Genomic DNA, 72089 nt, shown 5'->3' on the forward strand with positions numbered 1-72089 from the left:
TGGTACCAGCTGGCACCGCCAGCCTCCAATTTTGACCCGTTTCCCTTGCTTAGCAAATACTTCTGTTGATTGGTTGTTGCGCTCTGGAGCACTGCTCTTGTCTGTTAAGCCTCATCCTTAAGGAGCAAGGAGTGAGTTGTCTATTTTATTTTTATTAACTCTCCTTTACAATTTAAGAACCGCAAGATTAATGTTGCCAAATAGATTACTACATCAGGAACACAATTTTTCCCCTGAAGAAAGACAGAGAGACTGAAGCCACAGAGCTCTGCCAGGAATCAAAGAACACAGATACCTCTCGCTGGATATGAGGAAGTGACAGAAAATCCAATGGTAAAATTCAAGTTTCAAAAGACATCCTGTCTTTACCAGTCCCAGGCAACAAACAGCCCCTTGAGTGTTTGTCATGACATCTGGGACTTATTTACAATCTAATACTGGAGGCAGAAAGAATTTTTTCCTCATCGAATGCCAACCCTATGATACATGTGAAAATCTATGGCCAAAAACTTGGAAACACCTTTCTGTATTGCATGGGGAGCTCACGGCTCCTGTGAGGTCCAACATTAGAGGGGTAACATTGTAGCCCGTGGTACCTGTGTGGACAGACTTCTACTGCCTGTGGCAGCGCTCATGAGACAAGTCACTTCTAATCTCATGCCTGTAAAAATGAAGCCCCCGAAGGCCAATGGTGAAGACCCAGAGGGTAAAGAGTTAGGAAACCCTGGCCAAACCATCCCAGGATGATCATTCTGAAAACATAAGTTTGGTATCTTGCCGCATCCCTTTATAACATCGTGTGCACTTGTTGGGACTCAGCAAAAACGGTGAAGCCGCCATGCCCTGTGCCTTTGAATCTACCACAGTGCCAGGTAAACTAGTATTTCAGTTGCTTGGGGAGTTATTTTCATGGTCAATTGAACAAATCTTGAGATAAAGGAGAGGCAGAAGAGCTGACAACTACAGACTAAGCTGCAGAGCACTGAGCAGAGAGGCTTTTGATGACGAAGGGAAAGTCTTGCATGCCGAGCTGTAACGACATGGACAGTACAGGGTAACCAGAGGTGGGGCCCGGGCCTTGCTGCTATGGAAGAGTGTCTACTGAGGCTGCAGATGGGCCCAGGGGTGGCACCATCCTGCAGGGACAGCCAACCCCACCAACTTCTCCTTGAGACACAATTGCAGCTGTATTCTGCATCACCGGAAACTGCAATGTAACCTTAAATCTGCGGACCTGGGAATGGCTGCATATGTGTTTCTTGGAAGCTGTGTGGCACCCGCCAAGACTGAGAAACCACGGCAGTGCTGAATGACCGCACTCAGGTGTCTCTTGTACCCTGAGATACTCATCTAAAAACTGCCCAAGTGTCAGTGTCATCGACCTAATCTGAATCTCTCCAAGAAAATACTTAAAAGCTAAATGTGGTGAGTGTTGGGAGAAGCAGAGACTATTAGGGGAAAATCTGTCTTGGAAACTAAATCAATTAAAAAAATGAGGGTGGGCATATCTTTAAGATCATCAGACAAGCTTTAATCTAGGCTAGGATGTGGCAATTTTTATTTTTATTTTTGAAAAGGATCATAGAGTATAGGTTTTGCAGGCCACAATTTTCCTGTTGCAAATACTTAATTTTGCTATAAATCATATGTAAATGAATGGGTTTGACTATCCCAATAACACTTTATTTACAAGAAAAAAGCAGCATCTAAGGTATAGATAGGAATGGTGATACTTTTTCCTTTTAGATATTTTCCCTTTACATTTCAAATAGGGAAAGCATTACAGATGCCTGGAATAAGTAGATGAATTAACTTTACATTGCTGAATGCCCCATTTTTAAAAAAATAAAAATGTTTATTTCTTTCTGACAATAAAAATGGCACAGACATATAAAATTTCAAACACCCAGAAGAAAAAAAAGAGAATAAAAATCCACCAAATGCTTTTCTCTTAAAGCCAATGACTTAAGCTCAATGTTTGAGCATGGACTTCGGGCACCCCAGCGCGTAAACATAGGACCCGCCACCGCTTACCACCCCTGCGGTTTGCAGCAAGTACTTAGCCTTTCTGAGCTCCAGCTTCCTCTTCTGTAAAACCAGGATAATAGAAGGTCAGGAATAACATTTACTTGATAGAATTATTTTGAAGATTAAATAAGAATATTCAAGTAGAAGACCTAGCATGGTGCCTGCACCCTTTACAGACTCAGGGAATAAGTAAGAGTGAATAATATTTCAGGTCTCCTTCTTTCTTAATCTAGTGTTTTCTCCTTCAAATCTCACTGTATTCAGTGTAAACCAAACTCTGTTGATAAACATTTTCTGAGAACCTATTAGATGCTGCTACAGTAGTTGTTGTTATTATATTAGAATGAGGCCAGTTTCCAAATCCTACTTAGTTATTAGTTTAAGAAGAACTTGTCTTGCCCTGGCCTGGTAGCTCAGTTTGTCAGAGCATTTTCCCAATGAACCAAGATTGCAGGTTCAATCCCCGGCCAGGGCACACACAAAAGTTGACCAATGAATACATAAATAAATGGAAAAAAAATTGATGTTCCTCTCTCTGTGTCTCTCTCCCCCCCCACCTACTTCCTCTCTCTCTGTAAAAAAAAAAATCAATTAAAAAAACAAAAACAAAAGAAAACCTTGTCTTGGAACCTATATAGCAGGCGTGTCCAACCTGCAGCCTACGGGCCACACACAGCCCAGGATGGCTACGAATGCAGCCCAAAACAAATCGTAAATTTACTTAAAACATTACTTAGTTTTATTACTAAGTTTTACACTAAGTTTTATTACTTAGATATGTACATTTTCTATGTTAGTGATCACAAACTTGGGTCTGCTCGAGGATTTTAAAAGATTATCAAAAGGGCTGCTGCATAATTAGGGTTATTATGTGAGGACTTTTTTGCTTATTTGTGGTAGATATCATGAAGATTGTACATGGACCTTTTTTTTTGCTCATCAGTTTTCATTAGTGTTTGTGTATTTAATGTGTGGCCCAAGACAACTCTTCTTCCAGTGTGGCCCAGAGACACCAAAAGGTTGGACACCCCTGCTATATAGAATCATTTTCTATTCACTCTTTCCACTAACATAAAATTGATTTAAATTTGTGTCCTTTTTTGGTGAGGGAATACAAGAATTTAACAGGGTTGTTTGAGTATCAAATGAGTCATTCTAGGAAGCTGCCCACAAGGTTAGGTACTCAATATCATGCCGGAAATGCACAAGACTTTCACACCTATGGTTAAGGGGAGTGAACATGCAGAGGGATCTTCTGTTCTGGTTCTACTTTTGATCCTAGGACTAAGCTGTCAGGCACTATCTAGATAAACACTGATCTTCTAGGCACAGTCCTAGGCTTATCTACCAGCATTTGCTAGCAGCGGCTTCCTCCCTGAACCTTATCAACTGACCTCCTTGACTTTCCTTCCCCTTGTCTGTCCCCCACCCTCCAGCACCTGCCCTGACAACTTCCAAGATTGATTATGTTTGCCTTGAGTCTGTTCCCACATCCTGTGGGTACCCAATATATACCATTTATTACTTGGCCTCCATTGATAGCAATTATCATTTTCCTGATGTTTTCAAGAATTCCAAAGTTCTACAGTAAAATGTATTAGAGTTCACTGTACTTATTATTGGTTTTCCTACATGTAGTTATAAACTAATTATAAGACAGAAAAACACATTGTTGAAGATTATGGATCCTGGAGCCAGAGTTCTGGGGTTATAATTCTGGCTCTGCCAATTATTTTGTGATCTTGGCCAAATTACTTAACCTCTCTGTGCTAATGTTTGCTTATCTTGAAAAAGGGGATAGTAACGGCCTTATTCTCTAGGGTTCTTACAGAGATTAGATGGGTTAATATTTGTAAAGCACTTAGAACAGAGCCTGGCATTAGTTAGTGGTAGATAAGGGTTAGTTATGTAATAGTTACCATTTATAGAGTACTTAGCTACCTGCCAGGTCAGAACATGTTACTTGCAATCCCCTCAATCATGCAAAGTGGATATTATTTGCAGTGGTGTTCATGAGCTAGCCTGCACCTGCTTAGGAGAGTTAAATGTCAACGTTTCAGAAAGTTTGCAAGTCAGTTGTTAAACAGACCCATTACTAAAAATTAGATTATATAAATTTAAAAAGTTATATTAAAAACAAAGGCAACAAATATTCAAATCTCACCACTTCCTAATTATTTTACTACATTGTACTACTATCTGTGCTCTTGTGGTTATTTATTGTTCTTTTTCAATTACTTTTTAGCCCTGGCTGGTGTGGCTCAGTGGATTGAGTGCTGGTCTGAGAACCAAAAGGTTGCTGGTTTGATTCTCAGTCAAGGCACATGCCTAGGTTGTGGGCCAGGTTCCCAGTAGGGGGCTCACCAGAGGCAACCACACATTGATGTTTCTCTCCCTCTCTTTCTCCCTCCCTCCCCCTCTGCCTAAAAATAAATAAACTATTTTAAAAAGTCTATTTTAAAATTATTTTTAATTATAGTTAGCATTCGATATTGTATTTGTTTCAGGTATATACATTTAAACATTCATATAATTTATGATGTGATCCCCCGATAAATCTAGTACCCACCTGACACCATACATAGTTATTACAATATTATTGACTATTAACTATTACAATATTGTTGACTATTATATGGCTGTAATTTACATCCCCATGTTTATTGTATGGCCCACCAAGGAAACCCACCCAGGAAACCACAGGGCTGTATGGTGGAAATAATGGTGTGATGTTATGCATCTTTGTCTAAGTGCATTCTGTGACATTGATATCAGTAGCTTGAAATCTGCTGAGGTGGGAGTATTTACACCACAGAACTTGGCAACCACTACAAAGCAGGGCCTTTTAATTTAGCTATTTGGTTGTTAAACATTTATGAATACACCACAGTATATCAGTGTCTGTTCTTTAAAGGGGCATTTTCTTAGTCCTGGTCTAGTTCCACTGCTTCACCCCTGACTCAGAGATGCCTTTGATCATATATCTTAATATGATAATCCCATTACAGTCTTGCCTGGGGTCCATTTTTGCCTCTTAGTCCTTCTTCCCAAAATCTTTTTTCTTTTGTCCAAGGTTAAGATTAGATTTGGATCAAGATGGCAGTGTAGGTGGACATGGCTCACCTCTTCTCACAACATCAAAATCACAACTAAAATATGGAACAGTCTACACTCATAACTGTCAGAAATTATGTTGAGGGGAAGTCTGACAGCTATGGAATTAAAGAAACCACACCCATCCAGACTGGTAGGAGGGGTGCAGTGTGGAATGGGCTGGTCCTAAATGCATGCATGGTGGGTAAAAATTTGGGAGGGATACCTCAACAGTGAGGAGTCCCAGCCCCACACTAGGCCCCACAGCCCAGGGCTCCAGTGCCAGGAAGATAAGATCCCAAAACTTTTGGCTGCAAAAACTAGCATGCAGTGAGTCAGTGGAAGGAACTCCTGGAGCCCCAAGCAGCTCCTCTTGAAAACCCACACTCAGATTCACCTACTCAGATTCAGTTCCTCTGGGCTCTGGTGCCTGGGTGGTGGCTTGAATGGCACCAGTGGTGAGCAGGGAGTGGCTGAGGTATCAGGCACTGAGGTGAGCTGAGGCCATTGTCCCTTTTCTGGGCCCTCCCTCCACAGAGCCAGCAAGCTGGTGCTATATTTAAGACTCCATCTACCAGGCTAACCCTATTTGACCAGCCTTGGAGATCTCCTGAGACTCTGTTCCACCCAATTTATAGGCACACTCAAACTTCTTTTACGTATGAATGGCTGGTCTTGGCTCCTACTGCACAGCTTCCTAAATCCTCTCAAATAAGCAACAGCTGGCCTCAGTGAGCCCCAGGCCCACCACTAGCAGCAGCCAGCCTAGGCTCACAGCTTGGCTTCTCCTGAGAATCTTCAAGCCCAGCAGAAGTAGCAACCATCTCAGATTGCTTTTATAACTTTATAGCAGTTTGGCCCCAGGCAAAACACAGGTGGGGGATGACCTTGGACTGCACCACCCAGGAAACCACAGGGCCAGTGCACCCAGTGGACAGCTACAGACCACATCAGAGCATCACCACCCTGCCCCTGAACAGCTGAACCTCCATGGAGGGCAGAGGCTCGTGGTCAGTGGTCACAGACAGTCCTTGCCACTGACTGGCCTGGGTAAATTCCTCCCATTGATTTGCCAACAGCAACCAAGGCCCAACTAGAACAGGAGGGTGTACTCGGCCCACACAAAGGGCACATCTTGAGTACCTAGCTTGCATGATAAGGGGAGGCTGTGCCACTGGGCCCTATAGGACACCTACTACATTAGCCCACACTACTAAGCCATGGGATCAAAGCAATTCTACCTAATACATAGAAACAAACACAGAGAGGTTGCCAAAACGAGGGGACAAAGAAACATGGCCCAAATGAAAGAAAACATCAAAACTCCAGAAAAAGAGTTAAATGAAATGGAGATAAGCAATCTATCAGATGCAGAGTTCAAAACACTGGTTATAAGGATGCTCAAGGAACTTAGTGAGGACCTCAGCAGCATAAAAAAGATCCACTCAGAAATCAAGGATACACTAATTGAAATAAAGAATAATTTACAGGGAAACAACACAGTGGATGAAGCCAAGAATCAAATCAATGATTTGGAACATAAGGCAGCAAAAAACAACCAATCAGAACAACAAAGAGAAAGAAGAATCCAAAAAAAAAAAAAATGAGGATAGTATAAGCAGCCTCTGGGGCAACTTTAAGTGTTCAACATTCTCATCATAGGGGTGCCAGAAGGAGAAGAGAAAGAACAAGAAATTGGAAATCTATTTGAAAAAATAATGAAAGAAAACTTCCCTAATTTGGTGAAGGAAAGAGACATGCAAGTCCAGGAAGCACAGAGAGTCCCAAACAAAATGGATGCAAATAGGCCCTCTCCAAGACACATCATAATTAACATGCCAAAGGTTAAAGATAAAGAGAGAATCTTAAAAGCAGCAAGAGAAAAGCAGAGAGTTACCTACAGAAGAGCTCGCATAAGACTGTCAGCTGATTTCTCAAAAGAAACTCTGCAGGCTAGAAGGGATTGTCAAGAAATATTCAAAGTCATGAAAAGCAGGGACCTACACCCAAGATTGCTTTACCCAACAAAGCTATCATTTAGAATTCAAGGGTAGATTAAATGCTTCCCAGATAAGGTCAAGTTAAAGGAGTTCATGATCACCAAGCCCTTCTTATATGGAATGTTAAAGGGACTCATTTAAGAAAAAGAAGATCAAAACTATGAACAATAAAATGGCAATACATATCTATCAACAATTGAATCTAAAAAAACAAACTAAACAAACAAGAAGAATAGAGACGGGAGTGTGCATACGAGAGTGTTTTGATGGTTGCCTGTTGGGAACCTCCCTGCCTGGTTTCAGAAGCTGTAAACCCCCCATGGCTAAGGCTGAGTGAGAGACCTTGGGACCATAAGCCACTCAGGAGACAAAGCTTATCTCCCTGGCAAGGGTGCCGCTTCTGCCCCCTTTTACTTCACCCTTCTTGGTCCAGAGCTTATGCCTGATTAGCCAATGATGGGTAAGATTCCTCAAGGGAGGGATGACCTAAGACAGGCATGGTCTCAAAGGGGCCCTGAGGGAAGGACTTGGGGGGCTATAGAAAAAGTGGGTGATGGACCCTCGCCCCTAGGCTTTGACATAGCCTGAGTACTCATTCTGTCTGCAGGAAGTCTCCTAATCTCTTGTCTGCCTTACTTCCCCTGACTGACTTAAGACTGAAACAATGACAGAGGAGGGTGCAGCCCTGTGCTGGAAAGGGAGGGTTCCCTGGGGGCGATAAGGCCTAAAAAAGAATGCGTAAAATCCTGTGAAACCTGCTTTGCTAAGAATGCCCTCAATTTTCTGATAAGGGTCCGCAGGAAATGAGCTTGTTTCCTAAAGCTGTGTGGCCCTTTAGCCAACTGACCCTGACTCAGAATAAGCTCTCATAGTTCTTTATATGTTATCTATTGCTTGATCCTTACTGCCTGACAATGATTGATGAGCTTTACCTGTATTCTTGTGGAAATTGAACCCAATAAAAGCCCATTGAGGAAAAGGCTCTTGGCCCGTCTCCTTTTGAGAGATCAGCCACCCTTCCTCCGGAAGCAGATCCTGTCTTGATAGACTTATTCTCATCTGAGGCAGATGGGGGACTCTTCCAGCAAAGCTCCCCCACAGTTGTCAAATGGGTGGGGAGTGTAGGGGAATGGATGAAGAAGTGAGGGTATTAAGACACACCAATAGGTAGTTACAGACTAGCCATGGGGATGTAAAGTATAGTATAGGAGATGGATCAGCCAAAGAATTTATACACATGACCCATGGGCATGAGCAATGGTGTGGGGATTGCCTGAGGGAGTATGGGGTGCTAGGTAGAGGGGCACAAAGGGGAAAAATCAGGAAAACTGTAATAGTATAATCAATAAAATATAATTTTAAAAAATTTTAAAGAGGATAAGATTAAACCCATCCTTTCTTGCACCTATATCTATTTTCAATTTTCCTGGTTTGGAAATGCTTGGCACAGTAATTAAGATTCCTTAAATGATCAATTTTCTTAAACTATTTGTTGGTGTGAAATACATATAGAAAACTGTATGTGTCAAAAGTGTACCATTCAAGTCATTTTCACAGACTCAACACACCATGAGACCAGCAGCCAGATCTAGAACCAGAAGACTATTCTGTTCTCAGAAGCCTTCCAGTTTCTACCCTCCCAAGGGTAACTACTAATCTGGCTTCTAAAAGTTATTTAATCTTTTAATATTGGCACATCTAGGACCATGTTGGGCCAGGCGTTCTATATTGTATTATCTGCTCCCATTTAGTTGGGAAGTAGTATCAAGTCTCTGGTCAGTTAGTGATCTTGACTTATATCCAACTCCTATGGAGCAATGATAAGAAATAAGAGTACTAGTCCCAGCAGTACCACTTAATCTTGTGACCTAAAAAATCCATGTCTCCTCTCTTAAGCCACAGCAATATAGTCTCTAAAATATGGGCAAACACAATCCATTCACAGAGTTGCTATGAGGATTAGATGAAATCTCATTCTCAAAGCACCCAGGACAATGTAGTGTGCTTGGTTTTAGCAATGTATAGCTGACCGTTACTAATTTTTATTGTGTGCAGTCGTGATGTGAGGGTTTTTTGTATGCCATTTATAACTCTGGGCAAATAGAATTCTTTGATTTTCTCACATATTCTCTCAGTCTTCCACATACTAGTAGTCAAAGGAATCATCATTTACCTACAATTTAAGTTCCAAATCTCAGCATTTTTCTTGATTCCTATCTTTTCTACATTCCATTCATCTAAATCATCAGCAGGTTTGCTGACCCTAAAAAGGAAAAGCCAAGCCACTATGCTCTCTCTATATTTACTACCATTATCCTATTTTAACCTACTACCATACCTCACTTAAATATCCTCACAAGAATATAAGTTTGTGAACAGGCTCTCTGTGTTATTGACCGCAGCTGTGCACCCAGTGCTCCAGTGCCCAGAACAGTGTCAACAGTGCCTGGCTCTTAGGCTTCTGCTAACTAAATCCTGAATGAATACATGTTGCAACAAACCTTTGAAGTGGGCAATATTATTTTCATCTCATATTGGGTTGGCCAAAAAGTTCATTTAGTTTTTTCCACACGATTGCTCTAGTAGTGCTTAGTTATTTTTAACTTCATTTGAAACAATTTTATTAGATTGTACTGTCACAACTGTCCTATCAGTATGCATAAAAAAAACTTACCAAAATTGGTGAATTTTTGTGCAGCCATTTTAATATTGTAGGTGGGAGAAGATATGCAGCATTGTGCTGCATATTATGTACATATTATGCTTTATTATTTCAAGGAAGGTAAAAATGCAACTGAAATGCAAAAAAATGATCTGTGCAGTTTATGTAGAAGGTGCTGTGACTGATAGAACATGTCAAAAGTGGTTTGTGAAATTTCTTGGTAGTATTGTCATTTTGGCCAAATAATTCTTTGGTGTGGGGCTGTCTTATGCATTGGAAGATGTTTAGCAGCACCCCTGGCCTGTACTCACTAGACATCAATAGCGGGAGATAGCTGACAGACTCAAAATATCCAAATCAATAAAGTTATTGGAGAAAACAAAAAATGTGTCTTTTATTTTATGGAACAAACTAAATGGTGTTTTTGACCACCCCAATAGATAGGGAAATAGGCTTGCAGTGGTTAAATAACTTATTTAGGGTCACAACAACAAATATCAAAACCAGGATTCAGTTCTGTCCCTCTCCCATCCCCTCTGGAAAACCTTCCCTAACTTCTGAATTCTGAGGGATTATAACAAGCAGCATTTTATCCCAGTTGGCATCACTCAACTAAAATTACTTGTTTATTTCTTTATTGTTCACTGCTGTGTCCCCAGTGCCTAAGAAGTGCCTGGAATAGAATAGGTACTTGATAAATATGCGCTTAATAAATATATGAAAGTGCAAGGGTTACTTTATCAATTTATAGGAGGAAAGACTGTGGCTCCTGGACATGTATTTCACCCTGGGTTAGGCAGTAAGTGTCACTGGTGAGATTTCAAACGAAGGTTCCACAGACAGCCCGTTCAGACCACGCCCGCTCTCCTAGTTCCTCTTCCGCCCGCTCCCACTAGCCCCGCCCACCCCGGCCTACACCAACTCTAAGAGTAGTTTGACTACCGAACGGCCGCCGTAGTGCGTCGCCTCCGTTGCCTTGGGAAACGACCCGGGAACTGGGTTGTGGGGAAAGACGTTTCCCGCCGGCGGGAGCTGCGGTTGTAGCGGCGTGGGGAGATCTGAGGCTGCGGGGCCCAGCGCCGCAGTACCATGGCTGACCAGATTTATCTGGAAAATATAGACGAGTTCGTCATGGACCAAAACAAGATCGTGAGGAGCTAGGACTGGGGAACGCGGGCGTGGGACTGGGGTTCTAGGCCCGGCGAGGGCGGCAGGTCCTTGACCCTTCTTGTGGTCCCGTGGGGAGTGGCCGAGGGAGACAGGTCCCCACCCCACATAGCCCAAGGCGAGCGAGAACTCGCGGGAGAGGTCTTCCAGTGCGCACGCAATTCCTCGTCCCTTGGTTAAGTGTGCGGAGCACTGTGCACAGACTAGGAGGGAGGGGTCATTGGTTGATAATATTTCTAGGGCGTCCCTACACCTGTCTGATAAGGTAGTTGGCGTTTAAAGCCCCAAATTTACAGTTGGGGAAATTGTAACCAGACTTAAGTGACAAGCTGTTTAACCTCCCGGCAGCCAGTTTCCTCTTACTGGAAATTTGGCATTGATGCAGGCTTGACGTGCATCTCACGGGGGTGGAGTCAAGATCAAGAAAGACAATGAAAGTGAGTGCACTTTGCAAATCGTGATGATGCCTACTGAGAACTTTGGACCTACGTTATTGCATTGACATCCAGAGTTCGGTAGAAAAGGCAGTTGAAGCAGACAGAGGGGCCAAATAACTTGTTTATTTGTGATAAGGGACAAGCAGTTTTCCAACCTAGGTTCGTCTCTTGCCAATATACATTTTTTTATACATCACACTGCTGTTGCCTAATTATTGGAAATTAGGCTGTTGCCTAATTACTGGAAATTATTTCCAGCAATTATTGGAAATCTACACCAATTATTGGAAAATCAGCATTTTTAATTGGAAGACTTTGAGAGAAGAGTGACAGGAGAGTTGAAGGAAGGATGGAAGGCGGGTCTAGTCTCGAGGCCAGGAGTTCCCAATCTAACCTGTGATACAGTACTCGTGGGCCTCGTTCTTTCCCGGACCCCTGCAGCACCTGTGCCCTTTAATGTTTGCTCGTATGGCTGCAACTTAGAAGTTTTTCTGAGTCATACACTTGAAAGTAATCTAGCTTTTGGGTGAATTTTGGGGTAGTTTTCAGTTGTGGCCCTCAAAAAGGACAGAATGTGAGAAAAAGGGCCTGAATAAAACAAGGAGTGTGAGGAAAATGAGAACTTTTTCTTTGATGCACAGTCAGCCTTCCTTCCTTTTCAGATTTTTTTATTCAATGGTGTGTGAAACAAACTTTTTAGTGTTGGTAAAATAAATATCTCAATCCTGCCTTCCCATATAGCTGGTTCTTGGTAAAACTGGGGTGGCATCTATTATAATTTATGATGCCCAATTATCTAGGACCAGGACTCTTTAGGAACCCTTAGAACTGTCCTGCACTCTGGAGTCATCTAATGTCTAAAAAATTCCTCCTTTCTGCAGGTGACATACAAATGGCTGAGCTACACACTAGGAGTTCATGTTAACCAGGCCAAACAGTAAGTCCAATTTACTACTCATTTTAACCACATCGGAATTTTTTTGGTGGTTTTGTTTTGTTTTTAGGTTTATAGATAGCCTCTAGGTCAGAACTTTTTTTCCTGGGAAATGGGAAGGAATACTAGTTTTATGACTTTTGTCCATTATTTAGGACATAGGTAAACTTGTATACAAATGTGTAGTGATATGTTTACTGGGTTAACTTGTAGTCTTGCCCTTTGGTTAACCTCACTTTGTTCTTTCAGATTTATTGAATGGGCTAGCCATTTCTGGTTATATCTCGGATTTATACGTCTGTTATCTTACATCTTCATTGCAGTTTCACACATGCTCACATGCTCCTTAGGCCATCTCTGTGTGCTCCTGAAGCACCTCCATAATGAGGTCAACAGGTGTTTGACACAAACTGTATAACGGTATAAGAGAAGGGAGAAACTTTCAAGTGAAACTAATGTTTAAGATGGTACAGAGCATTGCCTTTCTTGAATTTTGCCATATCACTTCTCCTTGCTGAAAAGGAAAAAAGTAAGCTTTTGGATCAACTTCAAATTTCCTGACCTGCAAATGTGCAGATGTTGTCTTTGTCGTAAGGGGTAGAATTGGTGAACAGGCTGAGGACACATGTATTGAGTTAAATACTCATTTAATTTATTTAATCCCTAAAGGTGGTCGGATTTTTTTCCTATTCCTTTGAGTCACAGAAACTTTCTTTAAGTGGTAGGAAGGTTCCCTGAGTCTTAGAAATTCTCTAGAGTGGGCTGATTTGGCTTTATTTGAGTTGCTTTTTGATAGTCCTAGGAGTCTGATTTTGACTGGCTGTTTATGCCTCCAAGACCTAAACTCTTTTGGGGGATGGATGTCTGTAAGAGTCATTATTTGTTGTGGTTACAGATGTTTAAATATGAAATGAGGTAATTATTACTATATAAGCTTGTTGGGGTTTAAATGTGCATATTGGAGAGGAAATAAATTTGCCTGTGATTTTTTTTTAGATTTTATGTATTTATTTTTAGAAAGAGGGGAAGGGAAGGAGAAAGGGAGAGAAACATCAATGTTTGGTTGCCTCTTGAGCATCCCCTACTGGGGACCTGGTCTACAACCCACGCATGTGCCCTGACTGGGAATTGAACCAGCAACCCTTTGATTTGCAGGCCTGCGTTCAGTCCACTGAGCTACACCAGCCAGGGCTACCTGCGATTTTATTGTAGCTTACCTTATTACCTGTAATTTTTATAGAATTAACACACTGTCTTGCCCCAGCCTGACTACCAACTTCAACCCACACCACTCTCCATCTCTCTTACACTCTAGCCATGTTTGCCTTTCTCTTCCTCATATATGCCAGACCCATTCTCACCCTAGGACGTGTGCCCCATCCCCTCTGCCTGGAGTGCTTTCCCAGCTGTCGTCATCCTCCAGGTTTCTGCTCAGGTTTCACATGCTTCTTGAACAACTCTCCCCTAATGCTCTATGTTAGGTATCCCCACCCCTCCCTAATTTGCCATCTTATGTATTTCTTTTGTATTAAAAAAAACTTTATTCAGATAGAATTCACATACCATATGATTCACCCACAGAAAGCATATAATTTATTGGTTTTTACTACATCCAGAGTTGTACAGCCTTAGCTACAATTAATTTTAGAGCATTTTCATCTACCCCAAAAGGGACTCTGCATCCATTAGCTGTCACTCATCATTTTCCTGCAGTCCTGCCCCCACTTCCCCCAGCCCTAGGCAACTACTGATATATTCTGTGTCTATAGGTTTGCTTATTCTGACCATTTCATGTAAATGGAATCATGTAATATGTAAACTTGTGTGCCTGGTTTTTTCACTTAGTATGTTTTCAAGGTTCAATCATGTTGTAGCACGTATCAGGGCAGTCAGTCCTCACTTAACAGCATCTGAAATGGCTTCTTTTTTTTTTTTTTAAAGATTTAATTGTTTTTAGAGAGGGGAACAGAGAAAGAGGGAGAGAAACATCAATGTGTGGTTGCCTCTCACATGCCCCTACTGGGACCTGGCCCACAACCCAGACGTGTGCCCTGACTGGGAATTCCCAGCGACCCTTTGATTCACAGGCCAGTGCTCAATCCACTGAGCCACACCAGCCAGGGCTGAAATGGCTTCTAACAAAATCAGTTTTACCATAAGCTAACTGATATAATAAACAAGAGTTCTTACAGTATCTCATCAATATAATGAAATGACCTTATTTGGGGATCTGTTGTACTTCATTTCTTTTTATGGCTGAATTATTTCATTATATTGTGTTACTAGTTTCTCAGGGCTGATGTGACAAAGTACTACAAACTTGGTGCTTAAAAAAGTCATGGAAATATGGCATGTCTCACAATTCTGGAGGCCAGAAGTCTGAAATCAAGGTGTCAGCAGGGCCACACTCTCTGAAACCTGTGGAGAAGAATCCTTTCTTGCCTCTCCCTAGCTTTTGGTTTGCCAGCAGTCTTGGGGATTCCTTCGCTTACAGTTGTGTGACCCCAGTCTCTGCCTTCGTTGTCCCGTGACATTTGTCCTCGTGTGTCTGAATCTTCACATGGCCATTTTATAAGGACACCAGTTATGCTGGATTAGGAGCCCACCCTCCTTCAGTTTAACCTCAGCTTACCTGACAGTACGTGCAAAGATCGCATTTCCAAGTAAGGTCACATTCTGAGTGTGACTGGTGGCTAGGAGGTCAATGTATCTTTCTGGGGGACACAATTTAACCCAGAATGTATAGATAAACCGTATTTTGTTTATCCATTCATCAGCTGATGAACATTTATGTACATTTGGGTTGTTTCCACATTTGGGTGTTATGAATAATACTACTATGAACATTCCTGTATAGACATGTATTCTCAGTTCTCCTGGGAATTCTGGGTCAGATGATAAACCTGTATTTAACATTTTGAGGAACTGACATACTGTTTTCAAAGTGTCTATGCTATTTTACAATCCCACCAGCAATATTTGAGGGTTTCAGTTTCTCCACATTCTTTTCAACTCTTGATTATCTGTCTTTTTATTTTAGCCAACCCAGTGGGTGTGAAGTGGTATCACTGTGGTTTTGATTTGCAGTTCCCTGATGACTAATGGTGTTGATCATCTTTCATGTGCTTATCAGCCATTTGTATATCTCTGGAGAAATATTTATTCTAATCCTTTACCCATTTCTTTATTGGATTATTTGTCTTTTTCATTGCTGAATTGTAAGAGTTCTTTATGTATTCTGGACACTAGACCCTGATCAGATATGATTTGCAAAAAATTTCTCCCATTTGTGGGCTGTCTTCGTACTTTGTTGATGGTGTCCTTTGAAGCACAGAAGTTTTTATTGTTGAAGTCCAATTTATTTTTTTTCCTTCTGTTCCTTCTATTCTTTAATGTAGTATCTAGGAAGGCTTTAATTGAAAGTCAAGAAGATTTACTTTTGTGTTTTCTTTTTATTCATTTATTTTTACAGAGAGGGGAAGTGTGTGGTTGCCTCTTGCATGCCCTCAACCAGGGACTTGGCCCACAACCCAGGGATGTGCCCTGCCTGGGAATCGAACTGGCAACTTTGGTTTGCAGGCCAGCACTCAATCCACTGAGCCACACCAGCCAGGGCCACTTTTGTATTTTCTTGTAGTTATAGTTCTTACACCCATAATTACCACTGTATTTAAGGTTTCTGCATGTTGAGTGCTTGTTAACGTGTTAAAATGCCTCAGTCCTCACAGTAAGAATACATTATGGTTTTTAAATTAGGTGGCACACAGTGGGAATAACTTATCTCAGCTCCATGAAGTCTTGGACCTCAACTGGGAAGCCTCAATGGCTGGAGCCCTGTCATCTGTAGGCTTCTTTGTTCACGTCCGCCAGTCGATGCTGGGCTGTGGACCAGATGTTGCACGTGGTCCGTCTCTGGCCGGGGCTCCATCAGGGCAGGGTGTCTCTGGGTAGTCGGACTTCTTAAACAGCAGCTCAGGACTTCAGATCTAGTCCTCCAGCACAAGGCAGAAGCTGGTTGCCTGAAAAGTCAAACGGTATCATGTCTGCTTTGTTTTTTCAGTTAAAATGAATCACTAGCCCTCCCAGATTCCAGGGGAGAGGATGGAGTCCACCTCTGTCTGGGTGGGCATGGAAGAGTATGTGGGATGGGTGACATTGTCGCAGCCATTTTTGGAAGACACAGCGTGCCACAATTGTTGTATCTTTGATGCTTGGCTCCTAATAGGTGCCCATAAATACTTGTTGAATAAATACTAAGCACTTGTGGTTGATATTTTCACACATTTTTATCTCACACAATGTATTTAACATTCCACTGGTGTTACCAGCCTCTCTTAACAAATGAGAAAATCGAGGCTTGAGTGTCCTGTCACTGTTTCTTACTGTACCTGTAGCGGAAGCATTTATTCATTTAGTTTAACATTTGAAATATTCTGATTTTATTTTATTTTTAAGTTTTTATTGAATTTATTTGAGTGACATTAGTTAATAAAATTATGTAGATTTTGAGTGTATACTTTCACAATACACCATCTGTATATCTGTCACCATTGAGCCCCCGTTTCTCCTCCACTGCCTCACCCCACCACACTGCCCCTCTGGTAATCACCATACTGTTGTCAGTGTCTGAGTGTTTTGTGTGGTGTGTTTTTTTTCCTTAATCCCTTCACCTTTTTCACCCAGCTTTCTAACCTCCCTCCCCTCTAACAGCTGTCAGTCTGTTCTCTGTCTCTATGAGTCTCTTTCTGTTTTGTTTGTTAGCTTATTTTGTTCATTATATTCCACATACAACTGAAATAATTTGTCTTTCTCCCTCACTGGCTTATTTTTATAGTAGAAGGATTTAAAATATCCCTGATGGCCCTGAGGTTAGTGACTGGGCATGATTGGTATTGATTTGCTTGGATTCATTGAAGAAGTGTTCTTACTATATTTTGCTATAATTTTTACTATATTTTTAGCATTGTTTTAGGCTCTGTCATAGAACAGCAAACTTGATAGACAGGGTCCTCCCCATCATTAATTTATACAAGATAATTTCAGGTTGTAAAAATGTTGTGAAGGAATTAAATTGGGTTAGGAAAGGCTGTATACCTTATACACTGTGTTTGTCCTAGGGAAAATTATGGGTGGAACTGATCAAGAGGGAAAAGTAATGAATTAAAAGGAGAAGATATAGTTAATCATGTATGTAGGAAGTACATCTTACAAGAATTCATGTTTGTTGTCATTTATGTTTAAGAATGTTTTGCACACTTTGTTGGTAAAATGGTGTAATCAGATAAATATGTCTTAGAGTCTTTAAAGATGTGCAGAAACTTTTTTTTTTTCAGAGTTTGTGCAGTTTTGACTTCCTGGTTAATATAAAAGAACTGGGGATTGTTTAAGGAGACAAGTACATAGAGGATGTCTGTGATGGTATATTAGTTGTAGATAAAAGATTTAGCCCACAAGCTTGAGAGCATCTTGGGCATGGTACCTACCTGCCTATCATTTCTTTTACGAGCATGGTCCTAATTAGCAAAAGTAAACCACAATGTTCATGAATTTGTGTTACCTCATCTTTCCTAATGCAATCACTGCATGAAAGGAAACACTAAAAGAGAACAAGATAGAGCAATCAACAAAAAATGCTAAATAGGGCACATTTTTATCCTTAGGGAGCTTATAGTCTAGTGGGGATGGCATGTGTATAAACTAAGTAGTGAGAATACGAAGTGGTAAGTGCTATAATAACAGATACGGGATAGGCTCTGTTAGAGCTTAGAAGTCAGGGTGCCCTGCTGGCCTGTGGTTATAGGAAAGGCTTTACACAGGAGGTGGTAATTGAGCTGCAGTGTGGAGGAGGAATTAGGTGGATGAGGTCTGAGCAGAGCATTCCAGGCAGGAGGGGCGTACGAAGGAGCAAGGGGAACTGCAGAGTGTTTCGGAAGAATGCAGCTAGTGTGGGTGTGAGAGAATGGTGAGTGATGGGGGGATCGTAACGAGAGCGGTCTTACACGTCATTGCTAGGGAGTTGGAGTTGATCCTCAGGGCCTGGGGTGCTACTGAAATTTTTTGAATAAAGAATAACACTTCAGACAAGAATATCCAACTACCTTTTCACCATCACTTGTGACTAATAGACATCTCAGACTTAACATGCCCCAAAGCTAACTCCTGATTGCTACCCCCAACACCTACTTCGCCTGCTTTTCCCCATCTCAGTAAATGACTTTATTCCTTGAGTTGGTTAGTTTAGTCATCCATAACTCCTTTTTCTCTCATACCCTACAATCAGTCCATCAGCAAATACTGTTATTTCTCCCTTTAAGTTCTCCCAGAAGTCATCCACTAATTTACTACCTCCATTGCAACCACCCTGGTCTGAGCCGCCATCATCTCTAGCCTAGATGACTGCAGTAGCCTCCTAACCAGACTCGCTGCTTCCTGCCGTGACCTCGGCAATATATTTTATACACAGCAGTCAGGGACCCTTCTAAAAGGTGAGGTCATGGTATTTCTGCTCTCAACCTTCTGCTGACTTAACTTGCTTCAGGTTCTCCATAGGGCTGCAAAGCCAATGTCTGGCACTTGGCTCTCTCTGCCACCACTGTTCTTCCTTATTCTGGGTCAGTACATTTGCCTCCTTTCTGTTCTTCATACCTTGCCCACATGCTTGCCTCAGGACCTTTGCATTTGCTGTTCTGTCTGTCTGGAACATTATTCCCCAAGCCACAGCGGTGGCTTCCTCACTTCCTGCAGGGCTCTGCTCCTGAGGCCTTCCCTAATCACCTTATATAAAATAGCCAAATTTCTCAGGCACACTCTATTCTTACCCCTGCCCTGTAGATTTACTACCATTTAACATATATGTAGTTTTTCATTTGTCTCTCTCTTCTGTACTGTAAGCTCTAAAAGGTTAGGGACTTTGCTTTGTTCATTGCTCTCTCCTTAAGGCATAAAACATAAAGTAGCCACTCAGTAAAGTTTTGTTGACTTAATGACTTGATTTGCATTTTTAACACTTTTACCCTGGCAGGCTTGTGGATAAGGAAGGGGTGGGGGTATGTGCAGAATTGACACTTGGAACTGAAGTAGTCCAGTCAAGAGATTTGAAGGGCATGGAGTCAAGAATTACTTGGGAGGGAGACTGACTAGATTTGGCAACTCACTGGACAGGGAGAAGTGAAGGATAATGATTCCCAGATTCCTGGCATGGTGGCCTGGGCAGATGTGGTTGTCAGGAGCAAGTGGAGCCATGGGGATGAATGAAAGAGGCTGACCATCTGGTTTGTCCAGGACTGTTGGCTGTAGCACCAGAAGTCCATGTCTCAGGAAATCTCTGAAGTCCAGGCAAACCCAGGTGGTTTGTCACTCTAATATGTACAGCGGAAAGATAGGTAAAGAGAGAACCCTAACTGGTATAGAAAAGGAGGAGGTAATCAAGTCTGTGCAGGAAATGGAGGGGGGTGCGGAGGGGCAGTTAGGGCGGCAACAGGAGACACATTGGGGCATGGGATCGTGGAAGCTAAGAGAGCTGATGCTTCAAGAAGAGTGGTCAGTAGTATAGGTTGGATTTCCCTTCGAATTTTTGAGTTTGAGTTTCTAGCTTTCCTTGGCAGAGAAGTGTGACGTGTTATAGACTCAGTATATATTTCTTGAAATCAAAGATACAAATGATATGTCTCTTTTGCTGTTTTTGTTAATCTGTGAGTCATGGAGGGGAGCCAACCTATGATACTTGCTGGATCATAAGGATAAAAATGAGTTTAGGGACGTTAAGCAAAATTATTTGTATGTCGAGTGTTTGGCGGTCTAGGTTAACGGATACTCGGAGTACTGGGTGCTGCGGGTGAGCTGCTTGCACTGTAGGTTCTGAGACAGCACTGAGTCTGAGTGACTGTAAAATGAACTGCCCAGATGGATGTTTGTGATCATGTACTTAGTGGTTCTTGATGTTTTGGACCCCTTTTGAGAAACTATTAAAAACCCTGAACTGTTGCTCCGCAAAAAAGCACGTATACATTTTACTTACAGTTTTGGGGGTGGAGGGCTGGTTCTAGATGGCCACAGAAATCCCATGGTTGAAGAATCACTAATTGGTCTGGTGCAGCCCTCCCATTTGATACTTCAGGATATCGAGGGACCTAGAAAAATGAACTTATCCAGGGTCACATAGTGACTGAACTTACTCTTGGTTGAGTGTTGTGTTTATGGCCTGTTACTGTTTTCTTGCAGGCTCACTCCTTCTGGGCCTATTACTAGGTTTCTTTCATTTCAGTTATGACTCAGGTCATTGTGCCGTCTCAGTAAGTTGGCCTTCACTTAACTCTGTGTCCACAGACTGAGTAAAATTCTGTAGAATTTTCTGCCAGATTTAATATACCTATCTTTTAAGTCACAAATTAAGAGTTGACGAGGTAACAAACTCTTACTAATGACTTGCTTGTGCCTTTTGCTTGGAACAGGATGCTGTATGATTATGTTGAAAGGAAGCGAAAGGAAAATTCGGGAGCCCAACTGCATGTCACCTACTTAGTGTCTGGCAGTCTTGTTCAGAATGAACATTTGGTAAGTTCTCAGAATGTTATAATGAGCTTAAATATGTTTGAGCTATAAACTGTTAAATAACAATATGGGGGTGGGAGAACACAAGATTTAGTATTTTGGAAGTTTTAAAAGCTACCTGGCCCTGGCCGATGTGGCTTAGTTGGTTGAAGCATTGTCCCATACACCAAAAGGATACAGGTTAAATTCCTAGTCAGAGCACATGCCTAGCTTGTGGGTTCGGTCCTGGGTTGGGGTGTGTATGAGAGGCAGCTAGTCGTTGCTTCTCTCTCTTATCAGAGTGTCTCCCTCTCTCTTTCCCTCTTTTTCCCTCTCTCTAAAAATCAATAAGCATGTCCTTGGGTGAGGATTTTTTTTAAAGCTATCTAAAGATGATTATTTTGAATTTTTAGAATAAACTTAAAAGTCTTGAGAAGTTTTGGCAATATCTTGGCTGTGATGCAGAGACTATAGCATTATTATGCAATTTTCCTACACAATAAGACATTAGGAGATGGCTTCTATTACTCCTCTTTCTCTTGAAGGTATATTAAGGAAGATGGTGGTTCGTTTCCATCCTGTTCAAATGTCAAGTCACACACTTAGCTGTTCAGAAAGTATAATTTTATTATTTTTTAACTGAAGTTGATTTTAATTTGAGCATTCATTTTGGTAGGCTTCTGTCTGAGGGACCGAAGGAGGTGGGTGGCAGCAGGGACCTGCAAGCGCAGAGGCATGGGTTGGCAACGTCTTTATTTTCATGCATTTTTTCCGGTCTGGTATGTGGTCGCCCCTCAACTTGGGTCTCTGCTGCATTTCCATCTTCCTGACCACAGTGTTCTCTCAGGTCTGCTGACTTTCTCTTAGCTACTTTCCTGTCCCCCTTGAGGACAGAAGGATCATTCTACTCCCATGACATGGGAAGCTCTGCTGCGATAACTCATTTTTCTGCACCAAACTGATTCTTAGGAACTTTGATACTTCCTCCTCTCTGGCTTCCTCCCTGAAGTAAGGCACATTTTCTCTGTTTTCACTTCCCCAAACCTCTGATTTGAAGGTTCTTTTGCTCCTACCACAACCACCAGCCCAACAGAACTTAGCCCAGCAATCGGGGCTCCTCAGAGATCTGCCAGTATCTGTGTTCCTCTTATGTTTGACTTTCCCTCAGACTCATGTATTCAGAAGCCTGATTTATCAAAATACTGTCTGGATTTGTCTTAGAACAATAGAGCCCCAAGTGTGTGAGATTTAAAACTAGAATGACAATTGAATAATTTACGAGGGGATACAAAATTGCTAGGGGGATCAGATCCTTGTATTCTCCGACCATCAGTTTCTTTCCTTGTTGGTAAGCTATTTGACAAGCCAGGTGATAATCAAGATATTTGCAAGTGTAGAATTAGATGTCATTGTATATCTGAAACACAGAATTAAGCAGACCTGATTCATTTACTTTTAGAAATAAATGCGACACTAGAATCTTCTCTTTGTATGGCCCTTGAATAGACACTGCTGAAGTTTGCCTCTGAATGTCTTTTTTCCTTTTGTTTCCAGGGCTTGCTCGCTTTCTCCTGCCTCCCTTAGTCAGTGCCTTCAGTCTAATTGTAGCCAATTCTTTACCTGGGAGTCCTTGTGTTTCTTTAAAACAGTGGGCTTTATTCTTTTTTTGGTTGCTGTTTTTTTTTTTTTTTTGAGAATCTGAAAGAAAAATTCATGTTGATATATTTGTAAAATTTTGAATGTTCACACATAATTCTGGAGCAGGGTCCAAGGTTAAGAATTTATGTTTTAAGATACAGTTGAAAATTTTTATTCTAAGCCATATGACAGAGGTTCTTAATTTGGAATCTTTGCATGGTTCTTGCGATCCGGGGGGATTTGGGGATAAACCCTGGAAAGTGGATTCAGACTGTTCCTTAGTGCACTTTTGGAGATGATTTTTCAAAATGAGGTGTCAGTTAAAAACTTTCATGCTGTGGCTTGCTTATGAAGGCCTTCTGTTTTGAGATTTAAGAAGGCATTAATATTCTGCCCATCTTTTTTTAAGCAGCAAAATGCTTTCAAATGAAATCTTAATTAAAATCCTAATATACACCCTGGCTGATGTAGCTCAGTGGATTGAGTGCCAGCCTGAGAACTAAAAGGTCGAAGGTTCGATTCCCAGTCAGGGCACATGCCTGGATTGTGGGCCAGGTCCTCAGTAGGGGGCATGTGAAAGGCAACCATACATTGATGTTTCTCTCCCTTTCTTTCTCCCTCCCTTCCCCTCTCTCTAAAAATAAATAAAAAAATATTTAAAACAATACAATCCTAATAAGAAAAAATACATCGAGAGTAGGATTGCTGTGGTTGAAGGGATTGTGAGGATTTTGGAGCTCTGTACTCATCCTCCTAATTGCCTCACGGGCCAGCCTGTGGAGCCTTGTGGAATGACTGACAGAGCGTGGTTGCTTACCTGTGCTTTTTTCCTAGGTGAGAGCCCTCCTGTGCAAAGTCAGAATATTAAGCATAATTTCTGGTTTTGTTGTTTTAAATTTCTTTAAGTGTTTCCAGAAAGGAAAGAGATAAATTATAGGTTTTGAATGGGTTTTGAAATATACTTTTTATTTTTTCCAATGATCGTGATTATTGTAAAAAAATGTTTGACAAAAGTAAAAGCCTCCGTCTAATCTCATCCCAGAGAGTCTTCTAAAGAATTACTTGTTTTTTCCCTTTTCTTTTTTTAGACCCTTTTATTTAAAAAAATTTTTTATTGTGTGTACTATTACACTTGTTCCAGTTTTTCCACTCTTGCCTCCCTTCCCTCTGTGCCTGCTCCTCACAGTCAGTCCCTGTACCATTGTTGATGTCCGTGGGTGGCACATGGATGTTTTGTCTGAGCCCTTCACCTTCTTTCTGCCAGTCTCACCCTCTCCCCTTCCCTCTTAGCGCTATCATCTGTTCCTTGTTTCTGTGCCTCTGATTCTATTTTGCTCGTTAGTTTATTTTGTTCCTTACATTCCAGTTATAAGTGTGGATCATATGGTATTTGTCTTTCATTGCCTGGCTTATTTCACTTAGCATAATAGTCTCCATTTCCATCCATGGTGTCACAAAAGGTAAGAATTCCTTCTTTTTTTACGGCCAAATAGTATTCCATTGTGTAAATGTCCCATAGATGTTTTATCCACTCATCTCCTGATGGACACCGGGGCTGCTTCTGTATCTTGGTGATTGTGAATAATGCTGCAATGAATATAGGGCTATTTATGTTCTTTGGAATTAGTACTTTGGGTTGTTCAGATAAATTCCCAGAAGTAGAATTGCTGGGTTGTGAGGCAGTTTCATTTTTAATTTTTTGAGGTATCTCCCATACTCCTTTCCACAGTGGCTGCACCAACATGCATTCCCACCAACAGTGCACTTGGGTTCCGTTTTCTCCACATTCTCACCAGCCCTTGTTTGTTGATTTATTAACGATAGCCATTTTGGAAGGTGTGAGGTGGTATCTCATTATGGTTTTAATTTGCATTTGCATCTCTCTGATAGCTAGTGATGTTGAACATTTTTTCATATGTCCATGGGCCACCTGTATGTCCTCTTTGGAGAAGTGTCTAGTCAGATCCTTGGCCCATTTTTTTTAAGATTTTATCTATTTATTTTTAGAGAGTGGGGAAGGGAGGGAGAAAGGGGGGGGGGAGAGAAACATCATTGTGTGGCTGCCTCTTGTGTGCCTCCCACTGGGGACCTGGCTCACAACCCAGGCATGTGCCCTGACAGGGAATTGAAATGGTGACCCCATGGTTCACAGGCCTGTGCTCAATCCAGTGAGCCACCCCAGCCAGGGCCTTTGCCCATTTTTATATTGGTTTGTCTGTCTTTCTGCTGTTGAATCCCATGAGTTCTTTATATATTTTGGAGATTAAACCCTTGTCTGATGTATCACTGGCAAATATGTTCTCCCATACAGTGGGTTCCTTTTTCATTTTGCTGCTGGTTTCTTTAGTTATTCTGAAGTTTTTTAATTCATTGTAGTCCCATTTGTTTATTTTTTCTTGTGTTTCCTTTGCCCTAGGAGATACATCTGCAAACATACTGCTACATAAGATATCTGAAATTTTACTGCCTATGTTTTTCCTCTAGAATTTTTATGGCGTCACAACTTACATTTAATTTTTATCCATTTTGAGTTAACTCTAGTGTATAGTGTAAGTTGGTGGTCTAGTTTCATTTTTTTTTGCAAGTACTAGTCCAGTTCTCTCAACACCTGTTATTGAAGAGACTGTCTTTACTCCATTGTATGCTCTTCTTCCTTTGTCAAATATTAAATGACCATAAAGATGTGGATTTATTTTTGGGCTGTCTATTCTGTTCCATTGTTGTATGTGTCTCTTCCTATGCCAGTACCAGACTGTTCTGATTACAGTGGGCTTGTAGTATAGTTTGATGTCAGGTATTGTGATCCCTCCTACTTTGTTCTTCTTTCTCAAGATTTCTGAGGCTATTCTAGTCTTTTTTTACTCCATATATATTTTTTGAATATTTGTTCTAGATCTTTGAAATATGCCATTGATATTTTAATAGGAATTGCATTGAATCTGTAGATTGCTTTGGGTAGTATGGACATTTTAACGATGTTAATTCTTTCAGTCCATCAACACAGTGTACTCTTCTGCTTACTTGTATATTCCTCAGTTTCTTTCTTCAGTGTCCTTAGTTTTCCGAATATAGGCCTTTTATCTCCTTGTTTAAATTTAGTCCTAGGTACCTCATTTTTTTGGTTGTTGTTGCAATAGTAAATGGGATTGTTTTCTTAGTTTCTCTTTCAGATAATTCATTATTGGCATATAGAAATGCCTTTGACTTCTGAGTATTGATTTTGTGGCCTGCTACTTTGCCAAATTCATTTATTAGGTAAATGAATTCATTTATTCTATTAGTAGTTTTTTGGTGCAGTCTATAGGGTTTTCTATGTACAATATCATGTCACTTGCAAATGACAATTTTATTTCTTTCCAATTTGATGCCTTTTATTTCTTCTTGCCTGATCACTGTGGCTAGGACTGCCAGTACTATGTTGAATAAGAGTGGTGAAAGTGGACACCCTTGTCTTCTTCCTGATCTTAGGGGGAATGCTTTTAGTTTTTGCCCATTGAGTATGATGTTGGCTGTAGGTTTCTCATACATGGCCTTTGTTATGTTGAGGAATTCTCCCTCTATTCCCACTTTGCTGAGAGTTTTTATCATAAATGGGTGCTGTACCTTATCAAATGCTTTTTCTGCCTCTATTGATGATCATATGATATTTTTCATTTTGTTTATGTGATGTATTACATAAGTGATTTGCAAATATTGTACCAACCTTGCATCCCAGGGATGACTCCCACTTGATTATGGTGTGTGATCTTTTTTTAATGTATTGCTGGGTCCTAGTTGCAAGTATTTTGTTGAGGATTTTAGCATCATTATTCATCAGAGATATTGACTTAAAGTTTTCTTTCTTTGATGTGTCTTTATCTGGTTTTGGAATACTGGCCTAGTAAAAAAGAGTTTGGAAGCTTTCCCTCTTGAATTTTTTGGAATATTTTGAGAAGGATAAGTGTTAGTTTTTCTTTAAATGTTTGGTAAAATTTGCCTGTGAAGCCTTCTGGTCCAGGACTTTTGTTTGCTGGGAGTTTTTTGTTTACTGCTTCAATTTCATTAGTTGTTGTTGGTTTATTCAGGTGTTCTGCTTCTCCCTGAGTCAGTCTTGGGAGATTGTATGATTCTAGAAATTTATCCACTTCACTCAGTTGTCTAATTTCTTGGCATATATTTGTTCATAGTACTTTCTTACAATCCGTTGTATTTCTTTGGTATCCATTGTTATTTTTCCTCTTTAATTTTAGATTTTATTAATTTGGGTTCTCAGGTTTTTTTTGATGAGTCTGGGTAAAGCTTCATGAATTTTGTTTTATCTTTTCAAAGAACCAGCTTCTGGATTCATTGATCTTTTAGATTTTTTAGTCTCTGTGTCATTTATTTCCACTCTGATCTTGATTATTTCCTTCTACTCTCTTGCTGTTGTTTTTCTAGTTCTCTGGAGTATAGGGTTAGGTTGTTTGAGATTTTTCTGTCTTCTTTAGGTAAGCTCGTAACGCTATGAACTTCCCTCTCAGGACTGCTTTCGCTCTGTCCTGTAGGTTTTGTGTTGTGTGTTCATCTGCATTTGTTTTCAGGTCCATTTTACTTCTTCCTTGTTCTCATTGATGACCCATTCAATATTTAATAACCTGCTATTTAGTCTCCATGTATCTGAATGATTTTGAGTTTTTTACTGAGGTTGATTTATAGTGTCATGTCCTTGTGATCTGAGAAAATGCTTGATATGATTTCAATTTTCTTGATTTTGTTAAGAATTCTTTAGTGTCCTATCTTGTGGTCTATCTTTGAGAATGATCTGTGTGTTCTGCTGCTTTAAAGAATGATTTGAGAATTCCAAGGGGACATTTGGCTGATTCTTTTTGTTTTGTTAAGAGGTTGTCAGCCTGACCCATCCTTCATGAAGTTCCCCATTAGCTTTTTTTCATCTAATGGTTTTAGCTGAGATTGACTTTTATTTTATTATTGCCTAGATCATTAATTTGCAAGGAGTTAAAAAATGGTCATGTTCTACTTCTGTCATTCTTTCTGCATATTATTGGCTGAAATTGTTCTATAAGGAAGAACTGCCTCTCCTTAACTAGCCATATCTTTCCTTTTTCCTAAACTGCTGAAAAACTCAAGGGGCTTACCCTCAGCCAGGTTCTGGGCTTGTGGGTACTAAACTTTTAACAGGAACCCACTGAATTGCAGCTCTGCTCTGGTGTGCATTATTTTCGCATCTTCAAGCTGGCATTTCACTGAGTTGTTTATGCATTTTCAACATCCCCGGAGGCAGCATATAACCACACCAAACTCTCTGGGTTCTCTCAGCATATAAACTCTCTGGGTTGTCCAGATTTTCTCCTAAGGGTACCAATTATTATTTTTAGGGCTCTTATTACAAAGTCGCATAGGCTTGAGTGGTTAGTTCCTAATGCCCTTTTTCTTATAAGCTCTGTAATTTTTATTGTATAGCTTTGCAGATGACATTTTTAAGAATGCCTGTTTTGTTTTTTTAAGAGAAAACACATTATGAAAACACACTAACATCTCTAGTTCAGACTTAAAATTACATTTTTTTAAAAAGTTATTTGATTTTATATTGCTCTTTTCTCTTACGATATGAATTTTGGTGGTTCCTACATTAACATAAATATGTATTTGCTTTAGCCAAATATGTGAGATTTAGAAAAGCAAAATCACTATTTTTACTAATAATATCATTACTGAAAATAGTTTGACTCCTTTGCGTTGTTTTGGTCTGTAGGATGTATCCTGCTAGGGATGCACAGTCAACCTGTGTTTTAGAATCACTTGAAATAATTCCTCTCCATAGGTAAACCACCAACTAGTTAAATTCCATTCTTTTTCCCTCTTTGAACTTTTAGGTTCCCCCTTTCCTTTACAGGTAACTCTTTTTATTGATTTTGTGTTCTCCTTCCATTGTTTTTGTTATATATATTTTTTAATAGAAGCAAATATATATTCATATTATACCTCTTTCTTAGATAAAAGTTTTCATATATCACATCCTATCTGGACTTTGCTTTTTTTTACTGAGCATCACTCCATAGTAGTTATAGAAATAGTCTACATTCTCTTTTTTTATAGCCACGTGGTCCTACATTAATACATATACCTTAGTTTATTCAGCAGTTCTCTATTGGTAGTTACTTATTATTTATAATCTTTGGCTATTACAAATAGTGCTGCAGTGAATAGCTTAATGTATGTGTGTTCTGTATATTTTTGCCAGTGGGTTTTAAGGTTACATTCCTAGAATTAGGGTGTTTATATACTTCGTTGGTTATTGCCAGATACCTCTCCATTGTTCGTTTCCAGCAGCAATGTATGTGAGTGCATTTCTACACAGCCCTTGTCTTATGTTTCAGGGTTATTTGCGTTTCTTTTTTTTCTGTGAACTATCTGGTCATATGTCTTGCTCATTTTTTAAAAAGATTTTATTTATTTTTAGAGAGGGAAAGGGATGGAGAAAGAGAGGGAGAGAAACATCAGTGTGGTTGTTTCTTGTGCACCCCACCACAGGGGACCTGGCCTGCAACCCAGGCATGTGCCCTGACTGGGAATCGAACCAGTGGCCTTTTGGTTTGCAGGCCAGCGCTCAGTCCACTGAGCCACACCAGCCAGGGCTTGCTCATTTTTCTGAAGGATTGCTAGTTTTTGTTTTCTCTATTTTAGAAGCTGTCTATTAACTCTTTGTGATAACTTGCAGGTATTTTTTCCACTTTATCATTTGTCTTTGTACTTTGGTTAAAGTTTTATTATTTATTTATTTATTTGTCATCTAACAGTTGGCAGTTTTTATGGGTTTCTATTATTTCTTAATTTTGAATTACAGTTAGGAAACTTCCTCATTCTCAGATTTTGTCAGTTTTTTTTAATAATTCACCCATATTTTCTAATAGTGTTCATATGGTTTCATTCTTTACATTTAGATCTCAGTTCCATTAAGCATTTATTCTGTTTTATGGTGTGAGACATCCAATATTTATCAGATTCTATATGATTATACAGTAGTTCTCATTACATTACCTATTAAAAAGTCCTCTTTCCCTCATACTGATTTGAGATGCTGTGGGCCTTTTTATTTACTTATTTATTTTGAAAAGATTTTATTTATTTATTTTTAGAGTGAGGGGAAGAGAAAGAAAGAGGAGAGAAAAACATCAGTGTGTTGTGGTTGCTTCTCACACGCCCCCTACTGGGGACCTGGCCTGCAGCCCAGGCATGTGCCTTGACTGGGAATCGAACTGGCGACCCTTTGGTTTGCAGGCTGGCATTCAATCCACTGAGCCACACCAGCTGTGGCACTATGGGTCTTTTAAAAATTGTATTGATATCTATACTTTATCATTTTCTTTAACCTCATTGAGAAGTTTTCATGTAAGCAAGTTAAAAATGAATGTAACTATTAAACTATAACATATTTTCAGGGCTACTTAATGTTTCTAATTTTATATCCAAATACAATTCAATTATTGGCTAGGAAACTAGAGAATTGCAAGTTGCACTGTTTTGAACATTAATGAAGTGTTATTTCCTTACAGTGCCACAAGGTTGCAGTAGTGAGAGAAGATAAATTGGAAGGTAAGTATTTTAGCAATCTAGCAAGTTTTTCCTCTTATGGCATTAATGTAGTTACAGTAAAAAATCTGCTCCTAACATCTGCATAAAATATATTTAGCTGTTTAACTAAAGAGCTGTATATTCCTTTTATTGGTAGTTCCTGAAACATTAAAATATGATACTTCATCTGCCTAACTTCCCATTTTTAAGGTCAATAGCTGCTAACATTTATAAAGCACTTTTATCACAGGATTTCAGAACTCGTGACAGACATGCAGAAACTATTATGAATACCATATGGAGCACCTCAGCAACTGTAAAAAGACAGTAGTCTCTGACTGTTGTGTTGTGTTCCATAACAGTTTTTCTAGGAAGAAGATTAAAGGATGCTTTTCTAAAGTCAGAAAGACTTAATATTTCTAAATTAAATTTGTACACCTGTTTCAAGACTGTGCTACTGTTCTACTTTTTAAAAACTGAACTCAAAGGAACTGTGTAACAGTCAGGGTCCCTGTGATGTTGGACATGTGTCTCCAGACAAAACCTATACAGTTTTACTTTATCAAGTTGTTTTCTGGGGTCATTTTCTTACAGATTAACTTTGATGTATCCAGGGTGGTAGAGTCTACATTTTTTTCTTTCTGAATTCCCACATTGGTATGCAAAGCAAGATGCATTCATTCAGTTGATACCTAGTGAGTATTTACTCTGTGTGAAGCTCCGTGCTAGGCACTGGAGACGGAGACTTGGAATAAGCTAGGCACAGTCTGTTCCTTCATGGAAACTAAAGTCTGATCCTCTGATATTCTTATGTGTTTTTCCTCTGCGGGCTTATCTGGTTAGTAGTATTTTGTTACAGAGTTGCTTTCTCTAAAGTTGAATTACATAAGTGAGTCTTCTCAGATAAAAATTACTTATTCCTCAGTTATATACCAGAGTGTAAGAATCTTCCCTGACTGAAAAAAAATTATAGTCACCATCAATCATTCATTAATATTTACCGAGTGTCCACTGGATGAGTGATACCGTCACAGGTGCTGTACTTAGAGCTGACTCACCGCCACCTACCCTGTCATAATGTCCCCATTGGAGACAGAAGAGGTGATGTTATACTTATATGTGGCTATTTGGCCTTTTAGAGCTTTTGGACCACCACAGATTGCAAATGGTTTTCATGCAGAAGGGTTTCTTGTTCAAGTCCCCACATGGTATGAAGCTTGTGTATTAACAGACTGCTTTTCCTGTTGACTTGCAGCAGTGAAGTCCAAGCTGGCCGTGACTGCCAGCGTCCATGTGTACAGCGTCCAGAAAGCCATGCTGAAGGACAGTGGGCCTCTGTTCAACACCGACTATGACATCCTTAAAAGCAACTTGCAGAACTGCAGCAAGTGAGCTCCTTAATGTTCCTTGTGGGCTTCTTCACGGATTGATTTTGTAAGATGTTTACACAGTGGCTGCCTCTTAAGACTGAGTGCCAAGTCTAGTAAAACCCCATTTATCTTGCAGTAAGACACATGCCTGGTTTTATTAGTACATCATAAGGTGAAAAATAGCAGCCACAACCCATATTGAAAACCCCAGTGGACTCCCCATAAATCTATTTCTCATGTATTTATCCTGTCCCTGCCACGAGAAATGTTTGTCGTGCCCCCTCGTTACTCTCTCACCCCAGTCTCTGCTTGTCTAAATTCTGCCCATCCTTTAAAAACCAGTTCAGATGCCGTCCTTCAAAAGACTACTTCTAATTTGATATCCTTCTGCCTTCCATCTGAAAGCAATTGGCTTTCTGTAGCAAGAATTAGGTATTGTTTGTCTTCGGTATCCTTCCCAGCACAGGGAAGTGATGAACTAGAATGCGTGTGGTTTTTCGTATTGATGGCCATGGACTTGAGTTGTGGTTTTGCTGCTTAATACCCCATGGATTTGGACAAATTACTCACACTCTTTGAGATTTGGTTTCTTCATCTTTAAATTAGATATAATAATGCCTACTTTTTGAGGTTGTATTGAGGGTTCAGGTCAGTTCCCCGGATACATGTTGAGTGCCTACTACTTGAACAGATACTAAGCAAGGTAACTTGAATTAATTCAATAAAGATCTCATGTGTACCTACAACCTGCCACACTCTAGAGTGAATATGGCCCAGTATCTGCTTAATACTCTGATTATGTGGGATGAAGATAGAGATTTTGGAATCAGAGAAAACAGGTAATTAATTGGGTAGACATAATCATACAGAGGGAATGCCTGGAATAAAAGAAGGACGTATGCAGCCCTGGTTGGTGTGGGGCGCCGGCCTGTGAACCAAACGGTTGCTAGTTCAATTCCCAGTCAGGGCACATACTTGGGTTGTGTTCCAGGTCCCCAATAGGGGTGTGTGTGAGAGGTAACTACACATTGTTTCTCTCCCTCTCTTTCTCCCTCTATTCCCCTCTCTCTAAAAATAAATAAATAAAATCTTAAAAAAAAACAAACAGAAAGTAAAATTCTGGGCCATAATTACTGTCTGTGTATCCTTGGGCAAATTAACCTCTCTGTGCTTCAGTTTCCTCATCAGTAGAATGAAGTTGACAACAGTAACAATTTCACAGGGCTATAGAGCATTAAATGAATTAATGTATATAAAGTGCTTAGAACCGTGCTTGGCACATAGTAAGCACTATTTAAGTTATAACCATTTTAAAAGGATGGGCAGAAGAATAGGGGCCCAAGAGGGAGCAGCCAGAGGTAAGAGGAAAATCGTGAGTGTGTGGAGTTCTAAAAGCTAAGGAAAGTTTCAAGAAGGAGGGACTGAGAAGCTAAGTACTGAAGTGTCCATTGGATTTAGTGATGGTCTTGGTGAAAGCATTTTCAATGGAGTGATCAGATTCTAGTTGGATAACTCTTTCCAGGAAATATGACTATAAATAGAAGAAAAAAGAGGGAGCTAGCTAAGGAGGATTGAGACTGAAGGCAAAATGCATACGTTTTGTAAGTCGAGAGTGCTTGAACTTGTATTGTTAGGAAAGAGCAATAAAGAGGAAATGGTTGGAAATACTGGGGAGATGAGATAACTAACAGGGCACATAGGTACGGAATTTCCAAACAGTGTCTGTAATTTCCATGAAAATAGGGATCATGTCTGTTTTGTTAACACTCTATACCCATAATGATCCCTGGCAGATGGTAAACATTCAGTAAATAATTGAATGAACTAAAGTTAAACATTATGTTCTTTTTTCTTTAGCTTAAAACCTTGAGTGTAATAAACATACAGATATTTGTTAAATGAATATTATATAGCTAAAGAGTAATAATTTATAGGTCTGGTTTCTTACAGAAAGATTATAGGAAACAATACTGATACATTTATGTAAATTATGTCATTATATTTCAAAAATAGTCTATTAAAATCTAGTCATGATATGTTGAGCTCTAAACATTTTTTCTTCTGTTGTATCTAGCAAGTAAGCAAATAAGAATAAAAGTGACACAAAGGTTCAAAATAAAAGTTACACAGGGACCTCTCAAATAAATTTGGCGAGTAGAAATGTGGTAATAGGACACACTTTCATGAAACTTTACTTAAATACTTAAAGTAGCTGCAGTAAAAATGTGAAGAATTTCTCTCCAGTAAAGAAGTTTGTATTTGGTCCTGAGAATTATGGGCCAACGGAGATCTGACTCATTGTTTCATGTGTTTTTAAGAAGTGCTGTGACAGGAAGAAAGTTGAAATTTTAGGATTGAGCAGATTCTTCTCTCTTCGGACACGTTCCCAGCCTAGCGTGGTCTCTTCCTCGCTGCCAATTCCTGGTCCTGACCCTAAGGTGTGGAATGTAGACCAAGTGGGGAAAGAGCTGTCGTGGGGCCAGCCTCAGATGTTGACAATGAAACAAAACATTGCTCTCTCCCTGTACGTGGAAGGGCCGCAAGACCGGAGAGGTAGAGTGGTGGGTGCAAGGAAACGATTTCCGTCTGTTCCTAATTCTGACGCGCAAAGAATTTGTGTTAATGTAGGGTTTTCTAGTGTGGACCACAATAAATCAGTGGAAAGTTTTTGGGAGCTGTAAATTCTAGCTTTGGGGCTGTTCAGTCTGAGGTAACTTTTGAAATTAAATGATTTATCAGGGATTTTTTCCCTCAGGCCATTTATTCTAGCAGCCAATTTTGAAGTTGTGCCTAGGTGATCATTAAGGTAATTGCTTTCACTGCAGAGTTTCTTAATCTCCATCGTCTCCCACCTCAAGTGGAGGGGATACATTGAGGATGGGAGAGCCAGAAGCCTTTCGCAGTGGTTTAAACAATCATTCTTTTAATACATATCTCCTGATGCCCTTATATGCCAGGTCTTATATTGGGTATCTAAAATATGTAGAGTTCCTTCAAGGAGCTCTTACCTACCCCCAATGAGCAAAAGACTGGGAGGAAGGAAATGTTCTTTGTCAGGAAAAGTTGGGAACTTTGCTTTAAATAGAGTCGTTTGAGAAAGCTAGATCGGGTGTCTGTTCATAGTGTAGAAGATTCTTCTGTGGATTTGTGTGGAACTGGTGTATCTACAATGAATGTTCCCTTTAACACCCATGCATACAGTTCCAAATTCCTTCACATGGCTTTGGCTGTACTTTCTGGTGCTGCTCGTTGGTATCATTAGAAGTCAGGAACAAACGACTGTTGAGGACCACAGATGGTAGGGGCTGGGGGCTGTGTTCCCAGCTTCTTCCAAGTGTTAAACCGTGATCCACTCTGGCCAGGAGAGTTGCCAGGAAATTTGTTAATATTTAAAGCTCTTAATTTTGATTCAGTCAATATTTATTGCCTATCTAGCCCTATAAGATGAAGGCCTTTAAAAACAGGAGGATAACCATTTGGTTTCCCAAGTATGGTGAAATGACTAATCTTTATTATTGTTTGGTGTCTTCTTCCTGTTTAGAATTAAGATGCTTTTTTCAAAACAAGAATATTCAGTATGGTATGGTAGAGTCCATATCCTAGTTTTGATTTTCAGTCCTACTTCTGTTACTAACCATTGATAGATATATAACCTAGGACAAGTCCCTGACTTCTCTCAAATACTTGTTTATCTGAATGAGAATTTTGCACAAAATAATTTCTGAAATGTGTTCTAGTTCTACAATTTTCTTCTTTTATAGTATTAGACTTAGAAAGTATTATATTGGAGAAGCAAGAGTTTGAAAATAAGGTTCGATATTGACATCAGTGTAACATTTCTGTCCTTAGGTTTAGTGCCATACAGTGTGCCGCTGCGGTCCCTAGAGCTTCTGCCGAAACCTCATCTTCTGAAAAGTTGGAGCAGTCGAATCTTCAGGTGTCAAGTGAGGCACAAGCCAGTAATGAGTTGACCACCAATGGATATGGCCCACCTAGCTCCAAACAGATTTCCCACCAACCTAAAGGAATTATGGGAATGTTTGCCTCTAAAGCTGCTTCTAAAACCCAAGAGACCAACAAAGAAACCAAAACAGAAGTTAAAGAGGTGACAAATGTAAGTCTTCTTTAAAGATGTGCCTTTCAGCTCAGAATGGGTGACTAGATAGGCACTAATAGTTCTAGTGGTAGTAGTTTAAGTACATAAAGTTCTGATATTTAGTTCTAATTTTTATACTATAGCTGGATGCTTTAATTCTTGATACTCGCATCTGAAATAGTCCTTTTTCTTTTGATAGTGCTTCTCACCAAGCCTTGAGCTATTAAGTGGTGGAACCATCATTCAAATTTACTTTTGATGATTATAAATGTAATGTTTTGGATGTTTTTCCCCATCGTGTATCGTACTGCCTCTAATCTATTTTAATTTTGTAAAACTAAGTAGCTTTTAAATATACTCAAGAAAAGTTTAGACATATTCATGGATAATAATTTTATAAGAACTGTGAGAATCTAAGCTTTGGAGATTAACATCTGATACCGGTGGGTTTGGATTTGTTCTTACACCTAACGCACACACGTTTTGGCGTGATTACATAGAGACCGAGCCGGTATGACAGTGTGCTCTGCTGTTAAAGAGATGTTTTTTGAAATTGCTACTTGAAGAGCAGCCTAAACACTAAGAAAAAACTTGTGTGTTTTCTTTTTTATGCTTTTAGGCATCTTTAGCAGGTAACAAAGTACCAGCGAAAGGGAATGTGATGAACAATTTTTTTGGAAAAGCTGCTATGAGTAAGCATGTTTTCACCTTCTTTTGACTATTAATGCATAAATGTTATTATAATAACTTATTACATATATGAAGTGAAAGTCACTTCCTCTCATTTTAACAATCTAGGACACTACTATGTAGCACTCCTTAATCCCATCATAAATTATCAATATATTGGTGAAAGGACCCAATCAGAACAGTGGATTTATGGGTGAGCTGGGTTCAGCTTAGATCCCTTGGAGTGTAGTTTACTATTCCTATTTTTACCTCCTGCCTTGAAAAGAGAATTGAATATTTGTTTCATTGAGCTCTTGAAAATGGGGATTAGAACAAAAGGGAGGCTGCCTGGTTCAGCAGCACAGTGTTGAAGTTAATATCTTGGATGCTGAGGTCAGTTTGCCTGCTGTGGTCATTATTATTCTTGTCTTCCAAGGGGCTGCAAGGAACAAAGCTTTGCCTTCCTTCCTTCCTTCCTTCCTTCCTTCCTTCCTTCCTTCCTTCCTTCCTTCCTTCCTTCCTTTTTAATATTTTATTTCTTTATTTCTTAGAGAAAGGAGAAGGGAGGAGAAAGAGAGGGAGAGAAACATCAATGTGTGGTTGCCCCTTGCACGCCTCCCACCGGGGACCTGGCCCACAACCCAGGCATGTGTCCTGAGTGGGAATGGAACCGGCGACCCTCTGGTTTGCAGGCCAGCAATCAATCCACTGAGCCACACCAGCCAGGGCCTTTCTTTAGTTATTTTTACAGGTTACTCATAGTAACGAACTAGACATCAGTGTGAATTAGAAGTGCCCAGATAACACTGGCCATCTAAAAAATATCTCATTTATTTAAAAAAAGAAATTTAGATAAGAATTCTCTTGTATGCAAGGAACCAATAGTCACATATTTTCATACTTCTCATATCGAGTAAACATTCATTCCTTGAGGGTATGTGGCAGAATCCCAGAGAGAATGTAGGAGCTGCAGGATAATTATAGCACACTTTCTTGGAGCATCGGTTTTATAAAGATTTTGTGGGGAGGCATTTTATTATGTGCCTTTGCAAGCAAAATTAGAATTCTGCTTTTCTGTGATGGTCAAATTGGTGGTTGGAGGAGGGATTAGAGCGATAGATTTTATTTGCCGTAAAAGCTATCAGAACATTTTTGTGTTCTGAAAGTATATGGAAAATTTGATGCTTTCAGGTTATTGGGAAGCATGATTGTATTTTTGCAAGTACAGTAAACAAGGAGGGATCCCTGCTTCTGTGAAAATAGACCATGCTAATATCTCTGGCCTGTGTGGCTGGTACTGCTCCATTATACCCAGTCAGATTGTATGGTTACTGGGCAACTTCAAAGAGGTTCACATGTATATTTGTTGTTGTTGTTTTTTAAATGCATTTGTAACCTTAAAATCCTGTGAAATTTTGAATTATTATTTTTTTAAAAGATTTTATTTATTTTTACAGAGCCGGGAAGGGAGAGAGAAAGAGAGGGAAAGAAACATCAATGTGTAGTTGCCTCTGGTGCACCCCCTACTGGGAACCTGGCCAGAAACCCAGGCATGTGCTCTGATTGGGAATTGAATTGGTGACCCTTTGGTTCGCAGACCAGTACTCAGTCCACTGAGCCACGCCAGCCAGGGCTGAATTATTATTTTTAAAGTATGTAAGCTATGAATATTTGCTAATTAGAGAAAAAATAAAACCAGCAAATGGCAAATGATGGTGCTGCTTCAGGAAGGCCTGAACATGGATGGTAGAATCAAATTTTACAGAAGTGTACACACATTTATTCATATGTTATTTAGCAAATATTTGTTGAGCACCTACTCTGTGCTAGGCACTATTATGCGTTGGTGCTAATGGAGAAAATGTACGTAAACAGGGTTCCTGCTCTCATGTCCCTTATATTCTACTGGCAGAGAAACAAATACAAAAACAATGAAATAGTTAATGATTGTAATGTTAGGCAGATAATAAAGGGTGTTATGATAGAATGTAACAGACGGAGAAAGAAAACCTGGGTAAAATAAAAGAATTAAATATTTACCTAATAAAAAGAATGGCTCACAAAGTTGATTATTTAACATGTTGTTTCAAGGATAAATGTTTAGACTTGAATTATGAATATCTTTATTATATTTAACACAAGACAAGATCATTGCAATGAAAATGAAACTTGAGAGTTAGATGAAGAGAGGTGATGTGGACACTGGAACCATTTACGGCCTAATGCTGGACAATAACAAGCGTTGGCAAGGATGTGGAGAAGTTGAACCCTCGTACATTGCTGTGGGGAATGTAAAATGAGATGCTGACTTTAAAAAAAGTGTGGCAATACTACAAAAAGTTAAATCTAGAGGCACCCATTCCCAGGTATCTACTCAAGAAATTGAAACATGTATGCAAATGTGCATAGCAGCATTATTTAGAATAGCTAAAAAGTGGAAACAAGCCAAAGGTCCATCATCTGATGAATGGAATAAACAAAGGTGGTGTATCCACACAATGGAATGTTATTTAGTCCAAAAAGAACAAAGTACTGCTACATGCTACAACATGGATGAACCTTGAAACATCATGAGAAATAGAAGCCAAAAACAAAAGGCCATATATTGTTTGATTCTATTTATAAAAAATGTCTCTAATAGGCAAATCTGTAGAGACAGAAAGTAGATTATTGCTTATCAAGGGCTGGGAGTGATGAAAATGTCCTACAATTACATATTGGTATTGGTTACACAAATAAAAACCACTGAATTGAACACTTTACCAGGGTAAATTTTATGATGTGTGAATTATATCTCAATAACAAAAAATTTAGTGCTTTTTATGTTAAAAAATTGCAGCATTTAGTGACAGTTAAAGTCATCATGTTTCTTCGCTTGAGGGGTTTCATATTTTCTTGAGTATAAAAATGAGAAAGTTTTAATTAGTCAGATAATACGAGTATTGTAACTTGATCATTTGGGTAACGAGAAAACGTGATGAAATTTTCCTTAATGGTTGCTTGAAGTTGTTGCAATAAACTACTTCTTACCAGTTAATTGGCCAATTGTAGTTTAATATATGTATAAATTGGAGTTCCCAAAATACTGTGAAACCGAGACAGAATAAAACTCTGATTGCTGAATCTGTTTGAACACTGCTATTTTAATTTAGATCAGTTTTATGAAATTGATAGACTTGATATAATAGCATCTCTTTCCTTAACCCATGAGACAGGTAGGAAATATTTGGAGGTTTTTTCCTCTTAATGATGTAATTTTGAAACAGATGCTAACAAAATGGTTAAGTTATGTAATAGAATGCAGAATTTGCATAAACTTTAAAGATACACCTGCAGCCCTGGCTGGTGTGGCTCACTGGTTTGAGTGCCAGCCTGTGAACCAAAGGGTTGCTGGTTTGATTCCTAGTCAGGGCACATGCCTGGGTTGTGGGCCAGGCCCCCAATTGGGGGCACATGAGAGGTAACCACACATTGATGTTTCTCTCTCTCTCTTTCTCCCTCCCTTCCCATTTGTCTAAAAATAAATCAATTAATTAAAAAAAAAAAGATAGCCCTGGCTGGCGTAGCTCAGTGGATGGAGCTCGGGCTGGGAACCAAAGTGTCCCAGGTTCGATTCCTAGCCAGGGTACATGCCTGGGTTGCAGGCCATAACCCCCAGCAACCGCACATTGATGTTTCTCTCTCTCTCTCTCTCTCTCTCTCTCTCTCTCTCCCTCCCTTCCCTCTCTGAAAATAAATAAATAAAATCTTTAAAAAAAAAAAAAAAGATATACCTGCACCTCAGAGAACTTTCTTTGGCTTACTCACTGACCCCTGGACTCCTTGGAGATACATGTTTATTCTCTTGTACAGTTTGGTGGGAAAGTTTGAAAAGTACTGATACTTGAGAACAGCAGTAGTGAAGTGTAGGAGAGCACATACCACTGTATGGCTGGCGGATTCATCCACCGAGACTTACCATTTAAGTTTTCGAAACATAAAGCATAAACAGATTGTATGTTATGCTTTTTTATCCATTATCTATTCTTTCAAATAATATGCTATATTTATAAACTGTTATACCAAGCTCTGTGTAACAGCCAAAAACTAAGATAGCAATCATTGTTTTCTGTATAGTAGATGGTTTAAGCTACTTTATGACATAAAACCAAAACTACTTATTGAAGAGCTTCGTGTTGTTTACAGCTTTCTAAGAGTATTGTGTGACTTCTTTGGGAAAAAAAAAACTGTCACTGAGTGTAGCATACAATTCCTATATATTTCTTCTGTCATTCCTCAGATAGCAAGACCCATTCTGCTTAAATGTTTCCATCCCTTGTGCTACACTGCAGTTACTGTGTTTCCAGTGTGGTGTAGGGAAAGGGGAAGGCCTTGGAGGAATTAAACCCATGTAGGTTCATATCCTGGCTCTTCTCCCACCAGTGTTACCTTGGGTAGGTCACTTAACCTCACATACTGATCTCTTTTAACCCTTACAGTAATCTTGTAAATATTACTCTGGTTATTATAGAGAAGACCAACTTTTAGATAAAAGAATGAATGAATTAGGATTTGAACCAAACTTTTCTGATTCCAAAGTAGTCTTTCAATTATATCATTAAGGTAGTAGATATTAAAGTAGCCAGACTTAAAAAGATAGAAAATAAGGTCTTAGTACAAACTTATGCTGTCACTATTTGTAAGCTGTGTACTCCTGGGAAACATCTTTTAATTATTCTTACTCTTAGTTTCTTCATCTAACAAGTAAGAATGGTATTACCACATAAAGTTGTATTTGTTTTTTTCCTAAGCCTTGCCTTTACTATCATTTTCCCTGGGGGCTGTGACATTATGGGGGGATTAGCAGGAGGCAGAAATGGAAACAGTTATAGCCCTAGCGGTGGTGGGAGGGGAGAAATGTTCTTTGACTCGACCATGAGCTCTGTTAGGCAGGGACTGTTTTTTTAATCCCGTAAGTCCCTGTTCCTAACATTACCTGGCACTTAATAGACTGTCAGAGTAATGATAGATGAATATTGCACGATGGGATTATACATCCTCTGTTATACTTTATTTGTAGATAAACTGAAAGTCAATTTGGATTCAGAGCCAGCACTGAAAGAAGAAAAAATTGTGGAACAACCTCCACTGTCTGTCACTGAACCAAAGCTGGCAGCCCCCACAGGCCTGAAGAAATCCAGCAAAAGAGCAGAGCCTGTTAAGATGCAGCAGGAGAAAAAAAGGTAGGAAAATTTTGTCACTTGTGGGGGAAGAGCGTTTCTGCCGGGCTCGGGCTCGGGAAGGTCTGTTTGGGCTTATTGACAGCGGGCAGTTTTCAGCTGAGCGCTAAGTCCTGCTCAGTGCCTCTAGGATGCAGCTACAGAACCAGAGTGAGGAGAGAAGCTCAGGTCTAATGAAGCAGAACTGGAGTCTGCATTTTACATCATTTAAAGCCCCAAGTCCATTTTTGGGGCCCTACTGATCTAAATTGATTGTCTTTTCTCCTTTGCTTCATTTTAAATTTGTGGACATGGCATCAGTGTGCCTGATTGTGTGTCTGTTTTTCCCTTCAAATTGCAAATGAAGGGTTGCTCTTTCCAGTCAAATTTAAGAGAAAAAGTTCTTTGTTTTCTTTTTATATCAATGAGTTTATTTTTCAAGTGGTAAAATGTAATTAGAAAAGAAAATAAAAAGCACACAAGCTGTTAAAAATGGATCCAGGAATTTGAGACACTACCTCATAGTTGGTAGGAGTGAGTTTGTTGAAAGAAATTCTAAAGGGCACTGTCAGCACTGATAGGCCCAGAAATACTGGACTTCTGTGGCGAGGCTGGGGATACTCTACCAGCAGCACATCAACAAAATGCTGACGTTTCGGAGGGTCAGGGCTCTGTCCAGCGGGGCTCACCTCCTAGGAACATGGGATGCGGATGGATTAAAGTGTCCAGACCGTGGGTACAGCACTCGGTGGTGGTGGTTATTGCCAGGAATGCATCCAGTATTTCAGCACTCAGTGTAATCTTAACTGTGTATTTTTAGTAGATGCCTTTTACCAGGTGGAGGAAGGTGTTGAATTTTGGCAGATACTTTTTCTGCATTTACTGAAATGATTACACAGTGTTTCGGTTAAGGTAGCAAATTACATTGATTTGTTTTCAAATGTTAAACCAACCTTGAATTCTGGGATAAACCCCCACTTGGTTGCTATATATTATTCTTTTTATATATTGCCATATTCTATTTGTTAATGTAAGGATTTTTTATTTCTATATTTACAAAGACTATGGGTCAGTTATTTTCTTTTTTAAAAACTATACTTTATTGATTATACTATTACAGTTGTCCCAATTTTCCCTCCTTTGTCCCACTCTGCCCAGTACCCCCATTCCCTCCAGCAGTGCCCCCAGCCCTAGTTCATGTCCGTGGGTCATGCATATAAAGTTGTTTGGCTACCCCATTTCCTATACTGTTCTTAACATCCCCCTATCTATTTTTTATCTACCAATTTGTACTTCTTAATCCCTGCACCTTTCCCCTCATTTTCCCCTCCCCCTCCCATGTGATCACCCTCCAAAAGATCTCCATATCTATGATTCTGCTCCTGTTCTGCTTGTTTGCTGAATTTTTTTTTTTAGATTCAGTTGTTGATAATTGTGAATTTATTGCATTTAAATGTTCATAGTTTTGATCTTCTTTTTCTTACATAATTCCCTTTAACATTTCATATAATAATGGCTTGGTGGCCCTGGCTGGTGTGGCTCAGTGGATTGAGTGCTGGCCTGCCAATCAAAGGGTTGCTGGTTCAATTCCCAGTCAGGGCACACGCCTGGGTTGTGGGCCACGTCCCCCAGTAGGGGCATGTGAGAGGCAACCACACATTGATGTTTCTCTCCCTTTCTCCCTCCCCTCCCTCTAAAAATAAGTAATAAAATCTCCTTTACTTTGTGATGCATCTTTAAATCCTTAGTTGTCATACTTCCATTCAGCTTGATTTTCTGATAAATATGAATGATATTTGTTTGTAGTCTAGTTGTAATTTTTGCTATAGTTGTGTAAGGAGGTGAGGTGTATTTACCTACACCTCCATCTTGACTGGAAGTCAGTTCTTTTCTTTTCTAGTAACATTAATCAGATTTCAGTATTAGAGTTATGCTAACTCCTTAAAATTAGTTGGGAGAAATTTACTCCTTCTCTGTGTTCTGTTTATGTATGATATATATTATTTCTTTATTAAAAGTTTGATAAAATTCACAAGTGAATCTGAGCCTGGAGTTTTCTTTGTGGGAAGGTTGTTTTTTTTTTTTTTTAAATTTTATTTCTTTAACTAGAGCTCTTCACATTTTCTTGTTCTTTTTGGGTGAGTTTGGTTGTGTTTTTAAAGGAATTTGTTTTATCTGTGTTGTTGAGTTTATTGGATTAAAGTTGTTCATATTATAGCCTTATTCTTTGAGTATCTGTAGTTGCCAGTACAGATGCCTTCAGTTTTTCATTCCTAATATTGGTAATATATATTTTTTGTTTTTTTATCAGTCTTGTCAAAGGCTTCATGATTTTATTACTCTTTTCCCCAGAAATAATGGCTTTAGCTCTGTTAATTTTCTCTATTGATTTTTGCTATTATCTTTATTATTTTCTCCTATCTGTTTTGGGTTTAATTTATGCTTTTGTAGGTTAAGGTAGAATAAGCTGATTGATAGTTAAAGTTACATAAGAAATAAAATACTTGAAGATAAAAATTATGTCTCTAACACACATTAGGCCCTTGATAAATTATTTGGTTGGCCAAAAGGTTCATTTGTTTTTTTCTGTTAAGGTGGTTCTAGTAGCTCTTAGTTGTTTTTAACTTCATTTGAAACAATTTTGTTAGATTATATTGTGGCAGGTGTCACGTCAGGGTGCATTTCTCAAAACAGGTGAATTTTTGTGTAGCCATTTCAATGTTGAAGATGGAGGAAATATGCAACATTTTTAGTTTATTATGCTTTATTATTTCAAGAAAGGTAAAAATGTAGCAAATGCAAAAAAAAAAGATTTGTGCAGTGTGTGGAGAAGGCGCTGTGACTGATCGAATGTGGTCACTAGGATCACCTCGAGGTCTTATATCTAGGCCTTTGCTCATATTGCTTTTTCTCCTTAAAATTCGTATCCCTTTTCCATCTGATGAACTTCTTAGCTTTTAAAGTTTTCAAGTAAAACTCATGTCGCATAGCATTTGTCCAGTAAAATTTATCACATTGTATTATAGTTAGTAGTGTCTCTGTCTGTTTTTCCAGGCAAAGCTCCTTGAGAACAGTATTTTCTTGATGTTTACGTCCCTCGTGTTTAGCAAAGAGCCTCGTGTATGTAGGGAGTAGCTGCTTATTTAATTCTTGTTGAATTATTGAAAGGCCATAGGGGAAGTGAGAACTTAGAAAGTTTCTCAGTAACCTGGCAGTGCTTTCCAGCTATCCACAGAGAGCTAGGGAAGATTTTTATTCTGGTCACCCCATGAAGTAATCTACTTATTTGTGGTCAGTGAACCTTAAAAAGAATCCTTATTAGTCTGCTTTGACTCTTATATCCTCTGGAATTAAGTTATGAATACTTACAATTTTATTTTGCATAACACGCTTACCTTTTTCCTGGATGGCCGCAGGGGGAAGCGAGTGGAGCTGTCTGACGACGAAACGAAAGAAACTGTGAGCACAAAGAGAAAGAGGAGAAGAGTCAAACTTCCCGAGTCTGACAGCAGTGAAGATGAAGGTGGGCATTGCTGTTACTTTTGGCTAGTGGGATTATCTGTCAGCTCACGCTGCCAAAACAAAAATACCATAGATTGGGTGGTTTAAACAACAGAAATTCATTCCTCACAGTTTTAAAGGCTGAGAAGTCCAAAATCAAAGAACTGGCTCAGTTCTCGGGCAGAGCTCCCTTCCTGGTTTGCAGGACACCTGGTTTTGCTCTGTCCTCATGTGGCAGGAAGAGAAATCTCCTTTCTCATGTCTCATTAATAAAGGCACTAATCTCATCCACGAGGGTTCTACTCTCATAACTCAATTACTTCCCCAAACCCTCTCTTCAAAGTACCATCACATTAGGGACTGGGGCTTCAACATACGAATTTGGGGGAAACATAAACATTCAGTCTACCGCAGGGGTCATTTCTTACTATGATGCTCAAAGAGCTAATTAGTGATTTATTATGGGTCACAACACTAGTAGTCCTAGCATTGAGACACATATAGCACCTGTTTCTGTTTAAAATCTGCTTTAGCCTTTTGACCAGAACTGTAATTTTCTTGTAATTTGCCAAAATAACACACAAAGAGAAAGAAGATAAGGATTATTAACATATCATCAAAGGCCTTTTATTTAATTTTTTAAATTTTGTTTTTCAATTAGTTTACATTCAGTATCAGTTAGTATTAGTTTCAGATGTACAGCGTAGTGGTCAGATAGCACCACACTTCACAGCGTGTTCCCCTGATGTTTCAAGTCCCCACCCGGCACCGTGCATAGTTCCTACCCTATTGCCTCTATTCCCTGGGCTGTACTGCACATCCCCAGGGCTGTTTTGTGACTGCCGATTTGTAGTTACCAATCCCTTCACCTTTTTCACCCAGCCCCACCCCCACCTGCCCTCCCAGCTATTTCAGTTTTGTTTGTTCATTTATTTTGCTCTTTAGATTCCACATATAAGTGAAGTCACATGGCATTTGTCTTTCTTTGTCTGACTTATTTCACTTAGCATAATGCCCTCCAGGTCCATCCATGCTGTTGCAAATGTTAAGATTTCTTTTTTATGGCCAAGTAATATTCCACTGTATAGATGTATGACAACCTTTTTTATCCACTCATCTATTGATGAGCACTTGCGTTGCTTATAGGGGTGCACATATTCTTTCAAATTAGTAATATTTTGGGTTTCTCTGAATATATACCCAGAGTGGAATTGCTGGGTCATAAGGCAGACCCATTTTTAATTTTTTGAAGAACCTCCCTACTGTTTTCCCCAGTGGCTGCACCAGTCTGCATTCCCACCAGCAGGGCAAGTTTGTTGATTGATGATGGCCATTCTGACAGGTGTCGAGGTGCTGTCTTGTTGTGGTTTTAATTTGCATTTCTCAGATGATTAATGATGTTGAGCATCTTTTCCTATGTTGGCCATCTGTGTGTCCTTCTTGGAGAAGTGTCTGTTCAAGTCCTGTACCTATTTTTCAAAAGAAAATTCCCAAGTGTGTTGATGAAACAACCATCAAGGAACATTCTGACCAGTTAAGAGTTGAGAAATGGAAGCAACTCTATGCAGACTCATGGGAAAATAACTTAGGAATGTGTTAATTGGAACAGTCCCACCTATATCCAACCAGGAAAAGAACTTGGGGAAGGTTCTGGAAAAGTCTTTGAAGCCGTGAGCCTGATGTGCATTAGAAGGGGAGACTAGCCGCCCTGCTGTTGTCAGTGAAGGAGGCAGCTCTGCTCCAGGGAGTTACTGTGGTTGACCGAACGCTCATTGCATACTTTTGAAATACTCTCTGAAATTCTGACCCTTAGCCCACAAAAGTCATACCCATGGGTGATTGGAAATGTGAGTGGGCTTATTTAGTTTGGAAAGGAGCGAACAGAAATGTGACAAGAGACGGACAGCTTATAGCACCAGATGATATAGAGCAGAGGCTCTCAGATTTTTTCTCTGGCAAAGATAACTTTTGGCATATGACTAAATTTATAAACCTTGGCCATTTTACTCCTAAATTTCTTTGTCTCGAAGCCAGTGGGATTTTATTTTAAACCTTTCTACAGTCTCTAACATATTGTTTTATTTCTGTTATGCCGAATATGTGCTATTAGTTTAGTATGTCGTCGTAAGCTTACAGTTAGCAGATGAGCATCAGGAGTGGAGGAAATGGCGGGGACTTTGGGGTCAGGCAGAGTGAGTTTAAATCTTACCTCCAGCACTTACTGTGTGACCCGTTAGACAGATTACTTAACTTCTTCAGTTCCTCATTTTCTCATGCCTAAAATGAGGATGTCACTAGAAACTGTGTAGGCTTTTTATGAACATCGAATAAGATGATGTATCCCAAGTGCCAGGACAGCACTGGACAGAGACTGGCTTTTATTACTGTCCCCCCACTCTTCCTGTCGAGTTGTTCAGTCAGTAACAGTAGTAAGTACATTCGCAGTACCTTCTCTCAGGAAATTCCCATCACCTTCGTGTCCTTAACTCTGTGCTGAGGACACTGTTCCTTTCTCCCCTCCCTGAGAGTCATAAGCGCCTTTAGCAATTCTATATACTCTCTTTGTAAAGCAAGACAGGGCTGGACCCCAAAAGAAGTAACATTAAGAACTGTCTACATTGCTAGGAAGAAATAGTTTAACCAATATATTTAAGTCTTTGTTAACATTTTCAGTCCTTGCAGACTGCTTATGCAGAATTTAAGCAAATGACTCCTTACGAAGGTTAGGATAGGTAGCAAAAAAGTTTCCTGGGATGCTAGGAATGATTTCCAGGAATTCTATTTACCAGTCTCTGCCAGAAAGTTCTGATAAACAGTAGTTACCTTGCTGGATCCCCGAAGTTAGTTTTACCACAGTGGTGTTATTCTGCTTCCTGGGCTAAGTGATGTTTCACTACCTGAGTGATTGACATCTGTGGAACTGCAAATTTGTTACAGATATACAGGTGGGGCAAAAGTAGGTTTACAGTTGTGAGTACAGAAAACACAAAGTTTATTCTTGTATTACTTATTTATTATTGTATTATTTCCCATACAAACAACTGAAAAGCTGCTTTTACCCTGCCCTGTATTTCACTGACACCAGTGCACCTAGCGCTCCATGCGTTCACGTCACTGACAGTGTTCTGAGGGGCGATGTGTAGCTTGATGAGAAAGACTCAGTCAGACAGACATGGATTCTAGCATGTGAATGGGGGCAAGTTTTTTGTTTTTTTTTAAATCTCTCTGAATGAACCTCAGTTGTTTAAAACAGTAGTAGTAGTGACAGTAATAATGACTTTGTGGGATTGTTATGAGCATGAATGATTAATGTTTGTAAAGCCTAGAAAACTAGTTGTTTTCTCTATTCTTTCTTAAAACATTTCATTTTTTAAAACATTTTAAGCAAAGTAGTACCTATGTACAATTTCAAAATCAGATAAAACGAGTTTTATAATAGATAGTGACCTCTCCTATCTCACTTTTCTGACTGATGCTTCTTGTCAACTTTCTCCATTTGCCTTCCGTCCTAGGGATTGGTTGAAATTTCTTAGTCATTAAGAGCCCTTTGCTCTTCTTCTGCTCTCTTCCTTGGTATGGGGGGAAGGGATTTACAACATTTCATTATTTTTTTTAAAGATTTTATTTATTTATTTTTAGAGAGGGAAGGGAGGGAGATAGAGAGAGAGAAACATCAATGTGCGGTTGCTGGGGGTTGTGGCCTGCAACCCAGGCATGTACCCTGACTGGGAATCGAACCTGCGACACTTTGGTTCGCAGCCTGAGCTCAATCCACTGAGCTACACCAGCCAGGACATTTCATTATTTTATCATTATAATGTTTCTCTCTGGGCAGGGGGAGGGTAGACAGGAAGGTATATGCTAAATCTTTCTTGACCAAGAACCCCTCATCCCAAATTTAGTTCAGAAAATGATTTTTCCCTTTATTTAAAAAAAATTATTACTGTGTGCTCAATACCAAGGAAACCATGGCACCTCTGCTTCTGGAGCTCAGAGTCCAGAGGGGGGTCTGGATGAGAAACAGTTCCATACAGGCAGGGGGAAGGGTCTCAGAGGGCACCGCTGAGATGGTGTTTTCCTTGCGTAAGTGGTTACAGAACTGAAAGTAGAGGAAGTACTCCTAAGTTTATTACTGTGAGCACTCAGAATTCCTTTTCTTTGGCTTCCTCACTGTATAAACTTTCCCCCTTCCACTGTAACACGATTATGACACAGCTTTTTTAATAGCTATACTCTCAGGAGAAAATTGGGTGCTTGGTTCTGTGGTTTAACTTTTGCTTGCTCGAGCACCCGTCAGGGTCTGGCCTCCCAGAGCTGGGTTAATGGATGGACCACTCTCTCATCACGTGTCTGTCTCTTGTGGCCCAGGGCTCACAAGGTTTGGGGCCCATTTCATACTTGGAATGTATAATTTATTGTTTTGTCCTGGCTCTTGTTCTGCTTCACCTCTTTAGGTCATTTGGCCTTGAACCCTCCACTGTCATAATTTTTAACACTGACCTAATCAATTGGGAGGGTTTCAGATCCAAGACTTGTGCTAAGAATTTGAATACAGCCAGGAGATTCAGGGAGCAGGTGTGGCTAAGCAGCCACCCAGTCCCTTGACCAGCAGTTTCTCTGTGGTAATTAAGCAATAGGGCAGCTGAGGATTTTCACTCCCTCTCATGGGCCTGAAGACCATTGTTAATGGAACTAGGCAGAAATGACAGGATTACTCGGGTGATGTTCTCTTCTTGGTGACACCAGGCCCACAGCGATGTGTCTTTCCTAAAAGTGTCCTCAGTGTAGCAAAACAAGCCTCAGCAGTGGGGCCATCGCTAGTAATAGTTCCCATGCAACATATTAAGCAGGTCTTAGTTGTTGGAGCTGGAATTATGATCATTCCAAAGATGATTTCCCCACTCCCCAAAGTTTATGCTCTTAACATCAGCTGGAAAGTTTCAGTCTGACAAGCACCTCGAGTGATTGCACATAATCCTCAGACCACAGTCACAAAGACTCTGCCGTAAAACATTTGGTGTAGTCTTAGACTATCTCCACTTACTTGATCTTCAGAAAAAATGTGTGGTCCCGAATGGTGAGGGAGCATGGGACAGCTGGAGTAGTGAGGCTGAGGAAGCAGACCGACCGAGGTGTAAACCCTTCTGCCTCAGCTGCATGCTCTGACCTTGTCAAGTTATCCTCTCTGGACCTCTGGCTACTCAGTTCTAATCTGTGAACAATATGTGTCTCTTAGGGTTGTCTGAGAATAAAGAGAAACAGTGTAAGTGATGAATATGACCCATGGTGGGTGATCTGTGGGCACCGATAAAACAATTTCATGTCCTAACTTCTCTGTAAAATACAGGGTTTAGTTAAGATTATCTCAATGGCACATTCTAGCTCTAATAATTCTTAATTCTCTAATTTTCTCTATATAAAGTTAATAAGCTGTATATTTTATATATGTGTAGATATATATATAACTGTAGGGTCCTTGGTTGTCATGAATTACTGCCTACAAAATGTCCTTTGCTGGATGCGGAAACTTAGAGAGCCAGTGGAGAAGGCGATGTACCAGATGATGCTGTCATAGCTCTCTTTTCTAAGCCTGTTTCATAATTTCAGTCATACCAGATTCTCCTGGAGTTTATGAAGCTGTGTCACCATCCCCACCTCCTCCTGCGTCTCCCCCTCCTGACCCAGCACCGAAGACTGAACCAGAGCCTCCTTCTGTCAAGGTACAGCTTTACTGGGATGGTTGCCTTTCTGTGTGTTCCTCTTCACCCAAGGACCTAAAACGACCGTTAAATCTGTTCTCTGCTGTGTGCTTCCCAAATGCCAGTAGATGGCTCTTGTCTCATTCTGCTCTCCTATAGGTCATAAGAATGGACACTCACTATCTTCTCTCCTGAAGTGAGATTTCAGCTGTAGGTCAGTTTCAGGAAGGTGGCTGGGGTGGATCCTGGGTGCCGATTCTGCTACCCAGTTCCCCTTGGAATTGTGCAAAATGACATCTTGCCTGCGTCAGAGCAGTGTGTGAAAGATATAAAACAAACAACTTACGCATGTTAGTTACTCTCCCAGAAAAGAACTGGAGGAGAAAAGCTGGCAACAAATTGAGAACCCAGTTTTGAGTGATCTTTAGCTGCATCTTGCCTGCATCTGTTAGGGCAGGAAATAGAGTTGAGAAGATGGGTGCTGACAAATTTCTTTTTCCTTTATAAGTATCATTTTTCCTGAATTCATTGTATTAAGACTGTCGTTTAAATTTTGTGTTGATTTCTTTATCAGCCAAAGAACAGATGGGATTAAAGACCAGTGGCAATAAAAGGAAAGCAATGTCAGTCTGAGACTAGATTAGATTAGATGGACTTGATGGTGCAGTGTCAAGGCTGAAAGCAAATACCTACAGCAAGGGCAGATGCCTTGGAAATCTCTGGTCTGGCCCAGGGCCCCGCCCTGTGTGCTCCCATCCTACCTGCCTCCGCCCTGCAGGACAGCCCCGTTGCAGTGGTCTGCTTCCCTCACCTCTCTTCTCCACTGAGGTTCTTGTCCTCTTGGTCTTTTTAACCCATGGTGCCTGTACCGCCCAACCAAATTATGTTGCTGAGTGAACACAGGTTTTTGCTCAACATGTTATCTTTCTCACTGACATGACATGCAAGCCTGCACAGACGCTGAGCACACCTCACCTGTGTGGTAGGCTGGTCCTCCTAAAGGAGGCATGTAAGTTCCTCACTCAGCTGTTTTTATCATCACAGGGTACTGGAGGATGATTGTTATAAATTAAAAGTTTATTTTTCTCTGGTTTTATGAGTCGCCTTAATGTTGTAACCTCTGATCTTTTAGATCGTAGGCGGAGAAAACAAAAGAAAACGAAAGCGTGTGCTGAAATCTAGAATGTTTCTGGATGAGGACGGCTGCATGGGTAAGAAAAACTGGGGGCTCCCAGTCCAGAGAGAGTTATTCCCGTAGAGAGGCACCTTCATAGAGCGACGTGCCTCCTACTTCTGTGTGCTTGGACTCACCCCCAGCTGATGCCTTGCTGCTTCTGTGGCCCACACTTGAGTAGCACAGCGTAGAGACCACTACAGCTAAAGTTAGAACACCTGGTTCTTATTTGGACCACACACTATAAAAATAAGCTTTGAGATCTTGGATAAAAGTTATGTCACCTTGTGTGGGGAGTTTCTTGATCTGTGGAATGGAGGTAGCATTTCCATTTTGTGGGGTTATGGTGAAGATTCAGGTGAGGCGATACATCTAAAACACTTTCAAGATGGAAATCATAATACCAACTTAAAATGTTATTGTAGATGTTGACAAACATTTGTCTTTTTTAGAATGGTCACTTTACACATAGGAATAGTGGGAAAGAAGCCCCTACTGATGATTAGATGGAAGAGAGTGTCGTGAGTTTTTGGTATTCGTCCCATTTGTCTCTCATGGAGTCTGACTCTTCCACGTCGCTTCCTCAGGGTTCCCTGTGGGTAGGCTGAGTTGGGTACAAGCACGTGCTTTTAGTGGAGGCTTCAAGGGGAGCAGAATTTAGGCTTTGAAACAACCAAAGTGTCTTTCGACAGATGAGTGAATGAATTAAGAAGTTGTGTGTGTGTGTGTGTGTGTGTGTGTGTGTGTGTGTAAAATGGAACATTATTTAGCCATTAAAAACAAAACAAAACAAAACGAAGAAATTCTGCTGCATGTGACGAGGATGGACCTTGAGGGAATTTTTCTAAATGAAATTAAGTCCGAGAAAGTGACAAGTCCTACATGATCTAATTTACACCTGTAGAACCTTAAAAAAAAGCAACTCAGGCACAAAGGGATGAGATCTGTGGTTACCAGAGGCGGGGGATGGGAAAACGGTGGTCCAAAGGCGCAGACTTCCAGTCACAAGACACCTAAGTGCTCGGGATGTATGTACAGTGTGGTGGCTTGGTTAACACTGATGTATGATATACATGAAAGGAAAGCATGTATCCGAAGAGTTCTCTTCACAAGGAAAAAAATTTTTGTTTTCTCTTTTTATTGGGTTGGCAAACAAGTTTTAGTTTTTTTCCATATGATGGCTCTAATAGTGGTTAGTTGTGTTTAACTTCATTCAAAACAAGTTAGGTTGTATTGTGACACCTGTCATATCAGCATGCATTAAAAAAACTTTACAAATTAGTGTATTTTTGAGCGGTCATTTTAATATTGAAGATAGAAGAATATATGCAACACTTTTTGGCATATTATGCTTTATTTCAGAAAGGTAAAAACACAACTGAAACACAAAAGTAGATTTGTGCAGTGTTTGGTGAAGGTGCTGTGACTGACTGAATGTGTCAAAAGTGGTTTATGAAGTTTCTTGGTATTATTGACAGCCTGGCCAAATAATTCTTTGCTGTGGGGCTATCTTATGCATTGGAAGATGTTCAGCAGCACCCCTGGCCTCTACCCACTAGAAGCCAAGAGTGGGAGATAGCCGACGTGCTCAAAATATCCAAATCAATAAAGTTATTGTGAAAATGAAAAATGCATCTTTAATTTTATGGGAAAAAACCATATAGCTGTTCTGGCCAACCCCATGTTTATATGAGATGATGGGCGCTACCTACTGATAAAACCTACAGCGGTTATCATTTTACTGTATATGGAAGTCAAACCATTATGCCCTACACCTGAAACTTCTGCAATGGTATACTTCAATTATATTTCAGTAAAACCAGAAAAATATACTTAGCATTTTTAAAAAACGAATTCAGGCTTTGAGTCATTGCCTGATTCTTCAGCCATGTTTTAGCTTCTACCTTTTCCACTGTGGAAGCAGATTGCGTGGGGCCTTTGGGGGTTGGGCTGGAGGCCTGGTGGGCAGCCCTGACGCTGGTCTGCGTTTCTGTGTTCGACAGAGTTGTGGTTTGGCTCTCAGCCCACTCGTTAGTCGGATTGGCCCATCACTGTCATTACTTCTTTCCTGTCGCACCTGCCACACCTGCCATAGCACGGCTGTCCTAGAGGAGTATTTTTTTCCCTTTCTTGACTTTCCTTTTCTTGTTCAAACTTTTGTCTTAAAAATATTGACTGACTGAAGAACCAGTTTTTCCTAAGCAATGTGGTTGTTAAAACTAGTGAAGATGTCTTATCAGTTGTGAGCCTTGTCCCATTTTTCCCCTCCCACTCCTCCGGAAAGGCCTGTGACACTTTACTTGTAGCATATGATTGGGGAATAAACTCCCTTACATGTGGAAATTCTGTCTTTTCGGTGCCAAATTTATTGTGAGCCTGTGAATTCTGGACTTTGAGTAGTAGTCTGTTTTGCTTTGAGTCTTCTAGTAGTGCATTTTCAAGCATCTTAGTTTGACAGTTGGTAGTAAGTAATATATGCAATTTCTGTTGAAATTCTTTTTTTTTTCTTTTAAATATAAGAGGACAGAAGCATCAGTGCTATGTGTGTTTTTTTCCCTTCTACCCCAAAAGAAAACTGTCAAATATATCTTGGTGAGAATTCTTTGGGAATTTGTGGCTAGTCACCTATTGTTTTGTTCAAAACCCAGTACTCAGGCTGTGGCCAGGTGTGGTGTGGGGGCATTTTTGCAGTCCTGTCTCCAGACAGGACTATTAAGAGCCTTGGATGCAACAATGAAAACTGTGCTCACATAGCAGTTTTTTTTTAAGGTTTTTAATCCAAGCTCAACCTAATGAATCTTGGCTCCTGTTACCAACAGAGGAGTTCTGCTTTCCTGTCTGCTCACACTGTTCCAGATGCATCGGCACAGCGGTCTTGCCCTGTCCTGTGCCGGGTCAGGCTTGGTCTGTGGGTTTAAAAAGCTGATCTTTTCCTTTCTGTGAGTTTGCTGCAGAGACTGGGATTTGGGGCTCTGAGCTGGTGGTTGACTTCTAGACAGGGTGGATTCCTAAAGCAAAACCATTGATGGAAAAGAATCCTGATGTTACCCAGGCAAACTGAACCTTTTTAAATGGCATCCCAGAAAAGTGGTATGTTGTTCAGCTAAAGTAATGATTCTATATTTTTATGCTGAAATGTCCTTTGTCCTGTAGTTTGAAGTAGCCACAGCTTTGCATGTAGAAAATGCTCCTTCTGGTATACAAAGTGTGCTGCCTAAGAAATTTTGTTGGTGCTGCCCTGACTGGTTTAACTTTCCCCTTCTCCAATGCATTGCACAAAATTGGTGATGAAATAACCAGTGGTTTTATTAATAAGTAATGAAATAATGAGCTAATTGATGTCATGCAGCCATTTGAACACAGAATATATCTCATGAAGGAAGGAGCAAGTCTCTACCACCAATTAGTAGTGAGTTGTTTCTTTTCTGTGGCTGTAGACGGCTCTTCAGACCTCCCTCACACTCAGAGATGCTGAGTAACTAACAGCTGACAAGCTTGTCCCAGTCATCCAGTTATATAATGCTTTTGAAGTTGCAGACAAGATGGTGGGGATGGTGTTATGGATCACAGTTGCTGAACTACTAATGGGTATTTCAAGGAACTTCCCTAAATATCCTAGAGCAGCATTTTTCAAACTTAGCTGAGGATATATGCATTACTTGAAGATCTTGCTACAATTCAAATTCTGATTCAGTAGGCCTTGGGTAGGCCCTGAGATTCTGCATCTCTAGTAAGCTCATGGGAGAGTCATGTCCTCTGGCCTATGGAGCAAAGGTGAGTAGGAAAACCTTTGAGAATGCTTAATATACAGGATCCTGCAGAAATAGCACCCCTACTGTATTACAGAAATCTTATTACAAAATCATAAGCTTGTAATTCTGTAACATAACTATCACACCCAGGTACACTGTATGACATTTTAGATGAAATGAGTTCTGTGACGTAGCTCGTGGGAGCCAATGTCTGTGCCCTTTGGAGCTTCCTTATGCTGACTGCTCACTAGCATAAGGCTTTTCAAAGTTTTCATTAGGCAGATTTCAATGAGTTTTATTGGCAGGGGAAAAAGTAAAATTTGCCTTTGGCTGATAGGGAGTGAGAGAATCAGTAACTATGTGTGTCATTGTATCACTGTCCATCCTTAAAACCATCCAGTTTGTCATCTGACAGTTTGCTGGGGGCAGTTATCTTCACGATGTAGATCACTAGTAAAGCTTGGGTTATTTAGCAGTCATTCAAAATTAAGAACCAAACAATTGAGTAACTAACCTCCAATTCTGTGCACTTGGGATGTGCAGAGAGTGAGTGACGTCAGGATAGAGCTAGTCAGGGAGTTTGTGGTGGTGAGCCTGGCTAGATGGGGTTGAAACTGGTAAATAGAGCACAGATTAAGACTAGGAAAATGAGCAGTGGAAATAGGCAGGCACTGATTAGAGCGCAGGAATTAACTACTGTAGACCAGGACCCAAATGCAAGATTCGGGCAGTCAAATGATAGAGGTCCATTTAAAGGGACGGGACATAGCAGTGAGGGAATAAGGATGAATGTGGATTCTGAGTCCCAATTAGAGGCTGTGTGAGCTCAAGGTACCCCATACTTCCCACCTGAGGCTGGATCTGGTCTACCAGCGGGAAAAGGCTCTGGTAGAAGATGAGCACACCTTCCCTGAACAGAGGGCCTGAGGGGACTTGGGTGAACAAGAGTAGTCTTCTAAATCACTCAGCCCACACACGTTTCATTTTTTCCTTATTTTACCAGTGACTGAAAAAGTCTACGAGAGTGAATCCTGCACAGACAGCGAAGAAGAACCTAAGATGAAGACATCATCCATACACAGACCCCCAGCAGTGACTGTCAAAAAAGAGCCCAAAGAGGAACGAAAGGGCCCCAAGAAAGGGACTGCTGCTGGGGGCAAAGCCAACAGACAAGTGTCCATCACTGGCTTCTTCCCGAGGAAGTGAACCGCCATCTCTGTCGGGTCGGAGGTGTGGAATGGTCAGGGAGGAGACCAAGACGTACAGACTCTCGCTTACTGTGTAAGTTCATCCAGCGCCTCGCCTCACCTATGTCAGAGGACCGTTCTTCCGTCTTGTAAGGTTTATACTACCGGTTTCTAGGCAAAAAGAAATCACCTGGAAGCAAGAGGCAAAAGAATATTTAAAAAGATGTTACCTTCTAATGACATTTTTAAAGCACAGTCTTTGACCTGTCCAGCAGAAGACTTTACTCCAAAAAAAAAAAACTGGAACAGGTTTCAGAATTATCACTGAAGCCATTTAGTGGCTAACCCACCTCGCCCTACCTACCCCGTGTCCTGATCCGCATATGGCTCTGGGAGTATTCCTCCTCATTCCTTTGTATTCTGTGGACTCGTGTGGTATTCTTTTATCCCTGAATTTTATTGGATATGTTTACCACTCCCTTATCATCCCTTCCCCTCTAACACAGTTCTTCGTGAAGCCGTTTTCTGTAACTTTGAAATCTTGGGTGAACTAAAGGCTGAAACAAAAATCTCCCTGTAATCATCTTTTCCTCCATTATAAAGTGCACTGATGCCTGGCCACATGCCAGCTCCCTACTTGTGTTCTGCCCCTTCCACAAAAGCTCTCTAGCTCACAATTAGCGGTTCGGGAGACCTCAGGCGGAGCACAAACAGAAGTGTAAGGGTGTGTTCGGCTCCACCAGAAATCACGGAGAGTCAGCGCTGACAGTGTTAGAAGGCGTGTCGTGTGGCTGACACGGGTGTGCTGTGTGGTGCTCTTTGTGATTTTGGTCTCCTCCCCTCTCACCCTTTCCCACTTCAATACCCAGAGAGTGAAACCCATACAATGAAATGAAGGCTGAAAAGAAATCTTTTCCTACATGCAGCATGTAACAGTTAAGTAAAATTTCTTCTTAACGAAACCGAGTGTTCAGAAACAACAGTTTTCCAGGAAGTTCATGAGGAAGAGAGAAAAGCACACACTTACAATACAGATGTTGCTCCTCTGTATTTTTAAACCTCCCATTTGCCTGAAAGTACAGGCTCCCCAAGAAGAGATAGAGAGACTGAATTATTAGGAGGTCCAAACTGCTATTAAATATTTTCATTTGTTCCTTAAGGAAAATCATGCACTCCAGTGATAGCTTTTAAGCGACTTCCATTGTGCCTGGACAGTGGGCTCAATGGACGGAGGTGGAGTGGCAGTGACCTGCACAGTGAGCTCTGGGACAGGAACACGGGCTTGGCTGCTGGTGTGATTCACGGCAAACAGACCAGGGATGCCTGACTTCTTTCCATCTCAGCCTGGTATACGTCCTGAGTGACACAGCCTGCCATGTGCTGTTCAAGTGCGTGTTATAATGGACCTGAGATGAAGAGCAGCGTCTTGAGCGGCTGTCACCTCAGGCTCTCTCGCCAGACACCCCATGGCCTTGATTAAGCCCAGAGGTTTGGCATTACTTCTCGGACTTGTAAAGGCAGAGGCTTGTGTAGCAAGCCGAGTAAAGGTTGACATGTTCCAACCCCCTTTCTTTTTTAGATCTAAAAGGATGGAGAAAAATCTAAAAGCCTCGACTTAAACCTTTACAAAAATTTCTGGAGAGGAATCCCTTTTAAATGGTTATTTTTCTCATTGCTTGCAGTGACAAAAAATACAAATGCAAATGAAAAAAAAGAAAAATCAACTCAGTCTTTTTTTTTTTTTAATTATGCTGAGATCTCTAGTAGACTGAATTTTGAAGTGGAGGCCTCCAGGGCTGGTTGGAAGGGGGGTACAAACCTGGGGACAGCAGTCCTGCAGTCACCACGCCCGGTGTGCTGCCGCAGCTCTGAGCTGCCTACGAGATTTCGTTAGTAAGTGGTGGCCTTTTTTTCTTTTTATCCAAAACTACCATGTTACCCCATGAGTTAAATAAATTTGAGGAGTTGTTTTAAAATAGTTCTTCAAACTGAATGTCTGATGAGTCTGTTATTTGACAGGATGGCAGCAGTGTGTTCAGTTATTTAAACTGAACAGGAACAAGGCTGGTTTTCAGTTTATATTGTTAAAATTGCATACCCATAGTCTGAGATAGACAAGTTATTTGCTGCCTTCATCATTTTTTTAGCCCTGTGGGAAATCTTAGTTCCAGCCAACTCATTTTTTAGTTCATTTAGAAGAAAATCTAGTCCTGATTTTGCACATTGTATTAGTTTGGCTTCATTATTTGCTAGCTGTGTGACCTTGGGCAAATTCCTGAGCCTCAGGTTCTTTACCAGAAAAGAGCTAAAAAGAGTTACCGCGGATTGCCAGGGCTGAAGTACTGTGTGTACAGCACAAATTCAGTACACAGAGGCGGCACATAGGTGCTCTACAGACAGTGGCTTCCTTCCTGATGTCACAAACGATGCATTTAGCTACCAACGTCCTGAAATGTTATCAAGGACATGGCCCAGATGTTACTCTTTCAAAGTCTCATTCTGGCTATAAATGTGGTCAGAGAGGGAAGACATCTATCCAATTTTAGAAAGGTTTTAGATTAGATACTATCCTATTGAAAGAAAGTGAGATTTATAGAGGGCTATATTACTGTTCATTAAAACATTTACTGTGTGTCTATTATGGTCAGAACTCTGACCCAGCCACTGGAGGATATAATGGTAGCCTAGAATTTGTCACTGTTCTCATGATCCAGTGGAAAAGACCAGCCAGTAAAATAAAAGCATAACATCATTGCGAGTGCAGTGACAAATAAGCACAGGGTCCTCTGAGAGCTCTAATGAGGGTAGGTGTGGAGGAAGCCAGGCAGTTTTTTAAAAAAGATGAATAGGATTTTACCAAGCAAAAAGGGCCTGAAAGGATTTCCCAGGCAGAGGAGCAATGGCTTTGCCAAGAAGGGGTGTAGGGGATGGGAATGGACTGTTGGATATAGGAATACGGAGGAAAACCTATTCAGTAATGAGGTTGGGGTCCTGCTAAGGAGTCTGGATTTTATTCGAAGGCTGTGAGGCCCAAGTGGAAAATTTTAAGGAGTAACAGAAGTTGATTCTCATTTAAGAGTGACAGCTGGGACTTAGGTACTAGATGGTGGTGGTATAGGAGGACACTGAACTTGCTCCTTCTCATAAGCACACTGAATTGTACACCTATACATAGAGTCATTTCCCCTGAGAGACCACTGAAAGCTGGTTGATTACCTTCTGAGCAACAAGTGAAGAAAGAGACCAAATAGAGAAGGCTAGGCAACTGCAGGAGCTCTCTGGGATTGGAGGAGCTGCTGGGTGTCATTGTTACGTCTTCCCCCACCTTGGTAGAGCAAGCAGGAGCTCTATCCAGGTGCTCTGGTCTGCCTGCAGGGTAGCTGTGGGACAGCAACACTGCCCAGAGCCCATTTTGGCCTCAAAAAGGGAGCAAGTAGGATCCACAGGGTGTTACCACATGCACCTGTCCTCCCTGCCCCGAGGTGCTGCAGCTGGACAAGCCAGCACCCCAGGTGCCAGTAAGCACCTGCCTGGCTCTAACCAGCCTGTCATAAGTACCTGGCACACAGCCGGCACAGACATTGCTTCTACACAAGACCACTTTCTTCACGACAAATGAAAGACCTTATAGAGAAGACTGGGAAGCTGCAGGGTTCTCCAGGATCTTTGGGAATTCTCCACTATCTGAAGTGTTGAGCACCATTGTTCACATTCCCCTCTACTTCAGCAGAGTGAGCAGGAGCTGTCTCCAGGTGCTCTGGCCCTGCAAGACCACCCCAGTGCATCCCAGCCACATCACCCAGAACCCATTCTGTCTCTGAACAAAGGGATCAAGTAGGATCAATAGGGCAGTATTACATGCATTGGACCTTGCCACCTGGAGTTGCTCCAGCCCAGCAAGCAAGTGCACCAGGTGCCATAGGTACTCACTTGGCACCAGTGGGCCTGCCAGAACTACTGGCATATGCAGTCCATACAGAGGTTGCTTCTACACAAAGCCAGTTTTTTCAAGACTGGGAAAGATAGCTATTTTATGTGATTCATACAAATAAACATAGGAAGTCAAACAAAAAGATGCTAGAATATTTCTCAAGTAAAAAAAAAAAAACAGGAAAAATCTCTGGGACATAAGCAAGGGGAAGCCCTAGTGAAATGGAAATAAGTAATTTGCCTGATTAGGACTTAAATAATCTCACCAAACTTGAAAGTAGAATAGAGGAATTTAGGGAGGACTTCAACAAAGAATATAATAAAAAACCAAGCAGACCTGAAGAATACAGTAACTGAAATGAAAAATACTCAAAAGAATGAACAGCAGATGAGCTAATACAGATGAACGGATCAGTGACCTAAAAGGCAGACTATTAGAACTCAAAACAGCAAAAAAATTTTTTTTTCAAAAAAGGGTAATTTAAGGAAACACTGGAACAACATAAAGCACACAAACATTGGCCAATATTCTTGATGAACATAAATACATAGTTTCTCAACAAAATATTAGCAAGTATTTTAACAATACATTAAAAGGATTATACACCATGACTTAAGTAGAATTTGTTCCAGGGACAAAGGATGGTTCAACATCCGATGTAAATCAACTAACATACATCAACAAAATCACGGCTAGAAATCATAATCATCAGGGGTGTTCAGCCTGTGGCCCGCAGGCCACATGCGGCTCAGGATGGCCATGAATGCAATCCAACACAAAATCGTAAATTTACTTAAAAAGCATTGAGGTTTTTTTGTGTGTGATTACATGTTGCAGTGTATTTAATGTGTAGTCCAAGATAACTCTTCCAGTATGGCCCAGAAATGCAAAAACATTGGACACCTCTGATCTTAATTTTTGCAGAAAAAGCATGTGACATAATTCAACATCCTTTTGTGTTAAAAACAACAAATTAGGTATGAAAGGAACACACCTCAACAGAATAAAGGCTGTATATAACAAACAAAGCTACTATCATACTCAATGGTGAAAAACAAATATTTTCTAGGATCAGGAACAAGCCACGGGTGCCCACTATTACCACTTCTAATCAACATCGTGTTGGATGCGCTAGCCACAGAAATCAGACGAATAAATAAATGCGTAAAAGACTTCCAAATTGGGAAGGAAGAAGTAAAACTCACTGTTTGCCGATGACATGATTTATGTATAGAACAGACCCCTCTGAAAAACTAATTCAGTAAAGTAGCAGGACACAAAATTAATATTCAGAAGTCAGTTGAATTTTTATCGATTATAGTATTACAGTTGTCCTAATTGTTCCCCTTTTGCCCCCTCCAACAAACACCCCCCCATTCCGTGATTCCCCCTCCTTTGTTCATGTCCATGGGTCATGCATATAAGTTCTTTGGCAACTCCATTTCCTATACTTGCTCAACATTCCCCTGCCTGTTCTGTAACTACTGATTTGTACTTCTTAATCCCTTCACCTTTTCCCCCATTCCTCCAGATCCCCCGCCCCTCTGGGCACCATCCCAATGTTCTCCATATTAATGATTCTGTTTCTCTTCTGCTTGTTTGCTTAGTTTGTTTTTTAGATTCAATTGTTGATAGTTATATATTTATTGCCATTTTAATGTTCATTGTTTTCATCTTTTTCTTAGATAAGTCCCTTTAACATTTCATATAATAATGGCTTGGTGATGATGAACTCCTTTAGTTTTTTCTTGTCTGGGAAACACTTTATCTGCCCTTCCATTCTAAATGATAGCTTTACTGGATAGAGTAATTTAGGTTGTAGGTTGTTGCTTTTCATCCCTTCAAATACTTCTTCCCAGTCCCTTCTAGCCTGCGGTTTCTTTTGAGAAATCAGCTGACAGTCTTATAGGAACTTCTTTGTAGGTAATTATCTGCTTTTCTCTTGCTGCTTTTAAGATTCTCTTTAACCTTTGGCATTTTAATTTTGATGTATCTTGGTGTGGTCCTCTTTGGGTCCAGCTTGTTTAAGACTCTGTGCTTCCTGGACTTGTATGTCTATCTCCTTCACCAAATTAGGGAAGTTTTCTTTCATCATTTTTTTTCAAATAGGTTTCCAGTTTCTTGCTCTTTCTCTTCCCCTGGCACCCCTATGATGTGAATGTTGGGACACTTGAAGTTGTCCCAGAGACTGCTTACACTATCCTTGATTTTTTGGATTCTTTTTTCTTGCTGTACTGATTGGATGTTTTTTTTTCTTCCTTATTTTCCCAATCATTGATTTGATTCTCAGCTTCATCCACTCCACTGTTGATTCCCTGTAAATTGTTCTTTATGTCAATTAGCATCTCTTTCATTTCTGATTGGATAATTTTTATGCTTTTGAAGTACCCTGTGAGTTCCTTGAGCATCCTTATAACCAGTGTTTTGAACTCTGCATCTGATAGATTGTTTATCTCCATTTTGTTTAGTTCTTTTTCTGGAGTTTTGATCTGTTCTTTCATTTGGGCCATGTTCCTTTGTCTCATTTTGTCAGCATCTCTGTGTTTGTTTCTATGTATCAGGTAGAGCTGCTATGACTCCCTGTCTTGGTAGCACAGCCTCACATACTAGGTGTCCTGTAGGCTCCAGTGGCACAGCCTCCCCACTGTCACCCAAGCTGGGTACTGGAGTTGCACCCACTGTGTAGGTTGAGTACTCCCTCCTCTTGTAGATAAGTCTTGATTGCTGTCAGCCAATCAATGGGAGGGATTTACCATATTTTTAGGACTATAAGATACATTGGACCATAAGACGCATCTAGGTTTTAGAGGAAGAAAATAGGGGAAAAAATTTTGAAGCAAAAAATATGGTAAAATATTTAATAACCTGTGACCCCGCACCACTGCTGCTGCCCCCACCTTCCCAAAGCTGGGCACGCTACATTCGGACTGTAAGACACACCCCCATTTCCCTCCCAAATCAGGGGACAGTGCATTTTATAGTCTGAAAAATATGGTCCCTAGTCCAGCCAGGTGGTAGGACTGGCTATAACCCCTGGCCAGCAACCACCTCCTTCCATGGCTTGTGGAGGTGGTTGGGTGGTGCTCTGACATGTTCTGTAACTGTCCACTGGGTGCGCAGGCTCTGGGGTTTCCTGGGTGGTGCAGTCCAAGGTCTGCCTCCACCTGTGTTCTGTTCGGGCCCCTTGGCATAAGCTATAAAGCGATCTGCAGATGGCTATTGTTTGTGCTGGGCCTGGGGCCCCTCAGCAAGAAGTATGGGGTGGGGTGAGAGGCAGGACGGCTGGGCTAAACTATTGTTTGAGCGGATTTAGGAAGATCTCAAGCTTGCCCCTAGCTAAGCCGTTCATATGGAAAAGGCACATTTATCAACTTGGGCGAGCTCATAAATGGGATAGGGTGGGCCCTTAGGTAATCAGGACAGGGCTCACCATGCAAGCCAGGTTGATGGAGATTCAGATATGGTGCCTTCTCACTGTGGTTCTGTCTGGGGGAGGGCTCAGAAGGGGTGCAATGACTGCCATCTGAAGTTCTGTCTGGGAGGAAGTTGTCCCCCAGCTCTCACCCTGATGCCAGACACTTCAGTTCCTCACCGTAAGCCACTGGTGCCCTTCAAAGTACTGCCCCAGTGCTGGGGCCGAGAGCGAGTGACTTTGAGTAAATCCGTGTGTGATGCGAGGCTCTTTAAGAGGAGAGGTCTGAGAACCCCAGTTTCTTCCGCTGACCCAACCCCCACTGGTTTTTACAGCCAGAAGCTATGGGGACTTTTCTTCCTCACACTGGATCCTGGGTTGGGTGGTCCGGTGCGGGGCTGGGATCCTTCACTTCCAAGATATCCCTCCATTTTATATCCATTGCACGTGGGTTTGGGAACAGATTGGTCTGTGTCTCCGTGTTTCCGCCCCTTCTACCCGTCTGGATGAGTGTAGTTTCTTTAATTCCTTATTTGTTGGACTTACATACAGCTCAGTTTTCTGATGGTTCTGAGTGATATGTGTTCTGTAATTTAGCTGTAATTTTGCTGTGGTTGTGGGAGGAGGGAGCTGCTTTTACTTATGCCTCCCTCTTGACCAGAAGTCCCCAGTTACATTTTTATATACCAATATCAAATAAAAAAAAGAAATTAATCTCACAACTTCATAAAAAAGCATAAAATACCTAGGAATGAATTTAACCAAAGAGGTGGACAAAAGATATTGAAAAAGAAATTAAAGAGGATACAAAGAAATGGAAAGATATACCATGCTCATGGGTTGGAAGGATTAATATTGTTAAAATGCCCTTACCAAAGCAATATACAGATTCAATGCAATCCCTATTAAAATACCAATGGTATTCTTCTCATAAATAGAACAACTAATCCTAAAATTTATATAGAACCACAAAAGACCCTGCATAGTCAAATAAACCTTGAGAAAAAACAAAGTGGGAAGTATTATGCTTCCTGGTTCCAAACTATACCACAAAGCTACAATAATCAAAACAATATGGTACTGGAGTAAAAACACAGATCAATGGAATAGATTAGAAAGCTGTATCAACAGAACTGATTCCAACTTGAAGTTAAACCACCAGCTTAACTTCTGAGTGAGTGAACCAGGATCTTTGAACCCCTCTCCTTCCCCAGGGTGGACTCTGGTGTGTGTACAGAGGCTGTGGGCTAATCATGGCATTTCCATTGGTCTTTCCTCTGGGCGTCCCTGATGTCATCTATCTCTTAGCTCACTGTGGCGCCAGAGCCTCCCAGAACCTGGCCTCTTTGTTTCCCCTGACCACCCACACATTCCTTTCCTCGCTCATAGGTTGATTTCTGAGGGGGATAAGAACAGGTGGTCTAGGGGTAAAGATGTGGAGATATAAACGTCCTGCTGCCACCCAGCATTACATTTCTGTAAGTTTCCTGTTAAACTCATTAATCAGTAAGTTGGACTTCTCTGTCTTGTTCTTTGGTTTTTTAGCTCCTTTGGCATTTGGGGGCAACTTTGCATATACCACCTTTTCATGCAAAACAAGAGCCCAGAAATAAATCCTCACTTAATGATCAATTAATTTAAGACAAAAGATGTAAGGATATACAGTGGGGTAAAAACAGTCTCTTCAACAGGTTGGGAACACTGGAGAGATGCATGTAAAAAAAATGAAATCGGACCACTTTCTTATACCATATACAAAAATGAACTCAAAATGGATTAAAGACAAATGGCAAGAACTGAAACCATAAAACTCCCAGAAGAAAACATAGACAGTAAACCCTTTTACATAGATCTTAGCAGTATCTTTCTGGATATATCTCCTTTTCTCCAAAGGAAACAAGCACAAATAAACAACAAATGGGCCTACATCAAACTAAAAACTTTGCACAGCAAAGAACCCATCAACAGAATAAAAAGACAACCTACTGAATGGAAGAAGATATTCGCCAATGATACATTCAATAAGGGGTTAATATAGAAATATATAAGGAACTTACACAACACCAAAAAAAATGTCCAATTAAAAAATGGGCAGAGGACCAGAATAGACATTTCTCCAAAGAGGACATACAGATGGCCAACAGACATTAAAAATGAAAAGATGCTCAACATCACTAATCATCAGGAAAATGCAGATTAAACCCACAATGAGATACCACCTCACACCTATCAAAATGGATATCATAAAAAAAAATCAACAAATAAATGCTGGTTAGGATGTGGAGAAAAGGGAGCCCTCATTCACTGCTGGTGGGACTGTAAATTGGTTTAGCTATTTTGGAAACCAGTATGAAGATTCCTCAAAATATTAAAAATACAGCTGCCATGAGATACAGCAATTCCATTTCTGGGTATCCATTTGAAGAAGACACATTAATTTGTAAAGATCCATGCACCCCTATGTTCACTGCATCACCATTTACAATAGCCAAGATATGGAAGCAACCTAAGTGTCCACTGATGGATGGATGGGTAAGTAAGATAAAGTGCATATATACAATGTAATACTACTCAGCAATAGAAAAGAATGAAATCTTGCCTTTTGCGACATGGATTGACCTAGAGGGTATTATGCTAAGTAAAATTAGTCAGACAAATACTACATATCACTTGTAATGTAGAATCAAAACAAATGAGCAAAAGAAACCCATAGATACAGAGAACAAGACAGAGCTGGGTTGGGGGTGAGAGGATGGGTAAAAAGAAAAAAACTAAATGGACAATATTTTAAAAGAGCGACAGCCGGCATTTTGATTGTGTGTGCTGTGTTGTGAGTGTTTTACCCAGTACGCATGCTGTGTCTTAGTTCCAGTGGTATTAACATGAAAGTTTGAATGGGATTAAAGCAAAATGTCATGGTTAAAATAAGGCTGCTTAATTCTGGCAGCCAGTGTAGACAATTGCAGTATTTCCTTTGTCTTCCCCCATCCGCGTAGATTTCTCTGGCAGGAATAATTTCGTTTTTTAAAAAGTGATTTTTAAAGCTAGTAGTTCTTCTCTGACACTCTCAATGAGAGGAGCCTCTACCCACCTCCCTGAAATAAATGGGGGGCAGGGGGCGAGTGGAACAGTCCTGTTCCTCTTCTGTCTTTGTTGCTCTGAGAAGGCATTAGTTATTGTACAGGAGAGAGCTGAAGAGAAGGGCCATATAAGGAAATGAAATAGTTTCCCCAGGACCTGAGGAGAATGAGTGCATAATAATGTATTTGCCAGAAACGTACTCTGTGTCAAGGCTCGTTTTGGTAAACTTGTCTCCTTTCATTGGTTCCGGGATCTCACTGTGCTGTAATGCAGCCTGTTACCACCGTGGACCGTCCCGGGGCCCCCTGGTTTTGTTGTGAGAAGGCAGTACTGCCTTCTGAGTTATTGCCCTGGCGGCTCTGTAAATTAGCCCATGCTGTCACCGTGCCCTCTCTGAAGGGCACATTGTACCCAAATGACTGCATTTCGGATTGACGCTTGCCACTCCCTGCTGCAGGACACTTCTCACCACTTGTATCTGTGTCCAGTTTTTTCTGTTGTTGTTCCGAAGCGTGGGCCACCCACAGATTGCCACCCAGGCACTTGGGCCAGAGAAACCCGGTCGGGCTTCTGATCCAAACCCACCTTAGCTCCAGACCTCACTTCCATTTCAAACACTAAATGTTGTCTGGCTCCCCCGCCCCCACCCCCCCTTTTTTCCTCATTTGCTCTTGCCAGACTCCTTGTTTCTTGAGACTTCGCCCTGGCTTCCCCCCTCCCCCCACCTTTTTTTAATACTCAAAGTTTTTCATGGCTAGTTCTTCTTTAACTTCTTTCTTCGGTCTTTTAGGCTTTCTTTCTCAAGGTCCTTATTTCATGTGTTTTACAGGAATGCTCTTGAAGAATGGAAAAACCACGTTGTTGAGTATCTGCTTTGGATCATTCAAATCCAAAGCGTCAAGCAGTTGTATGCAGTTATGTGTCGTCCTGGGGAAGGGACTGGAGGGATTGCAGAGCCCAGAGGTTACTGTTGCAGAGTGACAAGGCGCACACACGAGAGAGCAGTTGAGATGATGCTTAGATGACTGGTAGACAAGGGACTTAATTCAGAAAAGAACTGGGACGATCGTAATGGGCAAAACTTTATAGTCCTGTGCAGGGAACAACAAAGAATTTAAAACGAGACGCAAGCTGAGGAAGGTCCAGCACTTGAGTGTGTTTTATTTAGCTGTTTGAACGTCACCATTTACACAATCACGGTCTAAGTAAATCCTGATTAAGTGAACCCTTACTGGAGTTATTTCTGTCCTACCTTAAGAAGGAGAGTATTGGCAGAAAAGCAAGCAGGTCCCAGGGATTATCCCAAAGGATACCTTATAGGATAGTTATTGGCTCAGCATAAATTCACCTGCACTGCGCACACACTCAACCATTTTAGGGTGCTGCAGTGGAAACGACACAGGCCCGGGAGGCGGGGGGTTCTGGGTGCAAACACTACCTGAGGCACTGACCTTAGGTAAGGTACCTAAGGGCTCTGAAAACCTCAGTTTGCTCACCTTTGTTTTACAGTGAGCCTCCACCTACCTCAAAGCGTTGTTTTAAAAAGACTGTAATGAAATATTGCATGGGCATACCCTAGTATTTTGACATATATTAAACTAACACAGAGCAGAATAGCTTACAGTTTTTGCACACTAACTATGTGCTAGGCATGCATGGTTCCAGGCCTGTTAGACGTATTAACGCAATCCTCATAACAACCCTATAAGACAGGTTCTTTTATTCCCATTTTACACATGAGGAAACCGAGGCCGGGAAGGAACTCGTTCAAGGTCACAGAGTTAGCAAGCAGCAGAGCCGGGAGGATATAAATCTTGACAACTTGGCTTCACTCGGTGCCTGCAGTCTTACCTGCCCCGCTATGCTGCTCTTGGCTGTGTATTAGTTCACATTTCCATATTGCCCAAGGATGGCTCGTGGCCATTTTTGTGAGCACAAGGACACTAATGGTTCAGATCCCAGATTGTCACATTTGAAGGCAACCTTAACGTTTATCTAACTCAACCACTCATCTGCATGCTATGGCATCCCTGCCAAGTGGTGTTGAAATCTATAAACAAAGATTCAATTATGTTCAGTATACCATATTACTAAATTACAAAGTTAGGTAAGTAGACTAATAAATGTTAAGAAGAATTTAAAGAGAGGCCAGAATAAAGTAAAGTTTTATGATTACTTTTATATCATCAGGAATCTCTTCTAAATAGAGGATAGTTTTCCTAAGCAATCTATTTAATGGGTTTTAGCTTAAATCAAGAACAGTTTTTCCTTAAAAAAAAAAGAAAAAAATCTCCAATTCTTGGTTTGACTTTTGACTTAAACTTTGTAAGAAAATAAAGAGGAAATTTGGCATTTTTTTCCCCCATTTAAGCCATTCTAGAGACTCATAAGACAAGGAATAATTCAAAAGCCAGTTATGCCCTACCTTTACTTATATGGGTCTATATCTTATTTCAGTCTGTGTGATAACCTATAAAAAATTTCTTCTCCCCATTTTGCAGAAAATTCGCCCAGGTTGTCTAGCCAACACGCCAAATACCTCACAGTAAGGAAGGGAACCAGGGCGAGATCCTAGGTCTTCAGGCTTCACCCCGTGTGCCTTTCCCACTGTTAGCAACCCCTAAGGAGGAGAGTGTGTCAGTCCGTTCAGTCCAAGTTGCCTTGAGTGAACGCTGACTGACTTGCCCAATAACCAGGATGGTTGCTGTGAAAGATAGAAGAGAAGCACGTGACAAGTCCTGCCTTCCAGGGACTGACAGTCGTGTGCATTAAAGAGGGGTGTGTGTGTGTGTGTGTGTGTGTGTGTGTAAGTAACTATGTACCCAGGATTCTTGTGCTCAATGCTGGGGATAGAAAGGTGAATTTCTTATCCTTGAGAAATTGACTGTCTAGTAGGAAGGAAGACATCAAGGACAAATAGTTACAATGTGCTGAAATAGTAGTATCATACTTACCAGTGCTTGCCATGGGCCAAAATTTGTGCTCTCTATCTAAATACATTTTCCCTGAACCTCACAACAGCTTTCATGTACAAATGAAGGTAGGGAGGTTAAGAGAGTTTAAATGATTTTCCCCAAAGTGTGATGTGTTTATTTTTAATAATAAATTCATAATGAGAAACTGGAGGAGCTAGAATACTGGAATGGCTATGATTGGCAAAGCTGCAGGAAGCTGACTGACTCCCGGTCAGATGGCTGTGTAAGCAAACGTGGAACAAAATGAACTCCAGGCTTTCAGACTTAATGCCTGCATTTGTTTTACCATACCCTGCCGTCCCTCCTCTGTGAGAAGGTGTGGACCTACTCACAGGTGCGGCCCGGGGAAGGGCTGTCTGTGACTGCCTTGGGGACTAGGGACTCACAGAGGAGGACATGCTTAAACTGAGGTCATGAGCATAGGAGGTTGCCAAATGGGAAAGTGAGGGGCATCCTGGACAGAAGGAACGGGACATATAACATAAGAGGCACAAGGAAAATCATGGACTGTTTAGAGTTACAGGCAGTTTGGTGAAGAGAATAGTGGGTTGTGAAGCCAAATAAGTAGGCAGGGCCCAGATCACAGAGGTCTTAGCTAAGTACTTCAGACTTCACTCTATAGGCAACTGGAGGCCACTGAAGAGTTTCAACATGTCAGATTTGTACATTTGAAAAAAAGAAAATGATATGAGGTTGGATTTAGTTCAGTTTTAGGCAAAGGACCCCTTTGATTCCCTCGGAACCTCGGGAGAGGAGAGAATGGACTTCAAATGTGGAATGAGGAGCCTTTTGCTGGGTCATCTCATGCTTGGAAGCCCTCTGGCTCTTGCCTGAGCCAGGGTCTTCGTTAAACCATGGAGATGGGATTGGTTCCACGGTTCCACTACGGATACACAGAGGCCCTTCTCTGACGCACAAACACACTCCGATTTAGACCTGGAACTGACTGCATCTCCCTGGAATTCTCTGCGCCAGAATGACCCATAGTCCCAGCCTGGCCAACTGAATCCATCCCAATTACATTTATTGTACACCTATTCCATGCCAGCTGCGTCCATACACTTTGTCACTTAATCTCAACAATCCTGCGAGAGGTAGCTAGCAGCCCAGTTTCGTGCATTAGGGTGTTGGCTGGCAGAGAGGCTGCCCAGCGAGGCAGCACAGGGCAGAGCTCGGATTTAGGGGGCAGACTGTGAGTGCCCTGTCGTCATCGGTTCCTGACGTGGGTTCTTTTCCACTGATGTGGAGCACAGTTCACAGTCTTGCATGTTGTAATCGGGGCATATCGGGCCCTCACTAAACTGCCGTCACATCTGGGACTGTGTAATGATACGTTTCTCCTTGAGCTGTAAGGGTTTTGTGTGTGTGCGGGGTGGGGGGGAAGCTCACCCCTAAAATAAGGAAACAGTTGTCCCAAAGGTCCTGCGTGAGGTCCCCCAGCCCTTATTTAAAATTGTGCGTAACTCGTGGGATGAGTCAGGTTGCTTCCCAGCCTATAACACATTGAAAGCAGCAGAGCAGCTAGACAGTCACTTGTCACTTTCAGGCAAGTGGTGGCCACTGCTTGGTTTTGTAGAAAGCACTCGGACTTCAGAGTCAGCCAGGCTGGAGCTCAGTGCCGTTTACTAAAAGTGTGACTTCTAAAAGGCCAGTGAACTTGAAACTTAGCCTCGGCTCACCCATCTGTAAAGTGAAGGTAGTACTACCTCAAAGTTCCTGTGAGAATTAGAGAGAAACAGACATAAAGAGCCTGGCTCATAGTGGCTGGTCAGTCAGTGACTGTTAGGATTTTCAAAGCAGTGCTTTGGGCTCTAATCCGACCTACGTGAGAAGAATGAGTTGTCGCCCTTCATTTATTTTTTCAGCTATTCCTTATTCCAGTGTCCACTTTATGTCACAACACACTAGACCATCAGAGCTGGCGCTATGACGAAGTGAGGAGGGACTGCTCATGGACCCAGTGTGCCAGCGGGCATCCTCGTGGCTCTGCTCACTGTCCCCTCGT

General features: G+C 40.8%; 1 protein-coding gene across 1 annotated transcript; it reads left to right on the top strand.

Moving 5' to 3' along the window:
• The first annotated feature begins 10715 nt into the window (after positions 1-10715).
• POLD3 (DNA polymerase delta 3, accessory subunit) lies at positions 10716-58641 on the top strand. The gene is made up of 12 exons (XM_045818352.1): positions 10716-10932; positions 12269-12324; positions 20772-20874; positions 30021-30060; positions 31295-31427; positions 35259-35523; positions 36125-36197; positions 41234-41396; positions 44789-44895; positions 50481-50593; positions 51705-51783; positions 56502-58641. The coding sequence occupies exons 1-12, from the start codon at positions 10873-10875 to the stop codon at positions 56702-56704; spliced, it is 1395 nt and encodes a 464-aa protein (XP_045674308.1). The 5' UTR covers positions 10716-10872; the 3' UTR covers positions 56705-58641.
• The last annotated feature ends 13448 nt before the right edge of the window (positions 58642-72089 follow it).

The sequence above is a fragment of the Phyllostomus hastatus genome, unplaced genomic scaffold (genome assembly GCF_019186645.2).
Source record: "Phyllostomus hastatus isolate PE091 unplaced genomic scaffold, TTU_PhHast_1.1 phas_scaffold_317, whole genome shotgun sequence".
In the NCBI taxonomy this organism is placed as follows: Eukaryota; Metazoa; Chordata; class Mammalia; order Chiroptera; family Phyllostomidae; genus Phyllostomus; species Phyllostomus hastatus.

What these genes read in the sequence shown, in the direction of transcription:
- POLD3 (XM_045818352.1), top strand. Translation starts at nt 10,873, where the DNA reads ATGGCTGACCAGATTTATCTGGAAAATATAGACGAGTTCGTCATGGAC. An exon ending in AAGTTAAAGAGGTGACAAAT is followed by an intron (nt 35,524 to 36,124) that starts GTAAGTCTTCTT and finishes TTATGCTTTTAG; the next exon opens with GCATCTTTAGCAGGTAACAA. An exon ending in ATGCAGCAGGAGAAAAAAAG is followed by an intron (nt 41,397 to 44,788) that starts GTAGGAAAATTT and finishes GGATGGCCGCAG; the next exon opens with GGGGAAGCGAGTGGAGCTGT.